The sequence below is a fragment of the Megalops cyprinoides genome, chromosome 2 (genome assembly GCF_013368585.1).
Source record: "Megalops cyprinoides isolate fMegCyp1 chromosome 2, fMegCyp1.pri, whole genome shotgun sequence".
In the NCBI taxonomy this organism is placed as follows: domain Eukaryota; kingdom Metazoa; phylum Chordata; class Actinopteri; order Elopiformes; family Megalopidae; genus Megalops; species Megalops cyprinoides.
The window spans coordinates 56675650-56735633 of NC_050584.1; the positions used below are offsets into that span (position 1 = coordinate 56675650).

The window sequence follows — 59984 nt, forward strand, 5'->3', positions numbered from 1 at the left end:
GAATCTGTCTTCTTACACATCAGCATTGTCAAATACAGCAAAATATGGATTATGAGTCTCCATAAATGATCATCATATACATCCATTATCTACCTACATGGAAATAGACATCATGTGTTTACTGTTCATTCCCAGTAAATAGCAGAGTAGCAACTATTCAAGACAGAATCTCTTTCTTAGTAGCCAGTATTGTCATAGGGTTACACTCTTTTGTGGCCATACCTTATTGTGTCAAACCTGATTCACTTAAGTTTCCTTTAATGCTTTAGGTCAGTTGGATAATTGGAGAATTGAGTGGTTGAAATTGACTCCTTGTAATAAAGCCTGTGTAACAGTGTGTAAGTATGACTGGCCTGGGCACTGTGCAGCTGAAAGGAGAAGGGGGTGAAAACTCTTTGGAATGTGAGCAGCAAGTATTATGGAAAGTGTAAGATTTACAGCGAATGCTCTTTGGGGCACTGTGTGTGTGTGTGTGTGTGTGTGTGTGTGAGTGTGTGAGTGTGTGTGCATGCGTATGTATGTGTGTGGGTGTGTGCGTGTGCAGGTGTGGTGAGTTTTAGTGCTGTGCATGTCTGAGTGTTAAGTGGGCTGTATGTGTGATTTGACAGCATACTGTAAATAAACTGTTTGATACCACGATGTGGAGTGACAGCTACAATTAAACAAAAGTAAATTGAAAATTTCATAAGAGTGGATAAACTTGGTTGTTGTCTTCTGATGTTCCACCAGTGGCTGGTGAAACATGTGATTCAGGGACATCAGTGATACATCAGGTAACAATGATTTTGGGGTTCTGATTCAAACATCAACATGTTACCGTACATTGTTGTTTTAGATGATAATCATTAATATCAGTGCTCATTGTGTTTGCGTTGATTGTGACATGTAATGCCTGAAAATGAATACAAATCCTGTTGACTGATGTTGAATTATGCATTGGCATAAGGAAAACTTTGCCAAAGAGGATTATGGGAGAAAACCTGATGTAATAAGAATGTTGTTCTTCTGGAGATGAGTAGATACATGGATTTTGCAGATTGCATTTCCACAGTAGGAGTCATTTTCTTTAGTTTAATGAATAACTTAAATTCATTCATCTTTTGGCATGCAGGGAACATTTACCACAAGATCAAATTTGCCAAAAGTGTTCATTTGAAGTGATTAAAATTTCGATTCACATTAATGCTCCCGACAAACTGCGGTTTCCACTTTTCCGGGGGTCAATTGAAGCAGGCTCTGCACTCTGCTCCCTCGCTAGAACAAACAGCTGAGTGCTTCCTCTCCTGGCCCAAGCTCACCTGCACATGTTAACCACAGGAAATTGCACTGCATCCATTCAAGTAAGTAAGCAATAATAAGACTTTATTTTCAGCTGTGAAAAGAGCACACCTCCAGAAATAGCTCCCTGGGTAAGGAAACCAGAAAACAGTGTCACGTGTTCAACCTCCAAACTCCAAACTCGGTGCACCAAGGCATTGCCCCCTATCTTGTGCTACTTTTAATTACATAAGATACACACCTATGAGAAATGGGTAGTATATGTTGGACAGAGGGACGTAAGTAGGGTTTTGACATATAATAATTTTCAAAGTACATTACTGATGCCTGAATAACTGGTCACCTACAATCACCCTCAATGAGTAATAGGTGAGTCATTTACTATTTGATTGGCTGTTTTTCCCTTTATGCATCTGTGCGAACAGTGTAATTGGATGGCATATTGTATTTTAAGGTAAAAAATTTCAGAATTCATACATATCTGTCCTTTGCATAAAAAAAAAAATTGTCAGGCATCATTTGCTTCTTGCTACCAATAGATGGCATTTTTTGGCACATCAATGGGATGGTTAGACAAGCTTGTACACCGTCACTTGGTAAAAAAAAAAAAACGTAGTTTTAGAACCAAACGTGACTGAGGACTTCTGCTCCGTTTGACAGAAAGACATAGTATATTGTAACAACGTGTGGCAAGGTGATGTCAGGGCCGCTCCTCATTATAAGCGGGAAGACGGCCGTCATGCACGGAGGCTAGGACCGTAGAACAAACATATCTATTAGCAGGAGGTGTGCAGTGTATGGAATTTGGCTCCCCGCCAGCCCCTGGGAGTCAGCAGCAAATTGCTGCCTGCAAGTGTCTCTCTGCCATATGGGTTTTGCTGTAGAGTGCTGAATGGGACCCAGTGTAGGTTAAGATGTGTCAGATTTAACTGGGGATTAATTGGTCTTGGGAACGGGCCATGCAATCTGTGCTATCAGTCTGTTCCCGGCAAGCCTACCCCCCACCCCACCCCCCCACCCCCCACCTTCTCCAGGAGATCTCGCTTCGCTAAGGGGGATGGGGGGCCTTCATCAGTGCCTCCCTTGCAGTCTGAATAAACCTGTGAATATGCCAATAATAGGTCATTGTAACACTCAAATTGATTATCTGGAATCATCATTCCTGTATTCTGTTTTTTTTTTCTGTTCATTGCAATCTCGTCTGTTAGACCAAGGAAAGGACTGTCCTTGACATATTTCCTCTTGTCACTGTAATACACGCATATTGCTTTCTGTGCAGTGAAAGCCGATGTTGAAAGAGACTATTTCATATGTGACCATTAAAAAAGCAGACTTTCTATGGGGACAGATAACCCATTAAGGGGAATGCTAAATGGAATTTATTTTTGTGAATTACATAAAAAATATGTTTTGTTTCCTTCCTTATACAGTCTTTCACCTTCAAAACCATGTAATTATGGTGTATTTATTGTACATATTCAAAAAGCTATAGACAGAGCTTACATTACAAATAATTTTAACCATCCAAGTAATGGTTCACTTTATAAGTTGAAACATTATTTGGGGTTTAAAAAAATTATGTGATTGTAAAAACAAGGAAGTATTTACATATTTTTAAAGCTGTGCACCTGTTAAAGCTGGCACAGATTCAAAAAGGTCCAGTGTAATTAAAACACAAGCATTGGAGTGAAAATCATTGTTTTCCCTCTTGAAAAAATTACATGTCCAACTGGATACTAACAAAGATGAAACAGGAAAGCCAAATATCAAAACAAGGGCAGAAGAAAGTCTCCAGTCAAGCAGTTACCCAGAGAGAGTTGCTTTTCTTGATCTCCCAAGAGCATGTTCTATTCTAACACAACACAGTGGAATGAACAGAACAAGATCATAAGAGAAATGCATGTTCAATTTTAAGGACATGAAGCAACACAGTCCTTTAAGCTGTGTGATTTTTGTGTAGAAAATAACATTTTGAGTAAACTCTGGCTATTCTTTTTCCTCAGAAACATCATTTGGTTCCCTTTGCAAGTTGTTTTAATTTGGATCATGGAACAACTTAATTAAACAAACTGTGCCTATACCACTTTAAGATTAAACATGTCAGAAATCTCCCTATTGGTATTTTTGAATGTTATTGCCCTTTTTGTGTGCATTTTCATCACTTTATTTTTTAGTGATTACTTTATGTTTTAAGAGAAATATAACCAGGTGCCACAAAGGCTGGCAGCATTAACACATACTGTGTGAGGCTTGCTTGAGTAAATGGGATTTTTGAACTGCTATGTTTGTACAATGCAAGCAATATTTCACATACAATGAAACAGACAATTTGTTTCTCCATTTGCCGAGTACAGTAATCAAAGGCTATTTTTTTATTTGATTTAATTTAACCAGTTAGTCTTAAATGAATGAAATTCTTATTAGCTACTCCTTATTTCCAATGTGTAGCATTGCAGTGTCTAAATGTATATGTAAAAAAAAAAACATCATCTTCTTCACAGTTTGGGGTATGCCCAGCCTCTGGGGAGATGCAAGGCACATCATGGAGTGGCATTTTTCTGCATTCTCTACCCACGTGCATTTGTTTCATACACAGAGGCATTGCATCAGATGTTTGGATTAAGACCAGGTAAATCGGGCCCAGAAATTGTATACAATAAAATGCCATTTTCAAATGGATGGCATCGTTGGCTGGCTTACATTTATTTGTTTTTATTTTTTTTCGATAAGCACATTTATGTTTAACAGTATCAAGGTTTATCAGATTGTGTCTCCTAATTACACTGTGGGATGGGACTCTCTTGAGCCATTCATATTTTTATTATGTTTTTTCATTGCATTGAATGATAGGAAATGAAAGTCTATTCTGCACAAATGTCACATGCTTCAGTTGGTGGAGCAGCCATGTAGCTTGGTCTACCTAGTCTGACCTCGTGACCAGTGCCTGTTGTTGTGTTGCTGCATTGTTGTGAGCTGATGATTAATGAGAAACAATGATGCATTATGGTACTGTTTATTTATTAGATATGAAGGGAGCATGATAAATGTGTGCATGCATAGGTGTGTGTGTGTGTTTATAGTAGATGGAATGGGCGTGGATGCATGTGTGCATAGTTGATGGTGTAGGTGTGCATGCAGTATGCGCATGCCTGCGCATCTGTGTGTGCATAATAATGCAGTCATCTGCATTGCTTCTAGATGCAGATGGAGCATGGATGTGAATTGTCCATTCCACCCCTGCAGAAGCTCACTGCTGTCACCAGAGCTTTCCACAAAGTTTGACCGAGGCCTTTTTCACCCAACCGCATATGATGTACTCCTTCTAAACTTATTTTTCCAGGTCATTTGAACTGCAAGAGGTTGTATTTACAACACTTCAGGGTAGGCCTCTCAAAGATTAGTGTAAAGATTTGTTTAAGTGCGTTTCTGAAATATAATTGAATCTGCTTCTGGCAAGGTATGAAGAGCCTGCCTCCAACAGTTATGAAAAAAGCAGTAAGTGGGCGCCATTAAAATAAAAAAAATCCGCCTGCTAATAACAAGTTATGAAACAAAGAACTATGCATGCGTTTGGTTTATAAAACTGCAACAAGAAACAGCCCCCAAAGGGACACAAAGGCAGTTATAACTGGTATAGTAATCTGGGATTATGGGTCAAAGGTAGGATTTGATCCAGGTGTGTGAGCCATGGAAAAGATGAAATATCTAAAGCACAAATATTTTGTGAAAGAAGACTGCCTCCCTCTGTTTTGCTTTGAGGCTGTGCAATTAAAAGAAAATCATGATAAGTATGGCAAAGTAAGCCGGCTTGTCAATACACAGCACAAATCTGCAAACTGTGTGCTCCCTTTGTAAATAGTATTGATTTCTGAATTATTCAAATAAAAGCCCTGACAGGGAGTCTCATTATCTAATAATGTTGGTTTTGCAGGAAACACGCTCTGCAAATATATCAATATGAATGCCCTGTAAAGACATCAGTTCGAACTGCTTATAAAATCCTGTCAGATGAAGTGTTGTAACGCCTTGTTCACAGGCAAAATAATTATAATGATCAAAGTGAAACTGAGTTTTAAAAAAATGACGATGGGTGTAAATGCTTAAATAAAAATGCTTTGCTTTGGCCTGTAAGTGTCTTTAAATGATCACTGAACAGCGCACGAACATTTCCAAATAACAACAACTCGATTCTACTTATGTTTCATGCGCACGTGTTTACTTGCTCTGAAAATTTACGAGATTAGTTGGGTTGTGCGCACTGCCAAAGGTTCGCTTTGATTGTGACCTGCGATGCCTGTACTCTTTGAGCTCACCCTTAGGAAAAAAACTGCATGCAACCGGACACAGAGCGGAAACCACACGTCTTTAAAGACCTGCCTCCATCGCTAAATTTCAAATGTCAACCGCCGCTTTTTTCCAGATGGAGGGTTGCGTAAGGGCTCTGGGTGGAAGGGAAAATAAGTAAGTTTGTCTTGTCTTTTCTATTTTCATCTCTCTGTTGTCATTCCAGGTCAAGGGTAGCCCCCCTCGTGATAGGTGTAGTGAAATTCCCGCTGACAGGGGCAATGGTGACACGCGTGCTCCTGCAACCTCGCACGCAGCCAGGAAAGATGAAATCGCCGGAATAATTAACGTTTGTCATCAACAATACGCCCAGAGCAGAGAATGCTATATATATCCTCAATTTTCTCTGAATGGAATCAACAAAGCCCCATTTCTCCCAATGTGCCTGCTTCTATTTAGTTATTTTCAGATGTTGCTTTTATGTTAATGTTATTTTAATGGAATTTTAGCCTTTATTGTTGATATAAAGAGTAAAAAAAAAAACATAATTTTACGTAAACATAGCATGGCTCATCAGCTCATTGGCTGCTAAGCAATGTTTTCTTTTATTAAACATGCATACTAATGAATTGGATATCAAAATAGTTTCTGTATAAGATGAATAATTACAATGCATATTTTGATATTCACCATATTTGCATGCACTCTTCCTGAAGTGGAATGAGGTAAAGTGCAACAGAATAAGCAACACAGTGGTTTTGATTATTACAGCTATTGTTGCTTATGACTTCTAATTATAACTTACTGATATATTTGCCAGTTAACTACTTATTTTGACAGAAACAAAACACATGTCTGCGGTGGTGATGATGGTGATGATGACTGTGATTCGCTGTTTTTATCATTCATGCAATTTTCACAGTTCAACTCCAAAAGCAATTTATATTATAACATAATTACCCGCTTTCCCATCCCAAGTGTAATTGTGAGCTGAAATAGATTTTGTCATGTCAAAAATCTTTTTCTTTTTATGGTTGAATAGGTATAGAGGGTTGAGATTCCACAAATGGTTTATATCTTCTATTTGTAACGTATTATTCCTATGGCCAACCTTTCAATTTATGGATGGCCTTTCCTGTGTGTCTGTGTTTTTCTAGTTCATTTCTTTCCACAATGGCCCTGGAGAATGTTGTTTTTGTAATAAGAGGGTAATGTCTAAAGAAGAGTTGATCAGCACAGTGTATTGACAGCAGCCTGTTTGTTCCAATGAGTCACCAACGGGAACCCCTCGAAGTTTTAATGCCGCGGTGGGAAGCAGGAGGCCTTTCTGATTGTTATTCAGCTTGGCAAAGCAGGCTCCCAAAAGCCTGCTTTCAGAAATGGCCCGTGTGCTTTCAGAAATAGCTTATGATGCTTCAAGTAGGAAATTGAAAAAGTGCTGTAATCCCCCTGTGAAGAAAGGGATTACGCTCAGGACTAATCCCCCAGCCGTTAACTATGGAAGTCTCAAACTGTTTCGGAGATCTCGCCGCCAGATGCCCAGTTAGGTGCAAAAATGAAAATGCATGCCACCCAGGTCTGAGAGTGAAAGGGAGCAGAAAGCCTCCCTGTTTGACGAACTCGGTAATAGGCCGAGTGAATTCAGACCGCTACCCAGGGCGGCCCACCACACGCCACGCGCCAGCTCCGGCTCCCGGCTCCCAGACCCAGGGCTGCAGTTTAACACTAATCCGTGTGGATGTACCTATTTAGTCCGACTCCGTGATGAGGCTGAGCGGACACTCCGGCTATCACTCTCCCCACCTGCCACACTAAATACTGACAGATTGCATTTGTTAAGAATTCAAACAGCTCATTTTTCCAAAACATCACACTTTATTCATGTGGCGCATTCTTCACCCTAATGATGTTGGGCTGTGTGTTTGGTGGCCGCACTGACTTTTTTTTTCCTCTCTCATCCTGTAATAAGTCACTCACAGGTGATGCATTGCTGCTCCAGAGAGGTGGAGGAACATGATTTTAACCAGGATCTAATTTGAGCCAATCTAAGGGTTGTGGCCATGGGAGCGGAGCTGGGAAAGGTGTGTGTGTGTGTCTGTGTGTGTGTCTGTGTGTCTGTGTGTGTCTGTGTCTTGCATGGTTATGGTTTTTATTACATGTACATTCAAAAGTAAAAATGGACACCCAGCACTTTCAGAAATAAAGGTTGCTGAAAGTGTGTTGCACTGTTGTACTGCATATGTACTATTTCTAGAGTCAGCAACATAGAGTTAACAAGAGGCAGACTGGGTACATTTTATTTCCAAATGAAATCATATGAGTTTGAACTGTTCATAATTCTGTACACTTAGAGAATGTTTCGTTCATTTGTCACTGTCACCCTTCTGTTTCACATCCAAATATATTCAAATTGTTTCAGCTGCATGGGAGATGTATGGCCGTGAATATTCAGACAAACTCATGAATTTTTTTTTTTTTTTTTCAGAAGAAACCGTTCAAGCAAATCCAGCCACATATGCAAGCATAGCCCATCAAGACGATCCCCAACAGATACAATTTCTTCTGTTAGCTCTGTGGCAAATGGAGACAGCTTCCAGCTTCTATTTGCTGGAGTGCATTGAAGCCGAGTGGGGCTCATTTTGAGATGATCATTGTAAATAAAAGAAAACAAAATCACAATTGAAACCAATCTTAAAAAATTTGAGGCAAAACGCAAGGGGTGAACAAAAGGTTGCATGGCAGGAGCACTGCCAGCCAGCCTCTGTCCTGCGGTTTCTGTTTATTTACGCATCGTGGGACAGGCATGGGTTCATTTTCAGAATGGAACCATATCTGCAATTTCAGTCAAAGGCTGTCTTTAGCTCATGGTTGCAGAAACAGCACTGGATGTGCCATTTCCTGTGCAGTCTATTATTTACACTTGGAAGTCTACTCAGACGTACAGAATAATCAGGGTTTTTTTTTCAGGAGGAGGAAAGAAATAAACAGTGGATTAATATCTAAACAAGGCTGAAATGCTCCCCGCAGGTAAGGCATTGTGATGTTGTCGGTTTTCCTCTCAAAGGTGGGAGCCAGGCCCCGGCCAGCCCACAGATCCCAGAACGCTCTCTGATTGTGTGCGCCGGGGGCTTCCAACCAGCCAGCGTGTGGGGGCTCCATCTCCAAATAATTACCGCATTATTGTGGGTAGCATGAAGCCCTTCTGATTAGAATGGGCCTTGCTGAGTGACCTCTTAGGCCGCTGCCCCCCCGCCCCACCAGGTCCTGGCTCTGATTGTAGCCAGAGGAGAAGAAGCAGCGGTCACACGCGGGCCAGAGAAGAATTCTCATGCGAGGCCAAGCAGATCTATTAGCCCCTGTTTTTCCCCTGAAGCCCCTCGACCAGGTTTGGAGAAAATTTGTTTTTTTTTTTGGTTTTTGTTTTGTTTTTTGTTCTGCAGCTAAGTGCTGAATATATTATGCTTGTTAATGCACACCCTGTAACTGACTGTCTAAAAATGAAATGTGCTCTTTTTCAGCCAATTTTTTTTTCCTCTTTATTTTTTTGTCAGTGCAGCTGCCTTTAAGTGTCTTGTGAAAAGTCATAGCTACAGTCGAACAGGAGCTGGCACAGGTGGGGACACAAAATGCAGCTCATCATCTGAGGAAGACTTGATTACGGTGAACTAGCATGTGTGTCCGTGAATATCGTAAATGAAAATTACTGCGAATGACATTTTTCAAAATAATTTTTTAGGTTCAGTAATGTGTTTGTTGCCAGGTAACTCTAATCAAAACTGACTGATAACACGTTTTTAAACATTACAGGAACATTGGGAGAACATTCCCCACATACTGTATGAATTAGGATAAAGCATTTGTTGAGGGGTTCACAACAGAAGTCAAGCTATCCTGTGCTGCTACAGGTTTCTTTAGGAGAGGGAGGTATTTCTGCTACACGACAGTTGTGTAGAACAAGGGCATTCTCCCCAGAGAGTATACTTTAACTATGAAGCATTAAAGGAAGTCTGCTAGATCATTGGCCATTAGTCTTTTTCTGAACATTTTCACCATCTTACAACAATACAACATAGCAGGCCAGGCCCTAAAGATAAGCTGCTCTCACAGTGGGGAGGACCCAGGCTACATTATATGGCTGTGGACATCCAATCTCAGCATTATTTATTGATGTGTATTTAATCACGGCAAAATAACGATCAATTAGTTGTGCACTTAGTATTGTATAGGGTATTCTTGTGGAACTTACAAGATAAATGACTTAAGACATCTTAGTGAAATGGTACATCATTGCCTTCAACAGCCTTAATCAGTGGTTGACTTGTCTATTTGTGCGTCTGAAAGGCAAAAGACGGCACATGACAATGTGCCATTAAACTAGCGGGTGGTTCATTATTCTTTTCCCAGCAATTAAACACATCACATCTTCAAGGGCACCAGCAGATCTGTGCCTTCACTTCATTCAGAGAGAAGAAGTTTTCCCCTGCGCAACAAAAGCTACGCCTGATCATCGGCTGTCTGGCCGACTCCTCTCACACCAGACTGCAGAACGCGGAAGGCCAAACACAGAGTGCACTTGGAACTCCGCCACATCCTTGAATCAGCTCAGGGTCACCAGTCATGCCACCGGGCACCGCCGAGACCAGGCGCGCGATGAGAGAGAGCCGGCCAAATCTCCAAACACAGCCTCGCACTCTGTATTCTGCAAAAACACTCTGGAACAAAATGTCTTGTGCGGGCGAGTTAAACGGGTGCTTAATTTGCTGGAGCGGTGACGCTGTGGTTCGAGCGTCTGCCCCGACAGGGGTAAGCGGTGAGCTCAGTCCCCAGACAATTCATACCGGAGACTTTAAAAATGTCTCCCATTACCTTCCTGCTTAATGCTTCTTGTGAAAGAGATAGATTGGGGTAATGACCCACTGTGATGGTCTTGCATGCTGTCCAGACAGTATGCTTGTACCTCTGGCTACTTGATGGCACAGATTTCTGTAAAAGATTCTACCCTGTACAATACCGTGCAGCCCATTACTGCAGTAGTGGATATAGAGAGAACCCTTCAGCCCTCTTCTCAGGGACAGGACTGCAGTACAACACAAGTGTCAGCCTTGTTATTAACAATGCAATAGTAGATCCATTTGGATTCATTAACTTAATCTGAAATTGGTTCTGAGGTATACCTCAGGAATTCCTGATGCAACCCCACCGCCTCTGAATGATGTCGGCAGGTGGCAACACGGAAAATGTACTTTCCTTTGCACATTGAACAAAGTTGAGACAAAACCTCTCACCCAAAGCAGAGCATTCAAAGAGAATGTTTTTCTTTTCCTTTTTTTTTTTTTTGAAACGTTGCATTAATTTGCATTCCGTACAATGAGAATCTCATACAATCTTGCACTCTTGCAAAGTAATGGCAAACACCAGCCCTAGTGAAGGCGGTCGAGGAAAGGGATGCGTTGTTCAGCCTAGAATTAATGATCTGTTATTCAGAATAAGCTTGTTAGCCAGATAATGTAGGGGCCAGGAAATAAAACAGTGAAGTTTCCATCTTACAGCGGGAGTTGTGGATAATGGGAGCTCTTACAATCTGGTGTTGGATTAATCAAGATCTGCAGTGTTAGCCCAGAGACAGAGCCGGCTTGCAGTGCACACTGCTCAATGAGCACAGGGCACGCTCAACAATAAAACAAGTTGTTTCGTTATAAAGGCGGACACACTTTTGGGGGGGTGGGGTGGGGGGTTGGTACGAGATTTATTAAGGTCGAAGCACAATTCAAAGTATGCAAGAGCAAGCAATGAATTTCAGACAAGAGGTAAATAACTTGTGGGTTTGAGCCACCAGAAGAAAAAGGGAAACAGGGTTTGTTTTGTTTGACATGGTAATAATTCTCCCGAGTACGTTCATCTGTTTTTTTTTTTTTCGAGCCTATATGTCACCATTGTGATGTAAATTCAAAAACACAGAACCCCCTACGCGGCGAGTTTTATAAAGTTGGGTGTCTGAGGGAGCCTTACGGCCGTTGGCTTTTATTAGGCGGTGAATGCAAGAGAGCAACCACGCAAAGAGATAGTAAAATGAAGCAGCCCTAATTGGATTGTCATTGATCGTTTCAACAGGCGCTGTTCTGTCTCTGATGCATAGCGGGAATGGTTCTGACCTCTCGGACAATGATCATCTGTCACCGGTAATGAGCAAAGGGCAGGGGATTCACATATTACTCTCCCTGAATGTTCTATTGGGCAGCCACGTGCACTATTGTGCTCTCGTATTCATTACCATTCGTACTGTTGATACTCAAAACATTAAGAATAGATGTTTCATGTCTGCATTTTTGTTGAAATGTCATGAAATCATTTTTGTTTTCCTTTTTGTTGGCATCTGGGCATCTCTGTGTGCTTTTGCACGGTGCGTGCGACGTGTAATTCCGTATTACCACGGTCTTTTACATCGTGGTGAATCTTTCACGTGTGTGGTGAGAAAAAGTGGAAGCAACAGCACAAAGGCAGCTTTCCCTGCTTTGATCCAGCCCTCATCGTCTTTGCTGCGAATGTCGGGCAGCCGGAGCGCCCTGAGTTTGCAGGCATGCTTCCGCCCCACAGGTCCAGTCGAAAGCCGCGGGCCGCAGATCGGAGAGGGCAGCGAGTTCCACCCAGGTCAACGGGTCTGGAGCCGGTCCACGCCAGGCAGGCTCCCTTCCAGAAACGTGTGGGTATGCTCCCTCAGAGCCAGAGAGGCGCAGAGACACAGAGAGAGAGAGAGAGAGAGAGAGAGCTCTCAGAGCCTCGTATGCCCTACAGGTGTTTGGACGGGGAAGAGTCTTTTTGGCCCAGTTTGAGAAGAGAACTGCACTGACCTCTGGGACAGCTCTGAGATGCCTGGATCTGACAGTTTTCTCAATCAAACCCCATTTTTCTCATTACAAATGTAGCATAAACTAATCTCCAAAATGCCTTCCAGTGATCAAATACATTATCTGGACAATGTAGAAAAACAGATACTTTTGCAATCTGTATGTCTCGCTTGACTTTTGCACAAACGGCATCGTACATTTACGCAAACAAAAGGCATCATTTACGATGTAATGCAGTATATATAAATGTACTAATTTACAGTGTTCAAGCAATTCAAAAGTAAAAAATATATATTTTTGCACTGTGGCACTGTTACTGTTGAGGAGTTCAATAGTGGTCTTTTTCCTAAAGCACTCCTAACTGTTATTTAAAGGAGTCAAATTAAACATAATTTAAGCATCATCTGTCTTTCCAGTTTCATTAACTTGTATTTATATATGAATAAAATTAGTATCAGTCCAGATAAAAGCTTTTCGCCCTCTTAATTGCTACTGTATTTTTTTCTAACAGTGCAACAGCGCTCTCTGGTGTTTATTGTGTAACACAGCAGTTCATAAGGTTCATTAACTGTTTGGCATCCATGCATTTGGAGGGATGAATATAAGCTATCTGAAACTTCAACAATCATTTTGTTTGTCTCACCTTGATCCCATCAATAGTCATTTCACCAGACTATTTTTGGCTGTTATAATTTAACTGAACCACAGTGCCTCAGAGAAAAAAATACATAATTTGATGCTGGTGGTCCATTTTGAGGTAAAGGGCTGAATGATTTCACCCAAACATTAAGTCTGGCCATTTAATGTATGTTTATATTCATAAAGGTTGTCCTCTCATCTGAGAAGCTGTACCAAAGGAACTGCAAACAAAGCTAACCACTGCTGTGTTGAAATTACACGTTGGAAATGAATGCATTGTCAACATTTGAGTCCCCAGTGTTTGAGGCTGACCTTATGTCCTGCCAGCTACTTCTTCTCTGTTCTATTCTGGGATATATTAGTGCAGTGTACTTGAAGATATGATTCCATCTTCAACAGCTCACCCATCAGCTCACCATGACGTCAGCTTCTAGCCCACTCCACTTTGAAAATCTGAGTAAAGGGTTCATCACTTGACACAAAATTCAGGTTTTTCATTGTACACAATGCTCTCACAATGTGATCTGAATCTCTCCCAGCTCCCCATACCAGTAAAGATGCACAGTTAAACGCAATGTTTCATTGCATTGATAATCTGTGTGTGTGTGTGTGTGTGTATGTGCGTGCACATTTTGATTTTATATCATTATTCAATGGATCTACCCTCTTACATTATAGATTTCCTGCTCACTGCCGTTTGTTATTTTTTCAATGTCCTGCTTTTCTACCCAAGAAGTGATTTTGCAGAAAAGCTTTTTTTCTAAATTGCAGCACTACTTTACGATAATTTGTCATCTAAAAAACAACTACTCTAATTTTAAAAGGCTGTGTACTTCCAATATAATATTCTGGAGTGTGTGCATGCATGCTAATAAGCTAATGTAGTCTTGCTGTTATTCTAATTAAAAGTCCATGCTCAATAATGGAAAATCAAGTGCTAATGCCAAGGTAATTGAAGCAGGTGGCTTTGCCTGTCACTGCTAAGAACAGCAGGTCATTACAACTATTAAAATATTACAGCAAATGCAAGGCTAAGTGTCAGGGCAAATAAGGGTGAAAGACAAATGCATTTTGGGGCTTTGGATGTGGTCTTTCTCTCACCATCGAGCAAAGAAATGTTGTGTTTGGTCTTAAGAACAGGCCTTGTAAATAACCATGAACCTTGTCTATAGACTGTAAACCATTTTACTACCCAGAGGATAATTCAGTCCCTATATTTAACAGTGGAAAATTGTCTCATCTATGTTAATAATGTTTAATGTATTTTAATATGTCACAGCTTTGTTTTTTTTCCAGCAACCCCAGAAATATCTTTCAATATCCCCTAAATATACTCCCCTTCCTGTCTTTGAGGGAAGATTTAATATGAAATCTGCACAATGTGCAGTTATAGGCAGATATTGGTGTAATTTACTGAGTTTTTACAGACTTCTGCAAACAATCTATTCATTGGGATATGATGGCTTGCATTTGTTTCTGTCTGAAGTCCTTGGCCAGATATCAGCAATGAGTGCTTTGTTCAAACTGACTGTGCCATTAATTCTTTGGAAAATTTCTGATACATTTACATAATGTCTTGTTTGCACTGTGAACTGTGAAGTAATGCTGTGCATATCTACTGTTTCCAGTCCACAGTACAAACAAACAAATCCAATACCAGATTTTTTTTCCTGAAACATATCTCTGACTTGATTGTCTGTTCAGCGGAATCTAATATCGACTAGCAGCCAGTCAATAAAAATGTACATAAATAAAAGCTGTGAGATCAGAGAATAAAATGCCCTATTTTGTTTTGTGTGTGCACTTTTGAAACACACACAGACACACACACACACACACACACAGAGCTGTGGATCAGTATGAGGCTTGCTGCAAATGGCTTGTGTGATGCTTTGTTTAACAGCTTGTTTAGAGGTGATTCTCTCCAGCAGGGAGGCATGTCATTACTCCCATAGCTCTACACAAATGCATGGTGGCCAGGGTTTTTATTTGGGACAGCTATGTCAGGACTCAAGTATCAGCAACAAGGTCAGCTGCCTAGTGAGGCCTCTAATACAGTGCCAGCAGCACAAGCAGTATTGAATCAGTCTGTGATTGAATAGGGAAAGTTCTCAGTGTTCTGAGAAGAGTTTGAAGAGTTCAAACACTGGAATGTAATGTTACTGTAATGTGCCCCGCCCTGTGTCAGAAGGTGCACATCTGTCAAGGACAGGTGTCATTGACACTGAAGGACTAGGATTACACAACAACAGAATGTCCACAATCCTGTAGAGTCTTCCAAATGATAAATGAAAACCTCACCATTTCATTCATACAGGTCCTTCTGGTCTGTTGTTTCTTGAGGTTGTGGGCAGAGGCACAGCTAGATTTTTCTTACTGCCTTATGAATGAGTTCCTCTGTCAATAAAACTGACAATGAACAGATGTCATCAGCTTCTCTGGATTCGATATTTACTTGTTCATAGTACTGTTTCTGCTGTGCTGTGAAGCATCTATTTACCCACCCCTGATTACTGTCATTTGCACGCTTACACACACTGACATGAGCACACAGACACACACACACACACACACACACACACACACACACACACACACACACACTGTTATTAGCGATAGTGAGTGATGGTTGTATGCAAAGGGAGTCTCTGTGCATCAGGGCTAAACTGTATCACAGAGAAGGTCCTGCAGCAGCCTCAGTATTAATCCATTCATCTGTCTCACCATCACGGCCCTCAGAGCACACAGTCTCTCATCTCATCTTATATGTTACATCAGTGTCTTGGAAGAGCACGTGCAGGAGCCCATGGTAGAGCACCAAGCAAGGCAGTGTCCATTTATAGTGTTATGAGGGGTTTCATCAAAATGATGAATCCAGTTGAGCCGCTAATGCAGGTAGGCCTTGCGGGTCACCCAGTGATAATCATCAGAAGTTGTAATGAAATCGAGTGAAATTAGAATTATGGCCAAGCTGTTACAATCTGATGGCAGTAATTAAGCCCAGCGCACTTCACAAACCCAAAGAAAATTCTTTAATTCGACATTAAAAATTAATTACCACTCAAACATTTCATGCCAAGCAAGCAATAATGAGTGTGATTAGATTTATGGCCCAATTCTTGAAATAAAGGAGAAGAGGACTTTTATTGGGTTTTCAAACAGAAGAATTTCTTCCCAAACTTTATCAGCATATTTTTTCCTATAAACGTAACACAAACAACAATTATAAAGCACCTGAGGTGAAAGATTTCTAGAAGATGCAAGTGAAATTAATCTTTAAATGTAATGTAAGAAGGGCATGTCTGAGATTCCATACATTAGCCCCTTCTGTCTGTAAATGAGTTAAGATGTCTTTCTCATTCTCATTCTGTATGTCTGATCAACATTCATGCAGTTCAGGCTGTGAGAATATGCCATTATTTTAATGAAAAACTACAAAATAAGCCCATTGTCATTATGTCACTGACAAGGTTTCTGCAACTGCAAGATTAGAAGACCTTAGGCCATGACAGGATACAACACACACAAACACCCCATGAATGCATACACATATGTTATATACATGTATGTATATGTATACATACATATATACAGTGAAAAATTGCCACCAAAGCTTTCAAGTGGGTGCAGACATCAAAAACTGGCAGTTCACAGAGTGACAGTTCACAGAGTGATTTTATGGCAACCAATTAGAGATTTATGTGTTTGCATTTTGAGCAAGTCAAGGTAAGTTTGTTAAAAAAAAAAAAAAACACCAGAGGCATTATTCGGAACCAATCAAATAATTAAATGAACGTGGCTACAGAAAGCCTCCAGGAAAAAAGAAAAGCAAGAACTGAGCCTATCTGTCACTGACGGGAAGCCTGTTTAAAGGCTGAACTGCACTAACACAGGGCCAGCCTTGACTGAGGCGACTGTTTTCTCTGAATTTTAAGTGCAAACGTGGCAAAAGCAAAGATAATTTACCTGGCTGGGAGCCGGTGGTGGAGAGGTTTTACGGCAGTCAGACAGGTTAATAGACGAACGCTCTCATCTGAATGCAAACACTGATTACCATTGTAGCCGGCTTAAGTCACGAGGGCGGGGGGTCTCGAGACCCACTTCAGCAAATCAGATGTTTATGATGCGCAATCGTTCCCGCCGGTATTAACAGCAAATGCTCAGTCACACACACAAGAAGCACGAAGCCAAGAGTGGAATTTATTACACGTCCGCTATTCTGTCCCTTTAATTACTTTCTACTAGTAATATAACAAAAATAAATAATTGTGTACATGGCAAGTGGTTTCCAGTTCACCAATTACAATGGGCAGATTGAAGTGGAAGGAGTGTTTATTTTTAAACATCCCATAATGCATGGAAGGACGGCAAGTGGAATCAAAATGCTACGTTTCTCAAACTCATGGCATCACTGTTTAAGAGGCCAGGGCACAGTATTGTGGTCTGTGGAGAGGCTCTGGTGCAAACTCTGTTCTTGTTTAAAAGAGTTAATCTGCTTTGACACAATAGAACACCTGCTCTTCCGTATCTTCCTCCAGCTATAAGAATATTTTGTGAAAGGATCCAAGGATGTTACAACAATTTCACTGCATCATTGTTACTTTATCCAAATGAGCAGACAAAAGTTGGATCAAAGCAATAATGAATCCAGTCATATGTGGAGCTTTTTTTTCTTATCGCTTTTGAGTGACGTTCTCCTCAAATCTCATTAAAAAGTATCATATAAACAAAACAATCATTCTGCCTCTCTATCTGATAATCCTCGCTGTTTGCCAGTGAGACTACAACATAATAGTTGGGCTTTATTGCTCTCAGTCGAGTGATAAGCTGAATGCTCAAATTGGAACTGGTTTGATTACGAGGGCCATCCCCATCCCAAATGAAACCTTCACCTCCTTGCTCTCAGCGGCAGCGGTGTCTGTCTACAGATCATTTCCGTACATCCGACTGAGGCGCTTTGCATCCGACACCTTCGCCGTTAAGAGCGGAATGTTTTGATAGACTGTTTCAATGTTCTGGAACGCCAGCAGTGACACAGCTGAACAGCCGAAGGGGAGAAGTCACAGGCGTGTTTCAAATGGCTGTTTTAGTGTCAGCGCCCTCAAACACCCCAGTCTGAAACATGTGTCTGGGAGAAGGGGGGGGTGCTTGTGCAGGGGTGACTTCATAGCAGGGAGCTCTGTCACCTCACAGCTTCAGGGTCAAGGGTTAAAATCCGGCTGTGTGGGCGTGTACACAGAGATAGACAGCCATCTCATCCTGGGTGTGGATCTGCCTTGCTCCCTGTGCCTGCCCCCTGGATAATGCAGTCACTGAAAATGAATGCTAATGGTTTGGTGGCTGCAAACAGCCTAGAACAGAAAATGAACTTAGAACAGCATAATTTACAGCATATATTTGCAAAGAAAAAAAATCATAGTTTTATTTGGTAAAGGTTTAGTTTTAAAAAGTGAATGCAATTAGTTTTAATAAGCAAATAAGTGAATTTTGGCCTGTTGTATGGTTTGCTACATCACCATCCATGTCAGACTTGGTTTACCATCACACAACAAATCAGACTGTCATGGTAATGTCACTTACAATATGAATGGTGAACACACTCTATAAGAGTGTATGTCAGTACGCATAATTATTTATGGATCTTCATGCCATACATATGAAGGCTTTATGTAATATTAATGCAGGAGGCTTCAGAGACTGTTACAGAATTCTGTCACCATGACACAAATGTATGCATAAGTTAAGTATTTGCCCACAGCAATGCAGGGATATGTATGTTAATTTGGGGGGATGTCTGCAATATGATTTTACTGTGCATCATATTTTGTCAAGGTGAGGTTTAATTGGTGTTTCACATCCCAAGGCGGTTTTTCAGTTCCGTTTGAATGATGTTTCAAACTGCATTTAACTAAGTGTATCAAATTCCGTAAATTAGAGGCGGCTCAGCTGAGTTTCAAAGTGCTTGCTTGAAACGCTGCACCAGCCAAAAAAACGATGTCTGCAACGCATGAGGGGGCCTTCCAAACATGACCTGCAAAAAAACAAGTCCCTGTGACAGCACTACGGTGCTGAAGTCCAAGCACATCTAGCTAAGTATTCAAAAGCCCTACAGCAATTTAGAGAGCGCATAAATAAATTGAGCTGGGGGAATGCAATCACTTTGTTGCTGAATGTTAACATCTGAGGGGGTTGTGTGCAATCTCGCCGGTGATGATTATCCCATTTCTAAAATGAAAAGATTGCTACATTCTTTACAATTATCTGGAAAATGCTTGGAATCACTTTCCACAGACAATGGCTTTCTCTCTCTTTATTTTTTTTTTGTGTGTTGTATGGTTCATCAAGAGGTAAAGCTAGGCTTTCTACGCTTAGGAGCAGGGAGGTGAGACCTAGAACGCCTCGTGGAAGTGTGCCCAGATACTGGCCCCGCGGGGCTATGCCCTGTGCCCTTTCAGGCTTGTTTAAACACAGCGCCACCCAGCAAACAGCATATCCCATGGCAATGTCATAGAGGGATGGTAATCGCTTCAATCCCGCGTCCCGCAATCAATCAGCATGTGCCACGCTCATCCTGGGAGAATGGAGGTAATTAACCCCAGCAGCCAGTGGAAGGCAACAACACTGCCCTCCAGGCAAAACCGGGAGCAGAGACAAATCACCCTGTAAGTAAGTAACATGGCTGGTTATTCAAATGAAAAATAAGGGGTGCCACCATGGTAGTCGCCGCATGATTGAGACATAGTATAACTGATGTGACACTTAACATCCATGCAGATTTTTAACTTATTTAGCTTGCATTAACCACATGAAAATCAAGTATCAGCATGTCAATTCAACACACACACACACACACACACATGCACGCACACACTCCTTTGATTAAGATTGGAATAGTCAGCAGAGTACCATACGAGCTTCCTTGTTCCATTTATCTTGGTTTTGTGGTCAGCTCATGCTCCACGTTCCCGATTTTAGCAATCAAATGTCACTGGCTGACTGACTAACTGAGTGACATTTAAGCTGTGTCCATACTGATAATGTGCGTCTAACAAAAGGCCAGGAGAGGTGGCTCTACCGCAGCCGGGCAGCGACAGTGGTGACACGGAAAGGCTACGGGGAGATTTTCATTTGTCTGGCTACAACAAAAGCTTGTTTTCCAAATTATAACATACACAGGAGCTTGCCAGGACAAAGACAATGAACAGACAGTACAGTCTGGCATTTTCCAGTTATTATCATTTGTTAATCTTTCCAAGCAAGAGATGTCAATATTTCACATGGCGTCAGTTGAGCGCACAGTACGGACACAATTTACAAAAGTATGTCACAGAGCCTGTGCAATAGAGGAACTAACCATTTGAATTCCCATTTTCCAGTCTTCATATATTTTCTTTTTGTTTTTCTAATTAATTGAATACATTTCATTAGTGAAATACACCTCAAGCATAATAATAACTACAACAATGTTTTCCATTTCAGAACAGGGATATATCTTCAAAAAAGAATATAATACAGTTGTCTGCCTTGAATGAATGAGTGCATACAAGAAAAAGTGTCTGGAAAACAATTTTAACTCAAAAGACATACACAAATTAGCTACACATTGCTAAATTCTTTAGCATCTTTTTTTTTTTCTTCAAAAGACTGCCAGTGCTGACAGATCTGGGTAAGCCATATTCATGCTACACGGGCCTGACATGCAATAAACTAAAATTATTAACTTCAAAAATGGGTCTGCTAGTCATTACTGAGGGTGCAATCTGTCTCCATTTTTTGAAAGTGACTGTAATCGTACCTGCAGCCACTCCTGACAGATCTGCACCACTCACCTCCATTTTCAAAATTCCATTTGCTGAATCGTGGCAAGATAAAGCACTGTCTGTAGGACTCAGACACCGGGCAAGAGAGGCCCAAACGGCGTGAGAAAAGATCGAAATCAAGAACGGTCACAGTTTCTTGTCTCTGGAAAGAGTTTAAAATAGTGTATTCCCATCTTTTTTGTCATACCATTTTTCATGGACTTGCTGTTCATTGGGTAAAAAATCCAATACCATAAGCAATGAATGGAGGTAATGAAAGAGACAATGAATAGACTAAATACAAGAAACACCTAATTCTATAGCTCCACAAAGTTTTCAGCCATGCGTCTACAGTATGATCTTTTACTGTACTGGAGAGGCTATTCTATTTGCTTGGCCACTCATAAATTCCCCCTGGTGCTTAAGCCTCTCTACTGTTGCACTGATAGCCCAGCCTTGCAGCCTATTGTCATTCATGACTTCTGAAATCATTGAACACTGACAGACACCAGAAACTGTGGGTTCATACATATTGTGGAACAGCAAATGAATATTTGTGCAGTCACTTGCGCTGAGAGTTTCAGACCAGCTGTTTGTGCCTAACCCCTTCTCTTGTGCCCTGTCTCTCTTTAGCTGTATGGGTGAGCTGTTTACCAGCTAGACAAACAAAAGCAGGGAATCTCAGCCTGTTTCAGCAACTCTGGTTCTCATGTACCTGTACAAAAGCTACCTTGCTGTAGCCAGTTCTTCAGTCTCTCTCTAGTTTCATTAGTTTCATTGCACATTAGCTTCTCAGTGTTCTTCATTGTGGTCCAGCCCCCCCCCCCCCCCAATGCAGGTCTCCAGGTTCCCAGTTTATCAATCCCTGATCCCCATTGTCAGGATCTTCCTGTTTTTGGTGCTTTTCTGTGGAGGTCAATGAAGAACTGTGACACAGTGGCAGGGAAAAGGCAAAGGCAATCTAGGCAAAGGCAAAAAACACAAATAAATGTGAACATAATGCAACTACAAGACAGCTGTAAGACAGTACGTCAGTTTAAAATAAGGACTACAACAAAAAGGAGTTTGATAGGTGCACCATGCAGGGGAACCGTGACTCTGGGTTCTCTCTCCAGAGAAGCATTACATGCCTCTGTTATTTTTGTCAGGCACTTTTCTCAGATATTTTGGAGTTTTTTGAATGGAGAAAAAACACATACATCCCTTTAACAGTGCATCATAGTTTCTTTATGATTCGAGTCTAAAAAAAATGGCATCAAGATCTATTTCGATTATACCACAGGGTTAAGACTGGTCTCAGGCTTGAATAGGCTCCAAATGATGTCAGTTTTGCGGTTTGCTTTTCCTAATGATCGGGTTACAGCGAGATATGGGGTCAGCATACCAAATCCAGCAATCATTGAGATTAACCTGCAAGAACATAACAAGCCATCCATCTCACAATGCTTGCTTTTTTTAAAGGGAGAGATCAATAAAACTATAAAACATTGTCCAACATTCAAATGAGCTCATTTAGAGCCACCATAAGGAATAGCAATTGCTGTTGACATTTGGAGCACTCTGAGCCATAGTGGAGGTGCTGAAAATAATGGCTAGGAAGGAAATGATGGAGTCACCTCAGCATTAATAATACCACTGTAGTGACAAGCGGACAAAGACCTATTATTGTATGGAACACAGACTGGCATCCTTTGGTATGTAAATACATTGGCTGGAGTAGGGAGGAAAAAAAAACTCATCCATTTAGAGCAAAATGCTACAGGCTATTTATTTGTCTGCTCTCCGCTGGAAGGATTTGACATAATGCCAAGAGCTGGTCCTGGTGGAAATGTAGCATGCATGAAGGATTTTTTTTCCATTGCATATATTTTAGGACGGATGTGAAACAGTATGTTTTAGTGGGGCATTATCAGAAGTTCCTGACAGACGCTGGAGAGTTTATGCAAGGTTTCAGGCAAGGAATTTTCAGACAATCTCCTTAACATGAACTAACCTTTATTTTTAATACGTGTATGAAATCCCACTTTTTTTTGATCATTCTCAAGCCTTTTCTTGTCTAGCATGCCTCTTCTTTCCCGTCCCTACTTCTATGTCAGTGGTGACGGGATGTGTGTATGTGTGTAAGTGTGTTGGGGGGTTGTCTTAAGGACCAGGTGCAAAATCCAAACAAAAAATGAGTAATTATTCCTACATCTTGTGAATCAATAACCACCACAAATATACTGATTTTCCCAGGACAATCCAAGTAATTGAGCGATCTGTATTTTTTTGTCCCCATCCAGCTCTATAGATTTTTTGTTCAGTTCATTTTGTACTTCCTGCATTGCAAGGTTTACTTTGAAGTAGTTGAGAGACGAGGGAGAAGAGGTACCATGAACTTTTGAACTGATCAAAGTCAATGCCAAAAAAGGAAGGGAATGTCTTCAATTGGTATAACCGAAGCATTTGAAGAAAATTGCAAGCAAGTATTTAAAATGACTGCAGCAAATTATTCACGCCTTTGAAAAAAATTGCTGTGTGGGTAGGCTGGGGTTGGGGGAGTGGTGGGGGGGGGGGGTTGCTGGGTGTGAGGATGGTAGTCAGGTGGGCGGGGGGGGGGGGGGGGGGGGGGGCGTCCACATGAGGGGAGAAAATTAGGATACTGGACACCTCCATGAATAAAACATGAAAAAAATTCTCTATATTTTTGTTTACTCTGGCAAATATTTCAAAATGCTTTTCACCTTCATGAAAAATGAAAACAAACCACAAAAAACAAGAAACAGATGAAATGCTGTGATGAATGATTACAATAATGGCAAAAGCAACAGTGAATATGGTCAGTGAATAAGCTCTTTCAATCAAAACAAGGAAGGGAATCCCAGGGCACTTGTGAATCTTTACATAAACCAAAATATGAGGAGAGAACCATCCAAACTGGTGGTAGAACAGAGCTCCTCTATCAGGGTTACAGTGTGTAATAGGCCTGCAGTCCGTATCCAGCCTTGCCTTATTATCTACATACATGACCTGGCCAGGAAGTGTGAATAATCTATAACCTCTGGCCTCCTCCATGATAACATAGCATTATAACTCCTACAGTATGTAGATGACCTGGACCTGCTGTCATCCACAGAGTAAGGGCTGCATCAGAGTTAGGCTGGCAGTACAGTGTAGAAAAATATTGTGATTAAAAAAAGAAAATGGTCAGAGTTATGGGACCCAAATTGAAGCTCACTCTGTGTATGAAACATTGGAAGACTACACATGTAGTGGACTGAAAATAAGCTCAACAAGAAAGTTCAACATTGCAGGGAACCATGCAGCAATTTGTTCTCAAAAAAGGAGCACTAAAATAAAACTAGCTGAAAATGTCTGAATCTCCTATCAAATCAATTGCTTAAGACATTGCTAGATTGGGCAATCATGCATGCATTTAGAAACACTTGAATACAGAGTTCTGTAATAATATCTCATAAATACAGAGGAAAGCATGTGTGGTATAATTAGTCCAATACCTACTATTAAATATCTTCAAAAAGAGGGAAGCTTGAATCAGAATTCATCTTAAAAACAATGAGCCTCACTCCTTTCTCCATAAAGCCCAGCAATTCAAAGAGCTGCACACAGAAGGGGTCCCACAATTTTCTAATGCACCCCTAACATGAAGCAGCCCCAGGATATCACAATTCAAACCGACACTTTCGCTTATGTATTGTGTTTGAGATGATAGTCACTGTCAAAAAAGTGTGTGTGTGTGCGTGTGCATGCGTGCATGTGTATGCCTCCGAGCCTGTCTGTCTTTCTATGTATGTACTGAATGTACGTATATTATATCCATTTTTTACATTTGTACACTACATCTCATTATAACTTCTAAATAGAACGTTTATGTGGACCAACCGTGACTGAAAAGACAGCAAAAAGTAAAGACACTAAAATACGTCACTTAAATTTCATCCTCCGCAGCTTAGCAGCCCAATAAATAGCATTGATCAGGTGAAGCTCTCGCCCCACAGAGACCACAAGTCAAAGCTTTAATCTGCGCTCAGTGCTTGTGCTTAAGGTGTGTGGGAGATGGTCAGTACAAAAAAAAAAAAAACAGTAGCAATAATAACATCACATTTAGAGGGGTAAATGGGGCGGCAATAGGAAACAGTAAGGATTCTCAGTCTAATCTTGTGATTTCTGCTCAGTTTCCCACACCCACTCCCCTGGGGTGGGAGAGAGTGAAGAGTGAATGATCATTTGTTGTCCATCCTCTCCCTCCCTCAGCCAGGCTTCAGTCTACCTTCTTTTTTTTCCAAGCATATGAGGATATTTGATTCATCATTTTGTTCCATACTTTTATCCCCCCCAGGGATAACTGTCTGAATTGGCAGCTCTGTACTGCTAAGGTGGGTCACTTTGCCCTGTTGTGTGTGACAGTAGCTGTCAAAGAAGCCTAAATGATTACAACTCAATCTCCACTCTGCTCTAGGGATGCAGATAGATAAGCTTTAGCAATCAATACAGTAGTCAGTGCCTCCCACCCTAGCTCAGTTTCCAAACAGACAAATAATAAATTAACTATTTATTTATTTTGGAGGAGAGTAGCAAGATTACTCCGCAACTGTTTGGACAGAAAACAGTACCTACTTATCTAAATAAAGGAAATCTGGAGCAACTGTTGTGCTTTTTGTCCTGCTTGCAGAACGCAAAATAAATATTAGAAGTTCACATTTCTCTCAACAGGTTTGCTAAATGGATCTGTCAAAGCAGAATCACAATAAGCCAGGCTTGCAGTAGATGCAATCATCACACTTGGCAGCAATAGACTTCAAATATTCATGGAGTTATTCAATCTATGCCAACAATCACCATATTGTTTGCAATTTTTGGAGCATTTGGACTAGCTTTGGACTGTTGTACTGAGAAGCCTACCTGATTGTGTATTCTTTTTAGACTCACCCTCATGTACCATTTCCCACTCTTTTGTTATTCAGCTTTATGAAATTATTCTTGGCACTTGTTTTTTTCCCCCAAAAATGGAAGCATCATAATTAACGATAGATGACCATAAAGTAACATTAGGTGATATAACGGCCCAGGCATTTTGCACCTCTGTAAAAAAAAAAAAAAAAAAAAAAAAATCAGAGGATACTGAGGGTGACAAATGTACGTGTGTGGCATAAAGCTTTCAGACCAGAGAGTTCACCAAAGTCCACAGTCTCACAGTACAAAAATGTAGTTGTTAGGGTTAAGGTTGGTTTTGGGTCAGTTCCAGATGTGTCTGTCTTCTCTCCTCTCATGTGTCCCTGTTGGGACCTCACAGGTGCTAATGACCACAAATGACCCCACAATTTAGCTATAGCTATGGTGGACAGATCACTGTGTGATCAATGTGTGTCTGTCCGAGTGTCATGTGGCTGTTCTCTGACCTTATTTAGCACGCCATGGTGGTTGTGGATCCAGGTTGTGTGCTTGATTCCCAGAAACAACTGCTGCAGAATCCTTCAGTAAGCTATTTAACCTGAATTGCTTCAGTAAATATTTAGCAGTACAGATAAGATATAAAAAGAAGAGTAAGCACTGCCCAGGGACTGTTACTACTTTTACCACTGTATTTTTGGCTAGCTTGAGGTAAAATGATGCAAATTCTATTACTTTGGGACTCTCACTTAATCAATCAATGAGTGCAAGGCACTACTGTTCCTAGGGATGCTTATTCACAGCCAAAAATGTAAGCTATATAAGGCACTCTGAATAAAGGTGTCAGATAAGCAAATAGTGTAATTTAAAAAGCAAAAATCAATTTACTGATTGCAGTGTGCAGCACTTTACCTCTTGGCACTACTTTCTGGTGAGCAATTCAGAGCTGGCAGTGGCATTGGGCTGGCTGATTTGAAATTCATAAAGAAGCTGAAATTCGACACTCAAAATGATCTTCTCCCAGCAAACTATCCACTTGTAATCTGAAGGATCCTGTTCTGGAACAGAAGCCCTTTGCCATCTATATGTACAAAGAAGCATTTAAATGTCATTAAAAATTAGATTTTCATAAAACTCTAGTTTCAATGAATGAATGAATGTCTGATAATACAAGAAACAGACTTTTCTTTGGTAGTGATTTGAAAGATTTGGATTTCAGAAAGCATGTCCTTAACTTATATTCCGCTGTTAAGACACTCCTCAGGAATACCACTAACTAAATAAACACAGAATATTGCAATATAAAGTGTTTTGGGATAGTCTCTGGCATCTGTTTGGAGTAAGAGAGCCACCTGCTGTTCCTCATACAACATTAACATAATTCATAGTCAGCTGGAACCCAAAAGAACGGAACTCTCAGACCGTCTACATAAAGTTATGGCAATGCGTCATCGTACATCTTAAAATATTAGAAAAGAATAAAAGAAAAGATAAAAAGATAAAAGAAAATAACAAATTGGCTGGATATATAGTACTTAAATTAGTTTCTGAAAATTGTGAAACATACCCCCCCCCCCCCCCCCCCCCCCTGTTTTTAACACTTCTGGTTTATTATTTTAAAACACTCCTATTTTTATATGTATTAATTTTAATATGTATTTATTTTGTAGGATTACAGATGGGAAAGAATTTGATTTGTAATATTATTTTTAAAGTCTGTAAGTCAAATGCTTCGATGACTTAACACTCAAATTTAAGTTTTATTGCCAGATATGAACTTCTATCTTCTGTACATGATTACCAGAAAATAATCATACAAGAAAACAGTACAGAATTTGTTGCGCTTCAATTCACGGTGTTTGTGAATCTATTTTTTTCCATTTTTCAGGACTTACTTACAGTAGTCAGGGGGCTTTGATTACCTCAATAAGCTGTCAGTAACTATTCAGCAAGAGTAAATGGTCAAATCATGTGAATGTTCTACATGAATAATTTATTTTTATTATAAGCATACATGTATTGAACCAAAATGCATCCCAAGCATCTTTTGGTGAGTTACCTAAAATTTCCAGCAGGTGGAGATGTTTCCCTGTACAGTATATGGTGCTGCACGTTGTAGAACTGAGGAAAAGATTAGCCAACCGTGGCTTCACCGTAAATAAATCATTTAAAATGGAAAGACTGTAAAAAATCGATACATGAAGCTTTCAATACGCCGTTACGGATCAGCCAAGATGTCAGGTTTTTTTCCAAAGTAGATCTCGCAGGCATTCAGCTGGGGTAACTTAAACATTGGTTAAACAAAACTGGTTAACCAACTTTTATGTCAGGGGAGTATCAATGCACCCCAAGGGCACATTTGGCAATGAACAGTTCTAGAACCTTTGACATGTGCAGCTGTTCTAGAGTCCATGCTGTATAATGGCTTTGGGAAGAGTAGGGATTTTCTAAAATTAGTGGGTTAACCTGCGTGCATGCAATGACTAGGAAAAGGAGGAAAGATGATGTCAGGAGTGAGTTGTGAGTCCCTTCCTTTGCCAAGAGGCATTATGGTTTTAATTTTGAGTTTTAATTAATCCTTACTGTACACCGTTTGATAGGACTTAACATTCATGTGGACCCAATTTATTTTATACAGTAATCTAACCAACATAAGAGTTATACGGCATATTTGATTTACTTTTTTTTTTTCCTAAGGAGCAGTCACACTGGTATAGTGTATCCACTGGCATGAATATTTGTTATCTGACAAAAAGAACACCACCTGTCAGATATCACCCTTTTAAGATCTGTCAAACCTCTACAAAGCTTCCCTCTACTCTCTGCCACACCATGCTTGGCCAGATCAAATCAAAGACACAATCCCACTATAAAACAAAATATTACTTTTATTGGGAGCTGCAGCAGATGGGTATATTCAGATGAGGTTTCACATTCTCTACATAACCCAAACTACATGACATACAGTCACATACTTTAGTGGAGCCCTAGCTGTGGAAAGAAATAGCATGTCTGAGGATAGAATCTTACTGATCCTTTCTGGTTCTGAAAGTTAACCAGTGTTTTAAAATATGAAACCATTTTTCTGTGCCCAAACGTGTTTAACAACACCACTTTGTTAACCATTCATGAGTTTCAAATAATCAATTCAGCATCTAATAAACAAGGTTTTGCATGGAACGGATCTTCAACATGCCAAATTTATTTTAAATTTTTACCATTATCATTCCATTATAACATTATAGGTATCAACCAAATAAATAAGTAGTGGAGGTGCTCCTTGTTATGCCTTTATGTCGGTAGCCTCCACAAGGGTTTGCCGTTTAGCTTTTTGACTTGGTCATCTGAGGTCACATTTGCTTCAAACAAATACACTGACCATAACCTGAGAACTCCCTTTATATCAACTAATACAAAGGAGGAAGGACAATCTAAGAATACATTGTGCTACGCTGTAAAATACTGATTTGAACCATAGCCCTTTAAAATGAACCATTTACCCCAAAGTGGAGACAGCCATTGCCCACACACTGCCATCCTTAAAGAGCACACAGTGCAAACATGACACCATAATAAAAGCAGAGAAGATAAGCAGAAAATCCACATCTTCACATACTCCTCCAGAAAGCCATCGGTAGGCTGACAAACCTCTATACATTGGGTTACATTTCCTACGATCTAGCATTAAAGCATGGCACCTCAAAAACTGAAATGAGTGTACTTCTTGTTTAAAAACAACAGCTGTACAAAACAATGATCTTTTCAATACCCTTTCTGTCCAAGCCCCGTTTCTGGTTTTCACATTTCAGAATGGGAGAACAGAGTCCTTATTTTTTCACCTAGAGTATTTGTGTGGACTTAGGAGGTCCAACGCCACCACGCAACTTTCATGCGATCCCACACCGCGTCGAGAGAGTCAAACGCTGGGCGGACGTCAAGGATGGTGAACTGATACGTCTCCTTGTCCACCTCGCCCCCGTCGTAATAATCGATCACGTATCGCACTTCCCGTCCACATCGGTCAACAATCCAGTCGTGTCTGTCAAACGGCAACTCGTACCTGCAGAAATAAAAGTGGGGACAGAACGATTAAGCTGTGAACTTTCAGAGAAATAAAAAAGACAAAATATATATGCCCAACACTGCTCCAAACAAATGATTTATTATATCTATCTGTAGGATACAAGGTGGAACAGTGGCAGAGCTGTACACGCACCCTGCAGCCCCTAGAATGCTCAATTAAGCCTTTCTTTCTTCCATCCCAGTCCAGGTTTATATCAATGTATAACATCAGGGCAAGTTTCTGACCCTAGCACTGGAGCATAAGACATTCACTGCTGAATCTCAAAGCAGTCAATATGTTATGAACAAAACCCTTAACAAAATAATAGCACATACAGAATGTATATCAGGGAGCATGTCTTGTAATCTACAGGTTACAGTTACAGAATGTATATTAGGGAGCATGTCTTGTAATCTACAGGTTACAGTTTCTATTCTGTGGTGGGGCACTGGTGTTGTACCCTTGAACAACATACTTAAATTTAATTGGGCACCGCATTGCTTAGGTAAGCATTCAGCTGTATAACTGCATTATAAGTAAGCTGTCCTGCTCCGGATAAGAGTGTCTCACAAGCAAATATGTAATGTATACATTAATTCATACTAAACATCTCTGAAGTCATATTGATAGGTTGTTGTTAATGTCATGAGTCTCAACAGTACCCTTAATGTCATACTCCATTACTTTTACATGTTACTTGAAAATGTATAGTCTTTAATGTCTGGTTATATTGTATGTATCTGCAGACTGGTTAAATCCATTCTCAGAAGGCTGAATCAGAGAAGGGAAACGCTTTGTTGGTACACTGATCCAACTTAATTGTCTCATTGGTTCGAATACCTATATTAAAATTGGGCAGCAGACTGTATTTTGCAGCCATTCTCCAAACTCACCCCATCCAGTGGCGAAACCGGGCCCTTGGAGAGTACTCTTTAGCTTTTCCTCCAAACCGGACCAGCGAGGGTCCGCAGGGGCATTCCCTATAAAGCAGTTAATATCAAGTGTGAATGGGAACACCTCAAGGGGTCACTCTTCATGAACCACACTGGTACTGAAAATGTTTTGACAGCATGCCCTTGCTGTTTATACCTGTTCAAACAAAATGCTGTAAAATAAAATCAGCAATCAAACTTATTTTACGGTAATTCTTATCATCAGTGGGCTGTCATTCCCGAGTTCTCACACAGACTCAGCAAGCGAGAAAGGTGATTGACCAATCACTCACTTGGCATGGAGAGTTTCCCATTTTAGGATCTCCTGCCAGGCCTGCTCGTTGTTTTGGTTGTGAATCTTAATGATGTTGGACATGTCCTGAGGAGCAAGGTCATCATCCTTCCAGCGCCACCTGCAGGGGAGGTTTGAAAAGGAAATTACAGTGTGAGCAGCACAACCTTGATGGAAGACACTTTCCAAGCATTTCAGAATGCCAAAGACTGTTCATCATTTTACATTTACATTTATTCATTTGGCAGATACTTTTATCCAAAGTGACTTACAAGTGAGTACAACACACAAGCAAAAAGCCATATAAGGAGTCAACAATATTAGAAGTGCTATATGACCAGGATTCCTTAGTTAGCCAAACCAGGTACAAGCTAGCTGCTAGAGATAAGAATGCATTAAAGAATTACATCTGTTTTTAGTAAAGGAAAACAAAGTCATTAGAAGTTGTATTTAGGTTATAGTGTTTCAGGTGATCAGGTGAGTGCAGAAAATCTGTGTCTTCAACAGTATATTCACCTACCCCTTCCGTAGCATGGCATTCCAGAACATCTGCTCAGAGGGATAGACCCAGTTCTTGTCTGACCCAGCCCGTGGGATCCTGGACTCCTCTCTGGTCACAGCCAATGGAAAGGGCTGATCTGGGGCGGGCATCTGGTTTGGTGGGGGCATCTAAGAAAGAATTTGTTCAGAAAAGTTGCGGCTGTTACAATCATTCAGCAACTATCATCTTTCATGATGAATGAGATGTGAAAACCAAGCTCCCAAATACAAACACAACCACTCAGGCAACAACAAAATGACTTCGAAAGTCACCTCTCTGTCTTCAGTAAAATTTAATTTAATTTTCAAAAGTTGAATAGGCACTGCTGCTTTAAGTACCATGTTTGCAGGGTCAATGTCACCAAGTCCTTGGTTGGCTCCAGATGCTGCCCTCATTGGACACTCCACGAACTCATAGGCTCGCTCCTGATGCGTTGGGCCGGCAGATGGAGTCTTTATCTCGGCAGGAGCTGCCTGGTGCATGGGGCATTCTGGCGGAGGAGCCGCTAAGCACACGGATAAAGCCACATTCGAATATTTTAACTGCTCTCATGCACAAAGAATTCTTCGACAAATGAGCGAGCTGTTGAAATGGCATTAAGATTTAATCCTACTCTGTTTGTGTTCCTGGTGCATCGGACAGCCCTGGGGTGGAGAAAGGCCAACGTGTGGAACCGCCACCGCTTCAGCCGAGACTGTCGCGGCGGGGCTGGACACCGTCGCACCCATCCTAAAAGAAAAGCTCGACTTGGATCAGTTCGTCACACTGAAGAAACAAAATTTTCATTCGCGACCCTGACAAACGTATTCTCTGTTTAGAAAGCAACCGCAAAATCCTAAACAATTTGAGAGATGTCTGGTTAGCTTGCCATTTCGTCGCTATGAAATTAGCTATGGTGCACATATGATGGAAGGCACAGTGACATGACATAACTATTACATCAAAGGCAAGACAGCTAGCTTGGCACTAACTTTTTAAGACAGCCATCTCACGCTGAGTAGCTAGCAAATGTTAGCCAGTTTATGTTACACTTAACTAGCTGACAAGCTGGTTAGTTAGTTAACATTGGGTAAGCCTATATATGATTGATCAGTATAACGACGCTTTACAAATCCCATGTTACTGCTACTTGCTGACATCCAGCTGTTCGCTGGCTGGTCTACTTCACCAACTAACAAGCTAAAAAAGCTAGCTACCCTTGCTAGCCACCACTACTATTAGCTAGCTAAATTAGCAAATGATCTTGCGGCAGACAGACTTTAGAGTTCTCCTAACGACTGCCTTGGCTTAAATATTCAATATTGTGGTGGCGTTTTTTGTACCAACTAGACATCTGACCGTAAACAACTCTTGATTTGTGGTTCAAGACTCACCTCGTAATCTCCGCACCACGCTCCAAAGTCAAGTGGAGACAGATTGGACGTACCCATCATGCAATGCGGCAAGAACCTTTAAGAACGTTCTCGCGTTCCTGCTACCAATCACCGATTCAGGATCAGTTTATTCACCGCTTACCAGGGGCACCAACGGCTTTTGTAAAAGGCGGACGTTGACTCAGGATCAGCACTTATGAACAAAATCTACCAATGTCCGAATTATAGGGCATATCTAGTAAACGTCATTTCCTGTTTTTAAACCAAGAGTGATTTAGCGGGATTGAAGGGATGTATTACAAAATACTTTTTGTAAAAAAAAAAAAAACTAATACGCATATTTTATAGACTATAGAGAGAGAAAGAGGCAGATAAATACAGATTTAAAAGTTAATTACCTAAAATAGTTTCGTCTCATAAAAATAGGCTACTTAGGTTACCGTAGCGTGCTTTGATTATCCAAAATACATTCACAACGTGTCCTGCGGATTGTTGAGATTTACGGACAGAACCATCCTGACCTGACGGTGGCAGTGCATACCTAAGTTTTATAATGCAAATATATATTGTTGCTTTTTTTCCAAAGACTTTCAAACCATCTGTTCTTAACTGCGCACAATGATTATCCTATATGCGTCCTTGAGTAGTTATCTCAGTGTTTTGTTTTGTTTTTACATTAAAATGATTTCTTGCTTGTGCCAAAATTACAAATCTCTGGAGACATCTGGCACACTTTGGATGCGAGAGCAGCTGCACTTCAGCGTTGACATGTAGTAACTGCCTCCACAGGTAAGTATTGTTTTAGATTCACAAAGTATTTTTCGTGTTTCTATGACTGTCGGACTTGTGTTGATAGGTATCCTAAATATCGAGAAAACGTATACAAATGCACATATTCACGACTCAGATTTAAGGACAAAGTTTCATAGTTGTTTAAGTTAGGATATAAATCTCCCACCGGTATGCAGTGGAATATTTGTTCCCATTCAGTGTTGAGGTTCAGATAAACTATTACAGAAATACAAAAAAGCACGGAACCAATGATTTTTATTTGAATAATTTATTGGCGTTTTATAACCTAATGAACGTATTGCTTTATTCAGGCAAAATAATGGCTTACATTTCAGTGTAAAATTAAGACACACAAAAGTTTAAAATTACCAATGAATTTTAAAAAAAGAATGGCCTGGTCCTTTCATTCACGTAAACATAATTTCCCCATGAGTACGTAGAACCAGAAACACTGACGTCACTCACTACTTGCAGATTTACACATAGATCTTTAGGATTTTTATCCGTAAACATAATCACAAACTCCTATGTCTACACAGTTCCAAATGCATCTGGCTTAAGAACAAACATTTCCTCAATGTCTTTGGACACCACATCTTCCCCAGACCACTCAGCATTGGAAATGCCTGTGGAATACTCCACAAGAACAGCAGAGGCTCCAGCATCCAGGTGATATCTCAGTGTTTGTCTTAAGTACTGCATCAGAAACAATCCTGCAATTCCAACATTTGACAGAACGGTAAGACAAAGCATCAGCTTTTCCCAATTTTCTTTTAAAGAGGCTAAAACCGTCAAAAAGACATGCTTTATAATTAAAAAAACAAATGAAAAATGAAATTAGAAAAGAGGAGGGCACCATAAACATTCATTCTCCATGTATACATTCGTTGAATAAGACCTATAATGTATTGTTTATATTGTGAATCAATTCCATATCCCAGCCAAAGATCTACATATGCTGTCACATCCAATAAACTTAAAGCACAAAGATGAATTCAGATTGCTTTAACATTGATAGATACATGAAAATGGGTTTGTATTCCTAGTGTGTTACTAGCAACATGCATGTCTGTTAAGATATAATTACTATTACATATACTACGTTACATTCTCATATATACTGTATGTTACATGACCTACTGCTATGCAGCCTCTCACACTTGTCTTCTGTACACTTGCATATTAACCATTTGGAAAGTCAGTGGACACTTCACATTGATTATTTGCGCTCAGAGACATCTCATCACAGATCTCACTCTCTCTTCAACAACAACTATTTCATATTGCTGTCAGGTATATCAACATGTGGCTTCCCATATTTCAACCAGTGTCCTGAGAGAGGAGTGAACAATGGTATGTGTTTTGTCTGTCCACTGGCCACCACATGTCTACATGTTGCAGATTTGAGGCTTCAGTTACTACACTTCAAAATAAAACAGGCACATTCAGTTCTTTAGCTGGGATGATACAGGCAATGTATACTGGGTCTTCTTTTCAGTAACTTGCTGAAATGTCTTAACAACCAAAATACACATTGTTGATGAATAATCATTCATTTCAACTCCTATCTCCATCCCTTTCCAAACTATCTACCCACCCAAAAATGCACAAGAATTCCTGAAAATTCATGCCCATAGTATTACACTTGTCAGCTTGCTTGATAGTATAATGGCTGTAAATGTAAAGCAAAGGGCTGAAGGGAGGACCTTCAGTGAAGCAATGAAGATGATTCCAATGCAGCACTCTCCACTGCAAGGCTACAGGGCTACAACCAATAAATGTGCAACAGCACTAGTCGGTCCTGTACTGAAGGCAGCACTTGCACATTACACTATTTAGTCCTGTGCTCACCCAAATAACGTCTCACTGAAGCTGGCAAGCAAGTATGGCAGTGAAGACTTGCTGCATTCACTGCAAAATTACACAAAATGTTTTCTTTTAATACTACATGCTGTAACAGTAACAAAATAACACTTAGGAATACATTTTAGTTAAGGTATCTTAAAAAGAAAAGGCAGCAAGCACATCGCTGCACGTTAAGGCTGTTGACAAAGCTTGATTTGTCAGGGTTTTTCACAGCTGCAAATGCCATGTAAACCTGCCCCAGTGCCAAAAAAAAGTAAGCACGGTAAAAAAAAAAACATTACTAGTACCATGATTTTATGAACAAAGAGTAAGAAAAGCAATAAATGGAGGTGTTAAGAGAGTAAAGTTGCAAGCTAACCATAGAATAAATTTTACTTTCAGCAGCCATTCCTGTCCTATTCATTTTCAATAATCATCGCATCAGTCAAATTCTAGAACACAGGAGACGCCTACCATCTACTGACAGAGAAGGTGGATTTCCCTTTAATGGAGATGTGTGTGTGGTGTAAATGTGCATTCTATTCTAAAGTGCTAACAGCATAGTGTAGGCAGGTGCATCCTCAATAGATCAAAACTAGTGTGTCACGGTACAGTGGGTTCGTCCTTTTTATATCTACTGTACAATCATCACAAACACCATTTATAAGCCATATATCATACAGTTCCGATAATATAATAAATACGCAAATACAAGCAAGACGTGCTGGTCCAGTAATTCACTGGTGTTGCCATAAATTAGGTATGATGCAGAAAACGTCCTGACATCAAAGTGCAAGGTCCCGGGCGTGCAGTTGTCTTTGTTAACAGGGTACATTTATCACTGTGTATTTTACAAAATTTTATGGCATCATGATATACTTTCATAAGGATTCTTAATATCTATTCAACTCAAATTCAATATTGATTGAATACAATACATCAAATTACTGTCGCTAAAACGTCCGTTTACATCTCTACATTTAATATGCAAACATTCGGAGAACAAGACTGCAACATGCACCATCTGACTGTACAGAGAAGAGAATGTCAATATTGTGGACAAATGAAAGTTGAAAATAAATTGTCAAAACCCTATGTCCTGATGTTGTTTTATGTCTAGCGAATATGGCATGTACCTCCTATTCATTTAAAAAAAAAAATGGACAAATTATAAATAGCAAATTTAATTTTAGTACATCTGGTTGAATTTTGGTGAGAAGTATATTTAAAATCCAGCCAACATCTCCTACAATGTACAGCAAGGTTAAAATCCTTCAGGCAGCACATTTTAGCAGTTCACTTTCTGCCTCCCCCTTAAGGTCTGAGAGGCAAACTACATGAGATATCCTATGGTATGTCAGACATAAGTGCACTTTAATCCCCATTATGGTAAAACGAAAATGAAATTCATACAATGCGACTTTCAGATCTGGAAATAATGTAGTAATGCGTGTTAAAGAAATCACTGCCTTAATATACATGGAATAGTTCATCTGCTTTTTTTTTTTTCCCTTTATCCAACTCACGGAGGCATTGGGGTGACTTCACCAACTGCAAACCCAAGCATTCTGCCTTCTTCAGTTAGAATGCTGGCCCTTAATCACAGTGACTACTCAAGTAAAGGACCGCAAGGCACGGCCAGCAGATCCTCTTCAGTTTAGTTTAGTTCTTTCCTTGGTTTTATTGCACTCGACACGTCAGTTCATTGTAACTGGCACCTTACAGCGCGGCACGCTGCACTCTCTTGGTGACACGACAGGGTTTTAATGGGACCGAACTGTGATGAAATCACATCACTGCATCCTGGCTCCTATCCAAAATCCTCTGCTGTAAATAGACAAGGTTCATTTTCCAGTGTTCCTCTGAGCGACTCTTCAGTGTAAAAAAAAAAAAAAAAAAAAATTCAAAAAATCCTTTGGGGGGGGGGGGGGGGGGGGGGGGGATTGTTTGTGGCGTGAACATGGTGAAAGCTCTTGAATTTTGTAAGTAGAAAACTGAGGTCTCCTTTTGGACATCATTGCAAACTGCTTTGCTGAGCATAAATAAACAGTTTATATATATATATAGATTTTTTTTTTTTTTTTTTTTAAAAGGAAATTGGCCATGCATGTGAATTCTGCACCCTCCAATAGTCCCACAGCGTTTTGCAATTCGGGCGCAGTTCGGGATTAAAATGGAAACGCAGTACCTGTGACAGTCTCTGGCCTTGTGCATGTGAAGTGTGCGACACGCAGCGGACGCCTGACGTTCCTGGGCGAGCCTGTCGGCGGAACGGCGGCGGCCAGAGAGCACACCCCTCTGTGAGCAGGACGGCCCACACACGCCCAAGCGCCGCCCTCCTCACTCGGTCTTCCCGTTCTCCTGTGTCTCTGCCTTGCGCTGCCTGCCGGAGCGCAGGACCTTGTAGCATCCCCGGGCAATCTTGTGCATCCACATGACGTTCATGATGTCCAGGCAGAAGCTGGAGAAGATCCAGGCACTGCGGCCGCCCCAGGACACCCTGTAGAAGGCCTCCGTGCCGTAGACGGCGTACATGCGGCTGTAGTAGACCGGCATGACCGCGATCCTCACCAGGAAGAATATGGCCGCCATCATCACTCCGTTGGCAATGTTGGGTTTGGAGGATTTGGGGTAACCTAACACTTCAAAGAACCAGCTGAAAAACAGTGATGACAATAACATAAACGGGCATAGGGGCACCTGCCTCAGCATATCGTTACATGTTTCTACCCAACATACAACATACAGGAAGCAAAACTGTAAATATTTCACAATTCATGATGGAAATTCAGACATGTTCACTCTTGGTGTGTGAAATGTGAAAGATGATTTTATATCTTATTTCTCAGGACCTCCTACACACACTGTACACCATTAATGTGCTTACAGAAGAGCAAGATGGCATGAAGCCTTATTAGTCCAGTTAATTATGAGTTAATCCTCTTAAGGGATACCTAATCTTCAGATACCAAAAGGATTTTGTTCTGTTGTGTGATAAGGTACAGCGATTATATGGAATTTTTTTTTTTTTTTTTTTTTTTTGAAAAAGAAAGACAAACATTTTGACAGACAAGCCAAGGTCATTACATGAAGCAATGCTCAGTCTACCCTGACACAAATGTATTCTGAAATCACTTAAGTAATATTATTTTCATTAACACTGTCGTTTGACTGCATGACTGGTCTCCAACAGGGCACTCACTCTGCAGTACCCCTGGAAACCACAAACTCCTCTGTAAGTACCTACCGCTGATTCACACAGGGTGTGGAGAACTCTGCAAGCAGACGGAAGTTAGCAAAATAAGGCAACATTCCTTGGCCCTAGAAGAACAAGGTACACAAGAAACAGTGAACTAGGAAATTAATACAGTAAAGTGAACAGTTTTTAAAAAAATTAGAACAACAGTTTGATCACGGTTGATTCAAATTAGAGAGCATGGTTCTTCCAACATCTAATTCATTTTCCTTATTTTTAATGTAATGTGAAGTGGGCACTTGTATATACATATACACATGTTCACAAAAACAAATACTGGCACACAAGCTGAAAGAACACTGGTCCAGATTTGCGAAATACTAGTATAGACACCTCTGTGTAAGACTGGAGCTGAACCAAAGCAATAACAAGGTACAATAGAGCTGGAGGCTGAATTAATTTCCCTAAAGCACTTTCTGAACGCAATTACTCTAGGTCTGAAATCTGCTCAGATACAGAGAGCAAACAAACCTATACCCCAGAGACCCAACTTAGTGAAACACAACCTTTTAGAATTTATCTGTGGATAATCTCTTGTGTAAAATACCAGCAGCATCAATGGTATACTTAAAAATGTAATGCTTTGGAGAGGTATACAGATTTTTATGGATTTATATATTTATTTATTTATTGCTATTGTAGGCTGTGAAGATAATACAATCTTTGCAATTATGGACACTTTTTCCTTCTTGTTTCATTTGCCTGAATGTGTATGTGACTGTGTTAAGAACCCTGTGCGTTTCACCCTAGTTTGTTAAAAAGCATGACAAAATATGTTTGTTTGTGTGTGTATGTGTGTGTGAGAGAGAGAGAGAGAGAGAGAAAGAGAAAGGGGGGGAGAGAAAGAGAACAGCAGATAATGCACTTTCTAATAGATGACAACTTAATATCACCCACAAGGTGAAAAAATAAGAGTTTGGTTGTTTGTGAAGAAAGAAAGAGCAAGGACTAAACTAATGTGTGTTTCCTGTTTTAACTTTTCTTATTTATAATAATTTATGCTTTGTTTTGAACCCCTCCATCCCCCAGCCAGCATCTTCACATGTTAAAATGTTGTGGCTTTGCTCACTCTAATGCTCTGACCAAAAAAATAGTGCAAAAATTGGCTTTAACCTAGACTCAAAGCAAATTGCTTTTAGTTCAGATAAAGACAATCAGAGGTCACCCTGTTGTTAATTCTGAATCTCTAAAACACGACATTGGTGAATCTAACACTGCGGGATTGAGTGTGACTTAACCTTCTTTGGAGTGCTTCTAATTCTTTTTAATCTTCAAATTCTCAAAGTATTTTAGATATATGTCTAGATAGCAAACATTGTGTACTTCACAGCTGTGTCTTTTCAATGTATATTTAGACACTATGAAATGGAAAATCACTCAGAGATGTTTACCCAAAGAACATTAGTCCTCTATAAAAGAGGCAGACTTTCACTGTCACCAAACCTCTCATATATCAGAATAAATACTACAAAAAATGTTTTTCTCCAGTACACAGCTGCATGCCAGACATCTAAGTACAAGTTCACGCGTCACCACTGACAGACCTGTCTTCTATTTTGCCTTTGATTATACCTAGTCTTTCTGGAGAGACTCCAGTCTCTCACTACTTATAGTTGATTATTTAGAAATAAAACAACAAATAAAACATATAACCATATAACCAAGCATAATCCTTTACTGCACAGTGTTACGGCTCCAGTTTTAAAGTTAACCAACTGTAAATTTAACAGAATTAAATTGACAGCCATAGGCACCAAGAGATGGGTGAAAATAAATAATTATCTTACTCTTTCCATTTCATATACCAGAGTTCAGCAACTGAAAAACAAAGACCCAAACGTAGGTGAGTGGTTGGTTTCTCCAAGCTCACCCTACAGAGATGCTCCTAACAGGGTGATACATTATCAGAGGGTGCACCTAGCAACCAAACAATTGTTGCCCTGTAGCAACATATGCTATAAGTGACACAAACACTTCACCTGATCCCTCAGCAACACATAATGGTGCAATTTAGCTGTAATCCATGTCAGATGGATTCATGTTTACAGACTGGGAACAACAGTGCTGAAGACCAACGATTTATGTACAATGTCTGAGGAACAGTTACATCCAGTTATTAGGTATGGTATGCATTAGAAAGCCACAATTTGTTAGTCAGAAGACAGCAGTGGTGAAACTGTGCTATGAAATGCAAATGATCCATGTACTGTATTACCTACTGATGTGACCTGGTTCAAGCCCCACTTTGAATGGAAAAACAAATTTGCCCACATCAAAAAAACATCTTTTCACAGCACTACCCTGAAATGACCAGGACCTCTTCAGATTTTGCAATAATGTAAATGTCTTACTGTAAGGCAGATAACATTGAAAACAGTCTTAGATAAGGATTCCACAAACCACACAATACAGGAATATACCACTGAAGGACTTAACCCTTGGATTATTTGTAGAGCAAATGGAAAGTTTAAAAAAAAAAATCAAGCACTATGCACAAATTCATAGGAATAAAAAACAATAATATCCAGCCGCTGGCCAACATAGCAATAATTAGCCATGCCAAATGAAGCCCTCCACCATCACTGCCAAGAGTGGCTCTTTACCGTAAGTCCATTACACCCCGAACTACACCCTGAACATCACACAGTCCCCCATGGAAAAAAATGAGGTATCATTAAATTTAACAATTTGGTAAATCAATGTCATCCACAAAATATGTTATTTTACCAAATTGGATGATGCTTCTTAACTGTTGTCGTGCTTATGCCCCATTTAAATTCAAAAACATATTAGCAGGGATGACAGTGTAGTGATGTTCAAAGGAGCTCAATATGGTGACAACACACTTACCTGACAAACTGCAACGGAAATTAAACATCATACTTACTGGAGTGCCAACACAGACATACCACTGTTACGAGGATATGAACTTTCCAGCATCGCATGCTAGTACCTCTACATACTGGTAAGTCCATACTGTTGTTACTGGGCAACATATCTGCTCAGTGTACCGCCAACAGCACTAACTGCAGACAAGACAGGAAGGGAGTCCATCTAGGTCAGTCAAGTCTGGTCGTTTTTTTTAAAGACTAACTTTGTTTTGGTAGTTTTTGCATGTTGGATTTGCTGGTAAGAAAAGTGGGACTGAGTTAATCAGTAAGACATGTTAGGTGAGGACAGAGAAAGAGACAGAAAGATTGTTGGAAAAAAGTGCAACTACAACCAGCAGCAAAAAAGCAGCAACACCAACACTGTAGAAGACATTTAACATGCATTGAAGATCACACAGCAAATCAAATGATCAAGATCTATCCAAATCCTACGGTCCATCAAATGTCTGTTTAACTATAATCAATCATTTCTATATTTCCATATACATTCTATGTTCTATATTGTAAATACCTTCTATATTCTATATCAGAAATAAAGTCTGTTTGGAGTGGCTTTACACTGTCAGAGAAGTCTTGGTATTACAGATTTTTTTAAAATCATGCACATACAAATATGGAAATAAATTATATTGGTAACTGACAATTCATCAATATAATGATAAATTGATAAATGACTAGTAACTGTCAGTCTGAAAAAAAAATCAACAAAACAAAAACAGCTGGCATTAGCTTTCTCACTGGCTATGACTGTAATTGTAGTTGTTTTATATACCAAGACAAATATTATATATGTGTATGTGTATGATATATGTGTACACATATATATGTAAAAAGTTATAGCACTGGAATAATGCTTCTAAATGTAGCTAGCTAAGCATATAAGCATATTCCAGATCCAAAAATGATTTATAAACAAAAATTTGTCAGCACATGGAGTTTTGCTGATGAAAAATTCCTCTTAGTGGATTATCTCAATGCCCTGTACATGAGAACATGGCACACAAAGCAATGAAAAATATTTCAAACATATAAAAAGCAATACCATCAAATAATATCCATATTAATGATGTCATCCAATATGAGGATGTTAAAATGGTATTCCAAGCACCCAGATTGATTCCTTATATTTGAAATCAATGCAATAACAGCTGCCTCACACTAAATCAGACAAACCAACAAATTGCAATAAATTACATTACTGTCAGTTTAGAATATTTATGTTGCAACTGGCTTTATACTAATATTACTATGCTGTGGAAACCAGATGAAGCAATCATCAATAAAAACCACTTGCTTTGACTCGTAACTACAGTCTGCTTCTAGATCATATGACACAAGAGATTGTATTTTGGAAAACAACATTTTCTGCTGATATTTCAGCACATCTAACGGTACAAAACTAAGTGTTCATTTCTGTCATGATCACTATTACATTACATGTGGACTAATGCATTGCACCTGCTTATGTCATGGAAAAAGGCAATGACCTGCAATGGTACATTCTGTTCTCCTATAGCTTAGTGCTGAATTCTGTCCAGTTCTAGTACCTTTCATTCAGAATCCCTATAAACGGTAGCACCTGTGTGACACACGGTGACTTAAAGTACAATAACAACAGATGTGTGCAGTTGTTTCTTAAGGTTAATATATGTTAAGAGCAGTGTTTTCAACTAGCAGCAACCATCACGTTGTGCTGCTTTAACTGAGTAGTATATTTTTTAATAAGTTGAGAGGAAAATACATTGTGCCAAAGAGCTGAACATGCCTTAAGATTATTGGTACGTGCAAATTCTGTGCAATTTTTTTTTTTAACTTTTGAACATACAGTATCTGACAAACAGAGAAATCATCTATATATTTTTACCAGTAGCTCTCTTGCTGATACTGTGAGTATTATTTTCCGCATTCATTGAAAGTAATCAAATTAACTAGTGTTTACGTCACACAGCTTCTTGTTCCATGTGCTCCTCTTCCCAGAATTGCAAGATCAAGGCCATCCTCGCCCACATTACTACAGGGTTCTAGCACATGTTTAATGTTTGCTTTTTAACTCCATTTAAGTGCCATTTAAGGGGTGGTGTAAGCAGGCCTCATATGATTTGCTTTGCGGTGCTCTCTCCATCTCGAGAGCGCCCGGAGAGCGGGGGACAACGGCGCGAACCGACTACCGAGCCGGAAACAGTGAGGCGGAGGAGGACAGAGAGGCAGCAGAATCCAGCTCTGACACAAAGCAGCAGAGGCAGTTATGGCATTATGGCATGCACACAGGAGACCCTCCACCAAAAAAACACACAGCACTGAGCAGTGGAGGCATGCACACACCAGAGCTCACTTCCGGTCACTTCAGCTCAGTTCAGGAGTTCACAGAGGGGTCAGTGAGAAAGAAGCAGGACTGGGAGGGGACTGGGAGGGGGCTGGGGATGGGGGGGGGGGCTTCTGCTGTTACTGCCATTGAGCATTCCATGCAAAAAATACCACCATCATCATCATCGTCATCATCATCATCATCAACTACAGAACCTGGCGACCTAGAGGGTTACAGACGCACAGACCCAAGAGTGAACAGCTGTGGTTCTTTCACCCCATCACCTCTACTGGACAGTAACTGACAAGGGACAGCAAGCCTGCTGCCCGCATAGTCCACTTAAAAAGTTTCAAGGGGTCAGATCATTCAAATCCTTTTCTTATCATGTGGTATGATGAATTGAATGATTTTTCACCTTTATTAAGGCAGGAGAAATTGTCCCATTCACATCTATTTTACAAATTCATAATAAAGCTAGTTTTATTGTCAACTTCATATAAAGACCCCTTGACTCAATGCGTTTGCACACAGCTGACAAAAATATCAGTTATGCAAGGAGCACATTTTCTCAATTTCTGTTACACAAAAAAGCTCCAGCACCACACATTTAAAAATATTGCATTTAATGTATATCACAGCAGAGAGCAAATTAAGCCGAAAAACCAAAAGTACATGTTCCCTCTACTGACCTTTTTTGTAAATCATGGCGCTACATATCTTGAGTTGTGCCACCTGACTTTTGGAAATTGTTCACCTGCTTTACACATTAGTGACAGTACACTTTTACGTTCTTGTACGTATAATTGTCAGTAATTATCGAGAAAAATGTGCGCCTGGTTAGTTGTGCATACTCTCACAAGTAGTCAAATTGGATTAGATCTAACAGGAACAGTAATGTATCTGCACCTAGTTTAGCTCTCATGTAGATACCAAACACTGCACAGCTGTTCACTCTTGGTTGTCTCTTTCCCATCTTGCCTGCACGTTCTGCTATTGGACAATAGGGAACTCACCAGTACATAGTAGTAAGCATACAACGCTGCCAGGTGATGGATTACAAAAAACTTGTCCCCTATCGCCTTCCAATAGTAAAATATGAGCAGCAGATCTGAAAAACAGACAAGGAGACAAAAAAGAGAATACTGAGCACATTCTTTTTTCCCTCTAAGTGCTGCAGGTATCTGAAGGAAATATATCTTATCAGACGCCGTTTTTTTAGCATTGAATAGCTTTTCAATCTTGCCCTTAACAATATCACGCACAGAAAGTAAACCAAAGGCACTAAGGGAAGACTGTGAAGCTGCATGTATCAGGGAACGCTCACCAGAAATGAGGTAGCCCGTTGTTATGCCCACATTTATTTTCACCAGTGTAGGATCCCCCCTGTTATTGCAGGAAGAAAAAGTACAGCTGAGTTAATCTGTATGATGTAAGCCATTTCCAGCAGTAGTGCACAGAAACCAGTAACACCTTCAGCATCTACGGTGACACCATCATAGCTTTACCATCATGCACTGCCTGACCAGGGTTCATCTCTTACCAGACAGGGTCTTGATTGACAGCATCATCAAAGAGCAAGATGTACAGACAGAAGAGACCCACCACCAGGGCGTGAAATGTGGATACTGTCCTAAAAACAAGACAACACACATAAACTTGTGATAACCATGTTCATCAAATTGACCACCTAATGCAGAGGATAATTATATTCATAGGTTAATCCATACACAAGAATACCTAGAACAAGTTACAAAAATAACTGAAAAGGAATTGTATTAAAGGAGCTGGCTATTTTAATGATTGATTGGCTGCTGTAACTGTCTGCCATGATAGTGTAAAGGTAGGAGTTTTGATACTCCTCTTACGCGAGCTTGGTAAACAAAACACAATAAAGCAAGATGCACAGCAGCATCTCCAAATGCCCTTGTCAGTCTTGGGATAAACTCTGTCTGGTCCTCTGAGCCTCATTCATCTTTTCTTCATTCCAGCATCAGTGAGAGATGTCAGTCAGAGTGAGAGAGGGCAGTGGATAGAGAGACAGCACTGAGAGCGAGAGGTGACAGCATGAGTGGGAGACAGAAATGAGAGTCAGGAAAGTGGGAGTGGGAGAGACAGGTAGGAGGGTGGGAGAGACGGCAATGGGAGAGACACTAGCAAGAGTAGGAGAGACAGCAGTGAGAGTGGGAGACGGAAGTATGAGTCAAGAGTAGTGAGAGTGGGAGAGACTGCAGTGAGAGACGGAGACGGAAGTATGAGTCAGAGTAGTGAGAGTGGGAGAGACTGCAGTGAGAGACGGAGACGGAAGTATGAGTCAGAGTAGTGAGTGGGAGAGACTGCAGTGAGAGACGGAGACGGAAGTATGAGTCAGAGTAGTGAGAGTGGGAGAGACTGTAGTGAGAGTGGTGGAGACGGCAGTTAGAGTGGGAGATGGAAGTAAGACTCAGAGTAGTGAGACTGGGAGAGACTGCAGTGAGACTGGGAGAGACGGCAGTGAGAGTGAGAGAGACAGCAGTGAGACTGGGAGAGACTGCAGTGAGAGTGAGAGAGACGGTAGTGAGCGTGGTAGAGACTGCAGTCAGAGTGGGAGAGACTGCAGTGAGAGTAGGAGAGACTGCAGTCAGAGTGAGAGAGACTGCAGTGAGACTGGGAGAGATGCTAGCAAGAACAAGAGAGATGGCAGTGAGAGTGGGAGACAGCAGTGATCTAATCTCTGAGCTAATCTGTGAGCTCAGAGACATGTGGGGAAGCAGAGTGTGCTTCACTGTTTAAATAAGCCAAAGGGGGTTTGCCATTTCCAAAAATAAAAACATCTGCCTTTGAAAAGATGCAAACTCTACCCATGATTCTGACACAGGATATGTCCTCCCAAACCAAAGTTTTCCAGCAATAATACACTTTCCACACTAAAATAGTGTAGCACATGTGCCTTTGGGGTGGGTCCTGGCAGGGCAGAAATTTTCATGTAACACAACAGAAATCACAGAGGATTTCATAAGTCATGTTGCAACAGCAGGTGTGAGGCAAAAGACACCACCAGGAACAATGGAATGAGAAGGTTTTTTTTTTTAACCCAGCAAAAATTGCCCTCTGCAGTGAAAGCCATGTAATACAGCACTAATCACACAATCATCCATCCTCCCTGTACCTATGAGACAGGTCAACTGCTGATAGTACAGTAGATTAGCAGATTGTTAATCAATGTGAGAATCTGGGATTTGAGGGGGTTAAGGCTGTCTTCCTCCTCTGTGGGAATGTAGGAGCAGGTCCAGGTGTGAGCCTTTACCTTCCCTTCATGCCATCACACTTTCTCACACACGTTTTCTCCCACTGTGCATTTCCCTGGTGTACGGCAGCCAAAATGCTCTCATTTGTTTAAGCAACACCAGGTGTGTTGACAGAGAGAACTTCAAACAACACCACAATTTGCATTATAGTAGTAAATATGGGAGTGTGTACAGCGAGGGGTTTACGCTAGCATCTTACAGCAATGCCTCCGCTTAATACAGACAAAAATATCTGAGGAGACTAAAGAAAATGGTAATAAGACCACGGGTCATATATTTCTACATACATTTAAAGGGAATGAAAGAGCGAAGGACTGTTCACTACTCTATTGCTCAAGTGTTATTTCTTATGAATACTTACCACATTGTTGTAGTGACAGACCTGTCCAATAAACATAATGCATTCTGCTCACTTCATTTATTTCTAAATGAACCAGTTCACAATGCCTGTGTATCGTATATGGATTTTTTTTATATAAATACATTAAAATTTACATATCAATTTGGCCTGCATATACAGATCAATGGCCATGCACAATTCTCACGCGAGTTACCACACATTTGATGGCACATACATTTGAATATTATATACATGAAAACTGGTTTTTCTACTATGAAACCCGGCCTTCTTTGCACGGTATCTAAGGTGACGGAGGCAGAGCTGTGCGGTAGTCCCGTACCTGGAGTTCCACTCTATCCTCTGTTTGTGGCTGAGCCGCAGGAAGCCGGCGCTAACGCGAGCCGACACCCAGGGGCTGACGCTGTGGAAAAGCCACTGGAAGGTGAAGAAACTGGCCACGGAGATGGCGAGAATCAACTGGCTGAAGGGATCCATGGCAGCCTGCCCCCGCTAGGAGGAGAAGAGAGACGCAGAAAGACGTGAGGGCTACTCAAGAAGCCAGACTGACACAAGCGCATTTTCCATGCTGGGAAATAATTGACCAAAAGGGACATTCTTCTAGGCTGTTAATAAGAAACTGACTGAGAGCCTATGCATTCACAGCGAGGATATGAATAGCCGAAGTGCAGAGCCAAATGAAACATTACAGATTGTAACTTACCAAGACAAGATACAACAGCTTGACTTTAACTATCCACCTTAATTACTGCTTGAGAAGAATGACCCAGCAGTGTTCCAGTGTGTATACGAATTCATGCCACATGCTGCTTTTCCAGTCTAAGACACAGACACATGAGCCATGCAAGATGGCCCTAAATGTGAATGTATGTGGAAAGTGAACACCTGCAGATGAAGAGTGAATGGTTAACTTAGGGCTCTGCCTCCGTGTTTGCATGGTAGAGAGGGAGAGGGCATAAAGGTTATAAAATTCCCATACCTTGCTCGAAAGCATATTCATATCAGTACCAACAGAGGAAATGGTGTATTCAGCAAAGCGTGCTGTAAACACATCACTGACATTTTATACGGAGTAGATTTATTTAGAGTGCAAATCAAATGCCTCACATAGGCTGCTGCAGCCAAGCATGATATCAGAAACTGCAGACTGTAACATGCGCAGGACCTGTGTACAGTATCTGCACACATCCTCAGTTCAAGTATAGCACAGGGTCAGATCATTCACACAACCCAGAAACAAGCTATATTTAGGCTGAATAGTTTGCCCAAAGAGTTTATATTCAAATTAATCCATGTTGATCCTGTTTTAATCATTTGTGCACTTACTCCAAACTGTCTCAGGAGGCGTGATTGACTGTTCTCCGCTGAATAGACTGTTGCAACTGATCAAGTGCATCTCTCTTCACGTCAGACTAATTGCCTTGGCAGTTCACCAAAAACAAAGACCAGAACATTTCCTAAAAACATTCCACTGCTGTGCACAGTGTGGACTAATTATGACCACAAGCAGTATTTTGCTAGCCTCTGAAAAGCTTTGAAGCAGTGAAATACACACAGGCTATACATTGTCTCTGTTGTATCCAAGGCCAGAATCTCTTAAGGTGTGGCAACTTGTGACCATTACAATTGGTAAGAAGCCAATGTAATATAGTATATATTACAATATAATACCATACCTGACTAAATAACTGACTGACTAAAAATGTTTAGTGGTTTCTGTAAATTCCAGAACAGTGAGGTCACACATTCCAAGGTTAACACTGACCATGGAGGCAAACTATTCCCATAAACAATCAACTATACCATTTAAAAGAAACAACATCATGTCCCTGGTTTCTTCATTCCCTATATTCTTACAACACAGGCAGATCTGAAGGGAATAGCTCCTCTTAAGATGCTGAACATGTTGCATTACTTTGCTTTTTGGTCATTTTAAGTTGAATTTTTAATTTTAAGTTTAATTTTTAATCTTTAGGTAATACACTTGAATCAAATGTCTTGAGTTAAAAAACCTTAAAACCATAAAACCTTAAAAATATAAATCCTACAACTAACAATAGCTTTGACATGTGTTTTTCTATGTCAGGGCGGGCCAGAATTAGACCTCCCTTTTTGAAGCAGGAAGAATCAGGAAGCAGTGATCCATTACAGATAAGCCTAGTGCCCTAGCCTTGCCAAGCACAAGTCTGGCAGGATTTAGCTGCAATGCCATCAAGGAGAGCCCATTACTACTTCATACCACACGACAGCTGAGCTTTTTGTGTAGCCATGTGTGCTTTGGCTGAATACCATATAATTTCCTTATTTCTGTGTTCTCTTGCAATCTACAAGCTTCCTAAATCTAAATTTCAACTAAGGTTCGGAGTTAAAATGAATGCAATGCAGGACATTGCGTAGTTTTGCATTATTATTTAAAAACGTCTATGCAGCTCATAAATTACCATGGCAACAGCTTCAAAGACTCCCCCCTCTTTTCCTTTCACTCCAAGTTCCTTTTACTGCAAATTCCTTTTTTCCCATAAATCAGAGACCTTGAAACAAATCAAATTTAAAACCCTCTGTATTTCACAAGAAAGAAATACAAAAACAAACTAGAAATGAATATGATCCTGACATAGCCATTTATACACAGAGGCATTCACGTGGTCCCCAGACTAAACATTATTCTAATTTACACTACTGTGCAAAGGTCTTAGGCATCTTTCCGTTTTTGTACTCTGACGCAAACACTTCAGCCTTTCAGTTTTGCTCTCCTTTCCTGTCAGAGGATTTCTTACTGCAACACGTCCTGTAAGTCTTAATCTCAACAGCGACCTTGACGCTGTTGATGGACGGACAACAACCTGAAACTTCTTTCACTCACTGTCAGTGTAGTGCTTGCTTTCTCCCTGTTCCTTGAGGTACCTCCATTCCAGCTTCTCCATTTCTTTAAGACAGCATAAGGTATTCCTCACCCTTCTCACACAGCTTGTTGGTTCATCTAGCCCTGGGTTAGTCAGTTATACAAGAGGTTTCTCTGTAGTGGTTGATTATGCTTCAGAGAGAACACACTGAGAATGTTGAGTGAAGTGAGCCATTACATTCAATGGGCCCGGTTCTGACGGCACAATTGACAGTCTCTAACTTGAGTATAATAGTCAAGCACTGGTTAAAAAAGGGCAGAGCCAATGCAATTTGGCATTTGGTAATTTGGCAATGCAAAAAAACCTTGCATAGACAACAGAACAAGTAGAGTAGCAAGTAAACTGGGCACTGGAGGTGTAAGAAAGGTGTGATCATGTGTTGCCTATTCAAATGGAAAAAAGGAAAGATGGAGAAAAAACCTCAAGAGAAAAAGGGTCATTTAACAAAATTAGCAAAAAGAAAACAGTTACACTTTAAAAATAAATAAAGAAACAACAAAAACAATATGCTTCCCAGCCCATGGGCTTGGAAGCATAATAAAATCACTGGTGGCCCTATGTGTCTGACCATATCCATCACGCTAAATCAGTTTGACAGCCTATGCTCTGATCCACGAGCCCGCAGCCAGACACTGAAGCACTGACTGTGGAGGCAGCCTCTCCAGGGCAGGCAGGAAACCAGCCAGTGCTGTCAATCATGCTGCCTCAGCATTGTGGAAGAGTCAGCGCTCTAATGTAGGAAGTTCCATTGGCAGCATCCAAATACATCATGCCGTTCCGTGACCTTTCAGAAGTTTAACAGCAACTGTGTTAAACAGCAATCTGTATACAGGGGAGAAGGGACTATACCCAAAGCTCCAGACAGAGGAAAATCCTCATTTTCATTCAGATGGCTCCATAATCACCCATCAATTCGTCTTTTTAAATTCAGTTTACTGAAAGGACGCAAAAAGAAAATTTCAGCAGTAATGAGACTTATGTGAAACCAGTGCGACTGAAGCAGGATTAGCATCAGTTAGGCTACATTAAGATGTATGCTCGCTACGATCTTTGCTGTTACTCGGCACTGAAGAGTCAGTCAGCAGCAACTTTGTATTTAATGAGCAGTTCAACGCAGTTGACCACTTCATTGCTTGAACAACATGGTGTGGAGAGACACCACTCCCATTACAAAAACAACAGTGATGCCGTTTGGAGCACAGAAAATCGTAATGAAATGAAAAGAGCAAAAGGATAAATTGGTGATTACTTCCAAAGAGTAATCCATTAATAGCATATAAATCCACAGATTTCAAGGCATTCAATTTGGAGAGTGATTTTAGTAAAAGCCTTTACTATTTTACTCACAGAAACATCCTAAGCACATCAGGACATTACCTACACATTGTGGCAACAGAGTCCTCATCAGGGTACAGAGCACCCGAGCATTCTCCTCATAAACACTTACAGCAATGGACTAACCTTAAACAGCTGATGGCATTAAAACTACTCACAAACAAGGTCCACATGTGAAGGATAATTGATGTATTACATCAATGCTAGAGTCACCACATAACAATGAGCAACACAAACAAAACACAGAGAAAAAAAGTTTACAAAAGTGTATCTAATCATTACCTGAACATATTTCAGATTCTAGCATTAATTTCAATGTAGCATTTAGCCCATGGTCTTTAGCTTGCTTGTACTGCACTGTTATCATCAAAAGTTCAAAACATGTATGGATGACAAAAGTGTTTATTTGTAGGAGTACAGATTCATTCACAACAACGAATCATGAACAACAACATACTAGGAATTAGCGTGTCCCTTCTGAGAAATCCGATAAGATATGCAGAGATTGTTGAACAATAGAACCTGCTTCCTTACCCTCTCTCCTTCCACATAGCTTCATCAAACTGTCTCGATTTGATTAATATGTCAGTTGTGATGACAGCAAATCTTACAGCAGTGATCATAGACACAACATGTGATAGGATTGATTGACACTCCACGCTCCATGCTTCGTTCAGAACAAAGACTGGATTGCAATGGCCAGCTTTTAAATGCATTAGGGAGAGCTGCTGGAATAGTGAAATTGTTCAAAGACAAATGTATGCACAGGTTCCTATACAAGCTACATACAGAGCACCTACAGTACCAGTCATGTGGTCAGACATGATTTCACTTCAAGCAGGCAAACTTCAGATCTGACCTGTGCATGCTGCCGCCCGCTGCTGCAGTATCTCATTGGCAACCACAGACAAGCTGCCTGGTGCACCAAGGGATTTGCATATGGCCAGATTTAACTGCATTGCCCAATGGAGACGAGCCAAAGTAACATCTCCTCATGCCACCAACCCCTCCTTATCTTCTAAAAATGGTTACATTGTGACTTCTTCCCCTTGACTGGTCATAGTTCCTTCTCCGGCTTCTTTTAGTAAGCACGAGTTCTTATTTATGGGCAGTTTTTGAAGAAATCTGCTTTGTCCTCTTTTCAGAGTTTCTTCTACACAAGTCAGCAGCACTTTTCAAACTAATGTCCATACCAGTGAGCAACATTTGGTATACAGGTAACACATACAGATATGCTTGCAAGCTTATATTTTGTCTGAGGCAAGAGTACTGTGGTAATAATTACCCTGTAATTTTTTAGTAAATTTCCATCATGCTGAGGCAGCAGAAGTCTGGTGGTAACACACTGGCCTAATTTTCAATTTTTCACACTTTAAAACTGAGCCTTTTTAGCTGTGTATGAATAGAAGAGGGATCCTGATCCACCAGCTCAAACAATTTAATGCCATTCGTGTAGTAATCTGTGTGAAAAATGCTCCGAGGGAGGTAAAGTACTATACTACTCAAACATACCATGACCCATGTGCAGTTAATACAAACAGCTGCACGAGGAGGACCAAACTAGATCCTTTGAAGCAACGCAGCACTGACCACTGATTTCATATGTGGTTTAAGTAATAAATTAACCGGGCTCATGACAAATTACAATCTTCAACAGCTGGCCTTTTCAGCTGGCAGAGGCACAAGTGATAGACTATAATGGGACACCAGGTCATGGCCTAAATTAATCTTTTACGACTTTTACCAAAGCTAAGATACACTGCACTTGTGATGTAGTGATATGACAAATTTAATCAGCATTGCAGTACTCATGATTAATGAGAATTCAAATAAATTATACTTTAATTGAATGTCTATTTGGACCCGTTATATTTAGCTGTCACCCACAGTACTGAAATTGCTAGATGAACATTGCACAACAGATTTAGATTTCCACAAAGAATTCCATGGTCTTGTTACAAGCAACATTCTGGGTTGTAAACATACTAAAATGCAGGAAACATATCACTTCTGCGTGTGTAGTTGAGCCTGCAGTTACAGTGCATGTACATTTAGTAACCTAGGGGATCGAAAGTATATATTAGACTTGTGAGTAAGGCTAAACTATATTAAGCATTTTGTACAATAAAAACTATACTGTAAAGACATGATGAAACACAAAAGAAGTTGCATGTACATAAAGGCTCAAAATACATCACTGTCTCAGCCAGTGCTCACCAACCCTGGTCCAGGAGGAACACTGTAAGCTGTTTTCTCCTCCATCCGCTTCTAATTATTTAGCCTTGATTGAGCACTTGATTTAAGGCTGATCTTGGTTTGACATCACCTGACAATGATCTGTTTTAAATCCTCAACAAGAGATATGTGCTGTCAAAGGTGTATTTGTGCTAACAGAGAGACACAATTACAAGCCTTTATTTGTAACATATTTATTAAACCTCAAACAAAGCTAAGGCAAGTACCTTTTAAGATCACTTTAACTAAACAGTGCATTCATCCTAATCAGTTAAGATGAATACTAATCTACATTACTTAATCAACTGGCAAAAATGGCTAGCAATAAGTCGAGTGATAGCTGCATCTTTTACAAGCACACCAAATACAGGGAGGACCACTTGCTTGTCAAGTGAAAGTTCAACTTTATTAAATCTATCTAGCTACTTAGCTCAGATCGACCTAAAACCAGCATACACACGGTGTGTTTGGAACAGGGTCGCGCAACGCCAGCCTGCCTGTTCAAACCGTCTTACAGAATACTGGTCAGGAAGTGAGATGGGTCGCGGATCTCGCTACACGTGCCGCATGACTTTCAGCCATGACTTGTCCTGCAAGGAAATGGTAGCGATTGCTTCACTGCAGTGCTTTTTATTGGCTGATCTTTAACCAACTACAGCGGTACCATACCTCTCTAATCGATCAAACGAAATATGGTCACTCTACCGAAGCTTGTATACCTAGATCGCTAAGGCAGAAAAGAAATCGTTTAAGGAAGCATACTTCTTTGCTTACACTTTCAAAACAGTTAAAATATGAAAGCCATGGTGAAATACAACTATAGCCTACTCCTCAATGAAATACCATACAATGCCTTGCTTAAATAGGATACGAGACGAAATGGTACGGCAAGCGTTGAATCAGTTGTTACAATGTAGCGTCCGGTTCGGATGGCACTGCAGTGGTTACGTTGTATGAAAAGATGATTATGAAAGTACATAAAATACAACTAAATCTTTTTTTTTCGACTAACTTTACTGTATGCCATTAGCTAGCCGTCTACAATTCTGAATATGAATGAGGAATTTCGTTAACTCGAGAAGTGTGTGTATAAGGTTTTCCAACGTATGCACACAGACTACATGACTGGTTCATCATTTTACGATGAGCAAATGCTCAATACACTCGCTACATGTACGGGTAGGCCAGCTCACGCCGCATTGCCTACAGTACTATAATGATAACAAAAAGGCAAAGATAGAAACGTCAAAAAATGTAACTTACCTTTTCCCTCTCATTAAGAAAAGTCTACGCTCCGCAGTGTAGTGATTTACTGGGCATATCTGTTGTTTAAAAACAAGATCTGAAAAAAACGGGTTCAGCCATAATTACAAATATATCTTCGTCATCGCCGTGTCATTCTAAAATTAGATGGCTGTATTTTGTGACGACTACGGTTTCCGCTGCAATGCAAAGCCTAGCTGCAGACTATTTATTTAATAGACCGAAAGGCATGTTGCCTTCAGTGAGGGATGTGCTGTTAAACTGATGCTCGCTTATGGCAGTGATGGGGGAGGTTACTGCAGGGCAAGGCGCTTTCCCTATGAGGATCAAATTACAGCTACATTCTTAAAGAGATATTAACGCGTATGCGCACACATATGTATACACACAAGTAAGTCTCTCCAATCTTCGGGTTTTTTAGTTAAGACATTTTCTCATCTTTGCATTTTTAGGATATAAGGCACATGATTACCACAAACCAATCGGAGGCTTGCATACGCAAATGCCTTTGTGAAATTGCGTCAATTTGTTAAGTTTAGTTTTTTTTTTTTTGCATGTTATGTGACCCAAAAAGTTTTAAGTTCCATACCCCGTTCACGCTTATAGATTGGACACGGAACAACGCAATAGGAGTCAACATACGGGCGTATTACTATATGGCTCTAATTCTAATTGAATAAGTTGTTTCTTCTGCCTCCTACTGTCCCCTGGAAAGGCAGGACGCGATCCACAAATGATCACTTCCCTTCGTAGCTGCCTCGGTATTTGATTAGTCTATTGTAGAGCAATGTACTAAATAATGTCAAGGATGAAAGTACCCTGTCTGTCTCCAAAAATCTCTGAAGGAGGTGTGTCTTTGTGGGAGGTTGCTAGCAAACTAGCAACTTTTTAAAGCTGGGACAAATGAATGAATGCAGATAACAAGAAAAATATGGAGACCCTAATTTCTGATATTTACTTTGATTTCTTGATTGATTCAGTTTTCAGGTTTCAGACTTCAGACATCATGCTTCGTAATAGCTTGAAGTAATAGGTAGCTATCCAGTTAACATGACTAATGAACTAGGAGACAAATGACCTTTCAATGAGAGAGAAAAAAATAGATAGCTAAGTAACATTACCAAAGAAAAAAAGCCTACATAAATTATTAGAAAAGGTGAATTGAATAAAGTGATTGGTTGACTCCTGCTAGATAACTTACAGTTTTAAGAAAGTATTTGCACATCATGTGTTGTAAACTGATACTAGTTGTTCTTTATATGTTTGTTTTTCAATGAATTAGAAAGTAATGTTAGCCAGTGGGCCTAAGAATGATCCATTAGACTGACATCACTGTACAACATAGAAATATTACAACATAGAAATGTCGTTCTTTCAACTTGAATGGATGCATTTCTGTTCTTTTGTGCTGGAAGTTGCTCTGGATAAGAGCATCTGCTAAATTAATGTAATGCAATGTAAAACTACAACATTGAACTATACTATGGAGCAGTGCAGTGTTTTAGTAAGGATGGTAAGGTAAGTGATAAGACCAAGAGGCTGCTGGTTCACTTCCCCACTGGGGCACTGCTATTGTACCATTGGGCAAAGTAGTTAACCCATAATTGCCCCAATCAATATCCAGTTACATACATGGGTAAAACTGTAACCTATGTCAGTCACTTTGGATAAGGGCATCTGCTAAATGACAATAACATAATGTAATGTCATATTCACACAGTGCCTAATAGTATTCTGTAACATTATGGTTACACTAATTTAGACTTTACTCAGACAGGTGATCACATGCCAAAACCTATGAAGATATGCATGATCTTGAACCTTGAAGGTATAGTCTGAACACGTAGATTCTGAGTCAGCAACAAAAGATGGTGAGAGATTCTGCAGTTCTGATGATTGCAGATAAAGGGGCCAGTGTTAAAAAGAAGAAAAGGGGGGGGGGGGGGTAGCTGATGCTTCAGGGTGATGGAAGTTATATCATTGACTGCTTGGTAGGTTAGCTTTTATGTGAGTTGACAATCAGTAGTCAGTGGAGGGAGACAAGGGGTCAGTAAGTAATGATGAAGAGACAGATTTTTCTCATGTTGCTGAAAAAGGACTGAGCCACTGATGATGATGTGATGTTAACTGCAAATGAGAGCTTGCCATCTAGCGTGAAAGTCCCTCAAGGAGGGAGGCAAAGTAGAACCGTCCAAGTCTTGGAAAGGAGAGGGTAGCCGGTAAGTAGAGCAGGTCTGCCTTGGAGAGACTGAACTTCGGGTGGAGGACCATCATCCAGGTAGAGATTTGTGCCTCCATGAGGCGTACCCTAATACATGAGGAGATCTGCAAGTCAGAAAGGGGAAATGTGACTAACAGGTGGATGTCATCAACAGGGGTCAGAAAAACCCTAAACATCAATAACAGATTTGAAGTATTAAGTGTATGGGAGAACAGAACAGAAGAGCACTGACATATGGTACACTCATGCTGAGACACAGAGAAATGGAGATGAATCATCTCCAGGTGATCTGGTAGGAGTATTGTGAGAGGTAGGAGTTCATCCAGTTCAGGGTGTTGCCAGAGACTCCCAGTCCTTTGAGGATGAATAGGACACTGTAGACACTGTAGATAAATTGAAAGTGGTCCCTAAGCACCATTACACGGGAGAGATAGGCTGTTCTCACAAATTGCGGGACCACAGTGACAGAGTTGAAGCTGCGAATGTTGGACATTTGTAATATATATATATGTTGAAATGTGTTGGAGAGGAAGTGGAGAAAGGAGACAGCACTAGTTTTGCACAGCAGAGTAGAGGGAAAAGGTGGATTTGTAGTAAGAGGTGTCATTAATGCATTTTTGAAGACAATAAGGCCAGCCAGATTGAGGATGAGAGTGTCAGAGGTGGATGATAGTATACGTATAAAAATAGATGTAGAAAAGAATAAAAATACATATGGAAGATGTAGCTGAACGAAGGTAGGGAAGACAAGAACTTGGAAATACAGAGGGAAAGAAGCTGCAGAGGTTGTGATGGAAAGTGACAGATGGTATGGATACAGGAAGGAGGTGGGCACAAGAGAGAGGAGGGGAGAAAGAAGCATGTGTTCACACACACTTCAGCCGGCATCAGCTACTGCATTAAAATCTCAAACTGGTCCAGTTCTTTGCTCCCACAAGCATGCTTGTTAATGCTGGGGAACGGACGCCCTGTCCAAACAATTTGCTTCACTTCAGACAGAACAGACAGCTAACGGGAGATTTACACGAGATTTCAAAGTTCATCAGCAGTGACTATGTTCCTGACAAAAATACTTTATCTTTTTGACCAAACAACTGTTCCCGGGCTGAGATAAAACTGAAGTTGGCAGCCCAAGTTTTTCCATTACAGACACTCTAATAGCACTTCTAACTGTGCTGTAAATGTTTTAATGCAAACCATCCAGTTTACCAGTCTTACTGGTCACGGAATAAGTGTTTGGCAAGATAAATGTGTTGTCCGAATGATTGCATAGGAAACCTACCAATCTGCAAATATTTCTTCACAGCAAGGCCAAGTTAATGGTCAAAGACATGAATGGGGAGTGACAGGGAGGTTTGAGGTGGACTCACACAAATAGACTCCTTCGTCTTTGTGCTATGAAGATACTGTATGTCTTCAGAAAAGGACATTCAAATATATATAATCTGAACTGTTGTTGAATTTGAACCTGTTGTCTTAATTTATATAGACCTACAAATTTCGGGTAAGCAACCAGTCGACCAATCCAATGTGAACTTAAATTAGAGATTTTATGTACATGTGTACAAGTGATCGGACATCAGTAAACCATTTTATAGAATTAATTGTTTTGTCCTCACCTAAATGTTTTATCAAAAATCTGCGTATCGTTATAAATCATAATCTGCTTTTGCATCAGGCTTTGGCAGTCTAATGTATATTGAATGAGCATGAAACCTTGTTGTGCACTTACTGACGTGAATCATGTTCATAAAATGATAAAGGTCCTCGTAAAAGGTCTGCAGTTTGGCAGAAAAGCCTACGATGGAATGTGAGTTGGATTACGAATTCCACGAAATTGTTTTTTCTATCAGTATTCTACTTACGATATATCATTGTATTTACTTCATGTAGCCTACAAATTGTGTTAGGCTACTCCCTCGTGGTTTATATGATTGCAATTAAGCTTGCCATTTCCCCGAACTTTGTTTTAGTACATTGGATTTATCGTGTCGGCTTACCTTTGCCATGCAAGACGCAACCTAAATATTTCTTTGTGCTTTTCGGACTTTTTTCTGATGATCTGAGGACTTTGCATGTTGATGTCAATTATTTTATTATTATTAGTAGTTGTGGCTGCAGTGTGTTGTGCTGGTATGAGTAGGTCTATTAAGGTGGATCACTTGCTAGCAAGCTGGAAGCTTACGTAACATTACAGATTGAATTGTTCTGCGTGAACAAAACATCTGATCTCCAAAAAGGCAATAACGTTATATAGTAGCCTACATTCGGTTACGCAATTCAGGTAGCGATGCGTCTTGAGAAATTTCTTGTTAGCTAGAGTGATATCTCCGGTATCATCCTAGCAAACAATACCGACT

At 40.3% G+C, this 59984-nt stretch overlaps 2 protein-coding genes across 2 annotated transcripts; both read right to left on the reverse strand.

Moving 5' to 3' along the window:
- Window positions 1-28605: 28605 nt before the first annotated feature.
- On the reverse strand, window positions 28606-32979 carry LOC118773137 (cytochrome c-type heme lyase). The gene is made up of 7 exons (XM_036521923.1): window positions 32937-32979; window positions 32177-32292; window positions 31902-32068; window positions 31543-31691; window positions 31024-31143; window positions 30692-30778; window positions 28606-29795 (listed from the first exon to the last, which is right to left on the reverse strand). Exons 2-7 carry the CDS (start codon window positions 32289-32291, stop codon window positions 29594-29596), a joined length of 840 nt encoding a protein of 279 aa, XP_036377816.1. The 5' UTR covers window position 32292; window positions 32937-32979; the 3' UTR covers window positions 28606-29593.
- A 4532-nt stretch (window positions 32980-37511) lies between these two features.
- Window positions 37512-55707, reverse strand: tlcd4a (TLC domain containing 4a). The gene is made up of 7 exons (XM_036522717.1): window positions 55404-55707; window positions 47990-48159; window positions 45566-45655; window positions 45350-45408; window positions 45039-45133; window positions 38821-38894; window positions 37512-38229 (listed from the first exon to the last, which is right to left on the reverse strand). The coding sequence occupies exons 2-7, from the start codon at window positions 48142-48144 to the stop codon at window positions 37914-37916; spliced, it is 789 nt and encodes a 262-aa protein (XP_036378610.1). The 5' UTR covers window positions 48145-48159; window positions 55404-55707; the 3' UTR covers window positions 37512-37913.
- Between the last annotated feature and the right edge of the window lie 4277 nt (window positions 55708-59984).

Bases quoted from the DNA above. Each gene is read 5' to 3' on its own strand.
- LOC118773137 (XM_036521923.1), bottom strand. From the start codon at position 32,291: ATGGGTGCGACGGTGTCCAGCCCCGCCGCGACAGTCTCGGCTGAAGCG. The intron at 30,779-31,023 runs GTGAGTGATTGG...ACTGCTTTATAG, and splicing joins TGGGAAACTCTCCATGCCAA to GGAATGCCCCTGCGGACCCT. The intron at 29,796-30,691 runs GTGAGTTTGGAG...TTATTTCTGCAG, and splicing joins CGGTTTCGCCACTGGATGGG to GTACGAGTTGCCGTTTGACA.
- tlcd4a (XM_036522717.1), bottom strand. From the start codon at position 48,144: ATGGATCCCTTCAGCCAGTTGATTCTCGCCATCTCCGTGGCCAGTTTC. The intron at 45,134-45,349 runs GTGAGCGTTCCC...TCTGTTTTTCAG, and splicing joins AACGGGCTACCTCATTTCTG to ATCTGCTGCTCATATTTTAC. The intron at 38,895-45,038 runs GTGAGTTCCCTA...TTGTTCTTCTAG, and splicing joins ATGCTTACTACTATGTACTG to GGCCAAGGAATGTTGCCTTA.